Source organism: Excalfactoria chinensis, unplaced genomic scaffold, assembly GCF_039878825.1.
Source record: "Excalfactoria chinensis isolate bCotChi1 unplaced genomic scaffold, bCotChi1.hap2 Scaffold_68, whole genome shotgun sequence".
Taxonomy (NCBI): Eukaryota; Metazoa; Chordata; class Aves; order Galliformes; family Phasianidae; genus Excalfactoria; species Excalfactoria chinensis.
The window spans coordinates 769665-840462 of NW_027315710.1; the positions used below are offsets into that span (position 1 = coordinate 769665).

A 70798-nucleotide genomic window follows, 5' to 3' on the forward strand; every position below is an offset into this window, starting at 1 on the left:
ATATTTTGAAACTCCACTGTCAGCGTTATGGGGAACTCTGGGCAAGGGACCAGCTGGAAACAGATTATTTCTGTGAAGCTGCAGCAGGGTGAAAAGGGCAGAGTGAGGAAGACTTTGAGCCTTCGCCAGGAAGACGTCGAGCCTTCATCCAGCAACCACCAGGAGGAGCCCCCTGCTGTGGACAGTGCATGCACCAAGGGGAGGGGCAGTATGCAAATGAATTCTCAGGAAAATTATGAATATGTAGATGGCTTCCAGGACATCTGATGAATATGTATGAGCTTGGCTTCCAAATATGAAACAATTTTGCTTGCTGGTGTGCCAGTTAGGAGGAGCGATCCCCCTTGCACCCTGCATGGAAATTTCAGCACCGCTGAAATAAACATACCTACTCTACATCTCTCGGGCTATAGAGTTTGATTCCGCAAGTCAAGCAGAGAGCTTATTGTATGCTGAGGTACAAAACACCCCTGTTTCTTCAGACCTCTTGTCTCTTTTCCAGAGCCTCACTGTCAGTGAGATTAGTTTCTGTCACTGTCATTCGGTGAGGCCAAGCTGACCTCTCTGTCTCCCACAACAATGAGTCCCCAAAACGATGGACATTTTTCCCTCTCCAGGTCTCAGTTCTTTTACACATGCAAATCTCTTGGTGGTTCATTTGTGGTCTTTCAGATGAAGGCCATCATCTTCTTTTTCTTTGACTTGGGTCAAGCTGGTAAACACTTGTCTGGCTCTGATTGGTGGTCTTACGGGCTACAACAATTAACCAAATAAAGTGTGAGAAAAACCCACAGTAAAATGTGAGTAAAATCAATGTAAAGTTGTAAAACGTGGTGTAAAGTAGGAGGAAACCCAAAGAAAATTGTGAGTAAATCCTTAAGTAAAGCATGAGTTGGCCTAGAGAAAAGGATGAGTAAACCTGGATTGATGTGCTAGTAAACCCACAGTAAACCCAGGATCCCATCCATAGGGCATCTACAGCCTCTAACGATAACTTTATCCAGTGCCTCTGTGTAAAAAAAAAAAAAAAAAGTTCTTAACATCTAACCTATGACTTCCCTTTTTGATTTAAAGCCATTTCCATTGTCCTGTTATTATCTGACCATCCCATCCTAACTCTAGAGTTAGGCATCGCATCCTCAGTTGGAAACCCTGGGGCTGAACTGGGATCAGTTCCTCAAAGAACCACGGGAGCAGGGAGTTCACTTAGCTCAATTCAGATGTGTACAATGAGGTGTCTGTGTGTGAGTCCCTCATCTGAATCCTTGGTCTTTATTCAACAGGGACCACAACACATTGCTTGTACACAGACTCTCAGTGATGCTCAAGGTGCCTGGGGTGATCCTAGTTGTGTGCTAGTGCTTGTAAACTGTGACAGAAAATCTCTGAGATAGACACCTCTTTCCTGAGCAACAGCTGAGAGCCAGAAGGGAGGTATTCGTGGCCATCCTAAATGCTACCACAGCCCTGTGCTTAGGGCACCCAGTGTGTATTTTGCACCTATCCCAGAGGAGCATGTAGTGATGTTCTACTCACCAAATGAATGAGCTCTCAACAGAAGAGGCAGATCTTCCTCCCTGCTCCATCTGTGTCATACTCTGGAGTTCAAGGCATCGCAAAGTTATGGCACATCTACGTTCTTGCAGTGAGGACACTTTAGTATGCTCTGGGCTCTCATTTCAAATGCATCAAAGTAAGTCTTGGGTCATGCCAGTTGACAGGAAGCTGGCAAATGTTGTCCCATTATAACGAAGAGCAAGAAAGATGACACGGGCGATTATGGACCTGTCACTCTGACTCCAGTGCCTGGTAAAATTTTGGATGAAATGATGGTGGGAGTTATGGAAAAACAGCTGAAGGAAAATTCTGTCATTGGTTGCAGTCAACACAAGTACACTGGGCCCTTCTCACATCCCACATTTTGCAAGGAAACACAGGGCACACATGGGACATGAACTTCACAGCATCCTTGCACCCCATGCAGAGCCTGGGATCTTCTGTCCCCATATCTTTATTTTGAAATCATACAGACCTCCATCCCACTGCCCCAGGAAGGGCCCTGAGACAACATGAGGGACAGGATCTCCCTGCCAAGGGTCTGGGAATCATGGCTTGGCCTGTCTGCTTCGTAAGACAAAGGAGATGTTTCTTAGCATGAAAGCCACCATGTCAGTGTCTTTGCCTGCCTGTACTCATGGCTTCCAATTATCTTCTCTAACAAGTCCCTTGGGAAGCTGGCTTGGTAATGTTCCTCAGTGGGCCCATTAATACTCCAAGAAACTTCACTGTTACTTCTGCCTTTGTCTTGCTGAGCACTTTGTGCAGTCTTCTGTCTGCACTGGAGGTTGATGGACTCAGCAGCAAATGCCGCCTGGGGCCCATTATAACCTGAAGTGCCTCCTGTGCCTTGTGCCTTCCTGTTATTTTCTTCAGGTTTTCAGAACATGTTCAGCAAAATGGAGAGGTAACTGGAGAGAATTTAAAGGGGAAGTATCCAAAATACATTTATTGTTTATTTATCATTGTGTTTAAAGAAGGAATTAAAGCAGCACTGTGCAAATGATATCAATCCAGGGTGTCCCCAATGTGTTCTATTCCGTTACTATGTGGACAATGGTCCTCCTCAACTTCCCAACTCTACATGTTACATGGGTAACTCTGTATGCTCCGTGTAGATGGGTGACAGAGGCACTTTGAGATGCCCTAAATGTTTGGCTTTGTTGTCATTAGGATGGCCAACAATAGGCCTTTCCCCTCACAGATCCTTAGCTCATTAAGGAGGTGTCAATCTCAGGAAACTGAGATGGTTAATTCAGCAGAACTTAAAGCACAGTCGTGATGCTGTTGTCTTTCAGGAACTGTTGGCTATGAAGATGCAGAGACGTGTCAGGGGACATGAGTGGGTAGGATAAAAATGACATCTGCTGCTGAGCTGGGCCAGGCTCCTGGGACACAGGGAGCTCATAAAAGTGGGCAGTGCTGTAGAGAGACAGAGCTGCGCCCAGGAGCAGCTCTTGTGCACAGCACAGCATGCAGGAGACAGACAGAGAAGAGAGAAAGTGGAGAGAGCTTACAGGATGTGTACGGTGTGAGCGGGCTGTGAGCTCACTGCAGGAGCATTGTTCAAAGACCACGACACGGTAAGTCTCTTGCAGTAGGCAATGCAGCTGCTTTTAATAGAGGATTATCTAAACTGGGACGTCCCATAGCAGATCAGGCTGCAGGCACTGCATGTATCTTTACTATGGAAAAAGCCTTCTGCACCAGCTGAGGGCTTCCGTGCTGCAGCGTCAGAGCACAGCCCTGAGGGCTGCGTGTCCCAGCACGGCTGCAGTCTGTGCAGCCGGGGCTGCAGGCGGGTGCCCAGGGCTGTCCTGCAGAGCAGGGTCCCTGCTGTGCCCCAGGGGCTGTGTGCCGGCTATGGGACTCTGCCGCCTGCCAGGCTCAGCACTCAGCCTGCCCGGGGAGCTGCCCAGGGTGCTGCGGGGAGATGTGTGGGGAGAAGGAGCTCCCCGGCAGGGCTTGTGCTGCCACAGCTGCTGCCTGGGGCAGGGGATCACAAGGCAGGTTTTTTTTTTTTTTTTTTTTTTTTTTTTTTTTTCCTGTTCTGAGGGAAGGAAAAAAGGATTGGAGGCAAAAATCTAAAAGCAGCTGTCACTGCTCTGAGAATTTTTCTTCCATCCGTTGGATGTTTTGCTATGCGTCACACGTGCTTTGCTTTCTGTCTCTCCTTTCTCGCAGGTTGGAACAAGTTGTAACTATTATCATACTCTGAAGACATGAATAATTCACATAACCTGCCAACAGGCTGCTTTTTCAAATAGAGATTGAAGGGAATGAAGGCCGGGGTTGGGTGCTATAAGAGCAGATGGGGTAAAGACATCAGACATGAAACATATGAAACTATCCAGAGAGATGGCATAAGATCAGAAACTCAAAGGAAGTTTACAGCTTCACACGATTCTTCTGCTTAAGCAAGGTTGGATTTCATGAAATTAAATGCAAGTACATGTGCTAAATGAACATTATAGTAAGAGAATCAACATATTTCATAGCACAGCAGAAGGACTGTCTCTGAGAATGGTTTGGACTTGTCATTATCTTCTTCACTCTGAGCAGGACTCCAAGATCAGCCACAGCAGATGCCCAACAGCAGCTCCATCAGCGAGTTCCTCCTGCTGCCGTTGGCAGACACGCGGCAGCTGCAGCTCCTGCACTTCTGGCTCTTGCTGGGCATCTACCTGGCTGCCCTCCTGGGCAACGGCCTCATCAGCACAGCCGTAGCCTGCGACCGTCACCTGCACACCCCCATGTACTTCTTCCTGCTCAACCTGGCCCTCCTCGACCTGGGCTGCATCTCCACCACTCTCCCCAAAGCCATGGCCAACGCCCTCTGGGACACCAGGGTCATCTCCTACGCAGGATGTGCTGCACAGATCTTTTTCTTTGCATTCTTCATCTCAGCAGAGTATTCCCTTCTCACCATCATGTCCTATGACCGCTATGTTGCCATCTGCAAGCCCCTGCACTACGGGACCTTGATGGACAGCAGAGCTTGTGCCACCATGGCAGCAGCTGCCTGGGGCAGTGGGTTTCTCTATTCTTTGCTGCACACTGCCAGTACGTTTTCACTGCCTCTCTGCCAAGGCAATGTTGTCAACCAGTTCTTCTGTGAAATCCCACAGATCCTCAAGCTCTCCTGCTCAGCCTCCTACCTCAAGGAAGTTGTGCTTATCATTTTAAGTTTCAGTTTAGTCTTTGGTTGCTTTGTTTTCATAGTTGTGTCCTATGTGCAGATCTTCATGGCCGTGCTGAGGATGCCTTCTGAGCAGGGATGGCACAAAGCCTTCTCCACGTGCCTCCCTCATTTGGTCGTGCTCTCACTGCTTGTCAGCACTGCCTCTATTGCCTGCCTGAAGACCCCCTCCATTTCCTCCCCACTCCTGGATCTGACAGTGGCACTTCTGTATGCAGTGGTTCCTCCAACACTGAACCCTATTATCTACAGCATGAGGAACAGGGAGATCAAGCAAGCTCTCAGGATGGTGTTGCAGTGCGCACTATTCCAGCTTCCATAAATTGCACATCTTCCTCACATGATTCCCAGTGATGGTACTTTTTGTTTTAAGCATCTTTGATTGTTTGAATGTGTGTGATATACAACCCGCAAAAAGAATGTTATTGAACTTCTAAATAAGCATGTATTTCACTTCTTTCCTACCTGCTTTCCATTATCTTACTCTAAGAGCTCGTGTAAGCACTGAACCAGATTCCCTGAATAGGTTACAAAATAAATAAAACACTTTCATAATAGACTTTTCCTTTTCTCCCTTCCTGTCTTGTGTGGGTCTGGGGGAGGTACAGCCACAGACAGCAGCACAATGCGCTCTTTTCATTCCTGCTCTCTTTACACTGCCATAGTACTCTTAATAAGAACTGGAGGGCTCTTCCAAAGCTGGTGTAAGGAATGTACCTCAGGAGCTGCTCCCTGAGAAGACCTCAAGATCTTCTGGTGCTCTTCAGTTTGTGACCGGGTCAGTTTCAAGAGTCTAAATGAAATCTGTAAAGGACTGAGGGCAGTGCTGCGCTTTAGAATTAGTTGGTTAGTAAAGCTACTTACTGAGACAAAGAATAAAAAAAGCGTAATCATAATGACAAGTGCATATATATATGTATTTGCAAACATACACGTTATATATATGATATATTTTCACATATAGACAATGTATGCTGTTGCAAACAGATATGCATAGATACTAATATGTATGCATATAAGTTTGCAACTCCAGGACCTGTGGCAAAGGTTTTAACAGCCACAGGATTCACTGCAGGAGCTGTAGCAGCCACTGGGCTGTTGCAGGAGCGCATCTCATTGCCCTATCTGGAATCACCACAGAACCTGTGACAGAATTTGGAGCAGCCACTAGGCTAATTTGTAGGGTTGGAGTGACCACATGGCTGTACCTGCTGGCACAGCGCACCTCCTCTGGAAGGAATTTGTTTCATTTTGCTATAGCAGTACTTGGAACAGCTATAGGACCTGTAGCAGGAGTGACTGCAGAGCTCATTATGAGGGTTGGAGTAAGAGCGGGATCTGTCCCAGATCTTGCAGCAACTGCAGGACGTGCAGAAAAACTTGGAGCTGCTGCAGAGTTTGTGCCAGGAGTTGCAGAGGCTGCAGCACTATCAGCAGATCCAGCTCTCTTCCCCTTGAGGATGCTGAAGAGTGTTGAACAGAACTCGGTAGGTGTGGGCCAGGCCCTGGCACACTGCAGTCATCTGTGCCTCTATGGGATTACCAGGGCCACAGCAGACCTTCCCCCATATTCTACCAAGTTCTCAGGATCCTGCAGTTGTTCAGAGATGAAGTTCCAAAGCCCTGGAGGTGCCCACGGCTCAAGGCAGCTGCCCAGACCATCCCGCACCCCCTGCCATGCAAAGCTGTCTCACCTTGGGGCAGATCTCAGTGATGTTCTTGATTAATTGTTTAATCTGAGACATAACCTGAAACACATTAACGACATGTAGCAATGGGAGTGTGCAAGTTTGAGCTTCTCATGGATAGTCAAAATCCTCAGGAGCTATTGGAACTAGCTCTGGAGCTTCTGGGAAAGAAGTGAGAGGGAGGCTGAGGGACTGCTGGAAAGTGTCCTCCTTTCTCTCCTCCATAGCCAGACTCCCTGAAAAGACAAAGTACAGGGTGTAATTACTGATCATATCAAAAATATTCCTTCCAAAACCTAAAGATGACCGTAGAGCTGAATGTGCACAAAAGTTTACTTTGTCAGCTGCCATTTTATCGTGATATAAACCAAGGTCAAACAGCATAGCAAAATAAATCCCCGAATCCAGCCCCCAGAGTTGACAAACAGTGCAGCAGGGAAAGCAAGCATCAAGCAAGGAGCTGTGCAATGCAGCTTCATGAGAAGACACAACAAGCTCCACAAATAAGGAAACAATCAGCACCATGGCCAGCAAATTCTCCAGCTCCTCCAAAGCCCTGTGTTAACTCGCTCTGGACAGATGTGCTGTTATCTCAACCCTTGGAGCCCCACATCGGGCACCAAATTGATGCTGGTTGTTGAACCCAGCAGGTGACTCAGCAGCACACAGTGCTTTGTGCATTGCCCCTTCCCAGTGGGATGGGGAAAATAATTGGGGAAGAAAAAGTGCAACATATGAGTTGAAATGAAGCTATTTACTAAGAGAGATAAGAGAGGTGTAATAGTTACCACCATACATCCATTTATATGGAGTAGTATGTAACAACTGAAGCACAAGCACTTGCTCAGCACCACCACACTAATGCTCATCTGGCCCCTAGGCAGCAGAATAGAGCAAGATGAACTCCCACCCCTTCCAATTCACTTTCTGCTTGCTGTCAGATGGCACGGAACATTTCTTTGGCCACTTTAAGGCATCTGTCCTCACTCTGTTCCCTCCCTGCTCCTTGAGCCCTCCACTGACCATCGCCTTGGCTCTGTACAACACTCCAGAGATTACCAAGTCCAACCCCCCTGCCAAAGAAGATTCCTTACACCATGTCATAGAATCATAGAATCACAAGATTGAATAAGTCCTAAAAGAAATCCAGTCCAATCTTTCACCTATTACCAATAGCTCCCACTAAATCATGTCCCTCAATACATCATCCAGTCGTTCCTTGAACACCTTCAGGTTCAGGGACTTCACTACTTCCCTGGGCATTCCATTCCAGTGCCTGACCACCCTTTCTGAGAAGTAATATTCCCTAATGTCCAGCTTGAATCTCCCTTGCTGCAGCTTGAAACCATTCCCCCTAGTCCAATCACTAATGACACAAGAGTCCGACCCCCAGCTCTCTACAACCTCCCTTCAGGAAACTATAGAGAGCAATGAGGTCTCTCCTGAGCCTCCTCTTCTTCAGGCTTAACATTCCCAGCTCCTTCAGCCTCTCATCATAAGGCCTGTGCTCCAGACCCCTCACCAGCTTTGTTGCCCTCCTTTGAAAACATTCCAGGGCTTCAATGTCTTTCTTGCAGTGAGGTGCCCAAAACTGGACACAGTGCTCAACGTGTGGTCTCACCAGAGCTGAGTACAGGGGGACAATTACCTCCCTTTTCCTGCTAGTAACGCTGTTTCTGATGCAAGCCAGGATGCTGTTGGCCTTCCTGGCCATCCGGGCACACTATTGGCTCATGTTCAGCCAAGCATCACTCAGTACCCCCAGGTCCATTTCCTCTACACAGTCTTCCAGCCACTCCGCCCCAAGCCTGTACCGTTGATCGGGGTTGATGTAGCCAAAGTGCAGGACCCGGCATTTGCTCTTGTTGAACCTCATCCCATTGGCTTCAGCCCGGCTCTCCAGCCTGTCCAGACCCCTCTGTAGGGCCTCGCTACCCCCAGGCTGATCCACACTCCCAGCCAATTTAGTGTCATCTGCGAACTTACTGAGGGCGCACTCAATGCCCTCATCCTGGTCATCAATAAAGACACTGAAGAGGACAGGCCCCAGCACTGACCCCTGGGGAACACCACTTGTGAAAGGTCGCCAGCTGGATTTAACTCCATTCACCACCACTCTCTGGGCCCGGCCCTCCAGCCAGCTCCTTACCCAGCTGAGACTGTACCCATCCAAGCCATGGGCTGCCATCTTCTGCAGGAGAATACCATGGGAGACAGTGTCAAAGGCTTTGCTGAAATCTAGGTAGAGCACATCAACAGCCTTTCCCTCAACCAGCAGATGGGTCACTAGATCATAAAAGGAGATCAGATTGGTTGGTCAAACAGGACCTGCCCTTCATGAACCTGAAGAACAACAAAACCGCTCTTGAAAACTATGTTGAAAGCAATGGGTGGTGGAACATCTAAGCACTGGGAAAAGCATCTGGCAGAAGCCACTTGGTTGGTCAATACTAGAGGATCTGTCAATCGTGATGACCCTACCTAGCCCCCTACACACTATAGAAGGAGATAAGGTCCCTTTTGTACATGTAAAGAACATGTTGGGAAAAGCAGTTTGGGTCTTTCCAGCCTCTGGAAATGGCAAACCTGTCCGTGGAACTGTTTTTGCCCAGGGACCTGGGTGTACTTGGTGGTTGATACAGAAGGATGGGGATGTTCAAGGTGTACCACAAGGGAATTTGATGCTGGGGGAGTGCAGTCAGTAATTCTATGCATCTATGGATATATTTGCACATTTACTGTATTTTAGTTATTATAATTATACATTTAGTTCTGTTACATTTCATTGTATTATTTAGCTATCATAGTTTTATATACGTGTATATATGTATATATATTAACCATGATGTAATAATGTAGAATAAGGGGTGGAATGTCATAGTTTTGTGGTGTTGCTGTCAATATTCCACATCATAACATCATGTGCAGTGTGGATCATTCATGCTCCAGTTCCGTAGAATGGCAGCGTCCCGAGTACTCAGCTCTCGGAGAAGAACTACATATCCCAGAGGACGCCGCAGCCAGAGATAAGTCACGGGAGGAGGACACCTATAATCTCGCTCCCAGGCTGGAGCTCTCTCTCTCTCTCGGACTTTCAGGGAGTGGGAAGAGTTCACAGTAGGCCTCTCGGCTTTTGGGGACTCTCTCTCTGTTTTGTTTGATTTAGTCACCTCAATCATATTATATTATTGTGTATGCCATGGAGCTCCATGGGAAACCCCTATGGGTGTTGGCAACAGCAGGATCACTCGGAGCACTGCCTGGAAGAACAGTGCTGGGATGGGCTGTGCTGGGCCAAAGATGCATAGATGCTACTTGACCCAAAGTGGTGCAGCAGCTCATGGAATACCACTGGACAAACCATGCGCTCTCTGTGAATCCGTAATTGTGATGGTTTATTGACTGACTGCAATCAAACTTGGAGTGCTGAGTTGGGCAGCAACTGAAACGCTGCGCACTGCAGTCGTTGCCTTCTGACGCTCCTCCTCTCAGTCCCTCAGCTGCAGCTTCTGCATCATCTCCACAAGGCTGTTCATCACTGCGGAGAACTGGAAAGAGACAAAGCAAGCGTAGAAGTAGGACAGAAACAATCTAGGGAGATCTCATGAAGAAAGTCAGACCAGTAAACTTCCAGAATGGCCCCATGCGGAACAGCACGTTCCTTTCATGCAGGTCACTGACACTACTTCCCATGACATGCTGCCTATGGTAAGATTCATGCTCTGACATGGGAAGGCAGTTTCAAAGGCTGCAGTGCCCGACGTGGCAAGCTTCCTTATCACAGCCAGACCCTTTGGCTGTTACCAACCACATCCTTCCCAAGCCAGAGGAAGGCGTCCAAGCTCCCCATGGCAGCTCTCACTGACAGTGTCATTTCCTCAAACACACAGCTGGCTGTTTTGCTATGCCATCGCTTCCCTCAGCATTTTATCATCTCTTTCATGTCTGACAGATGGAGGCACTGAGACCAACAAGAGAATCACCGAATCACAGAATTGTAGGGGTTGGAAGGGACCTCTAGAGATTATCGAGTCCAACCCCCCTGCCAAAGCAGGCTCTCTACAACACGTTGCACAGGTAGGCATCCAGGCGGGTCTTGAATATCTCCAGAGAAGGAGACTCCACCACCTCCCTGGGCAGCCTGTTCCAGTGCTCCGTCACCATAAAGAAGTTCTTGCGCACATTCATGCGGAACTTCCTATGCTTAACTTTCAGCCCATTTCCCCTAGTCCTGTCCCCACACACTACTGAAAACAGACCAGCCTCACCACTATGGCTCCCACACCTCAGGTATTTATAAACCTGGATCAAGTCCCCTCTCAGCCTTCTTTTCTCAAGGCTAAACAGACCCAGTTCCCTAAGTTTCTCCTCGTAGGGGAGAAGCTCCAGGCCCTTCACCATCTTTGTGGCCCTCCGCTGGACTCTTTCCAAGAGATCCCTGTCTTTTTTGTACTGGGGATCCCAGAACTGGACACAGTATTCCAGATGAGGCCTCACCAGGGCAGAGTAGAGGGGGAGGATCACCTCCCTTGACCTGATGGCTACGCTCTTTTTAATGCACCCCAGAATGCCATTGGCCTTTTTGGCTACAAGGGCACACTGCTGGCTCATGGCCAACCTGTCGTCCACCAGGACACCCAGGTCCCTCTCAGCAGAGCTCCTCTCCAGCAGCTCATCCCCCAGCCTGTACTGGTGCATGCAATTATGCCTCCCTAGGTGCAAGACTCTACACTTGCTTTTGTTAAACCTCATCAAGTTTTTACTGTCCAGCTCTCCAACCTGTCCAGGTCTCTCTGAATGGCAGCACAGCCTTCAGGCGTGTCAGCCAATCCTCCCAACTTCATTTCATCAGCAAACTTGCTGAGGGTGGTCACTATCCCCTCGTCAAAGTCACTGATGAAGATGTTGAACAAGACCGGACCCAGCGCGGATCCCTGGGGAACACAGCTACTTACAGGTCTCAGACCGGACTCTGTACCACCAGTGACAGCCCTCTGTGCTCTGCCAGTCAGCCAGTTCTCAACCCACCTCACTGTCCACTTATCTATCCCACACTGCCATGGAATGTCATGGGAGACAGTATCAAATGCCTTTCTGAAATCAAGGTAGACTACATCCACCGCTCTCCCACCATCCACCCATTCAGTGACAATGTCGTAGAAGGCTTCCAAGTTGGTTGAGCATGACCTTCCCTTGGTGAACCCATGCTGACTACTTTTGATAACCTCCTTTTCTTCCAGTTGTCTGGAGATGGCATCCAGCACAAGCTTTTCCGTCACCTTTCCAGGGACAGAGGTGAGGCTGACTGGCCTGTAATTACCTGCATCTTCCTTCTTGCCCATTTTTGAAGACCGAAGTGACACTGGCTATCCTGCAGTCTTCAGGCACCTCCACCATTCTCCAAGACCTCTCAAAGATGATAGAGAGTGGTTAAGCAATTACCTCTGCCAGCTCCCTCAGCCCCTGCGGATGCACCCCTTTGGGTCGCATGGCTTTATGAACATTGGTGTGGCCTAGGCACTCACAGACCACCTGTTCCCTGACTAAAGGCAAGTCTTCCATTCCCCAGACCCTCTCAGTAAGTTCCAGGTTCTGGGATTCCTGAGGGTGAGCTTTCTCACTGAAGACAGATGCAGAGAAGTCCTTCAGTATCTCTACCTTCTCAGCATCCCTGGTTACCAGAGCACCCCCCTCACATAGTACGGGACCGGCATTCTCCCTAGTCTTCCTTTTCCAGTTAGCATACTTTACAAAGCCTTTATCGCTACAGCCAGATTCAATCCCAGGTGGTTTTTAGCCATCAAACAGGGGCAACTCCATTGTGCACAACTGCTCTAAGCCAAGAGGAGTCCCATCTCCCATGTGTCTGTGGGGAACTGAATCTCATTTCAAATCTCAATCTTAATCTCAAAGTCAAAAGTTAGGTATTTGGGCCCATAAACAAGTGGGATGTGTGGTTAAGACAAGGGAAGAACATCCTGCACACTAAAGGGAACATGTCTCAAGAACTAGGAACTAGGACAGAATCAGAGTACTTCTATCAAGCATGACAGGGTAAAAAGGACAAAGCAAGGAAGACTTCAAGCCTTCGCGAAGAAGATATCTGTCTTCATCCTCTAAACCACTGGAGGGAGACCCCCACTATAAAGTGCACCAGAGTGAGGGGCAGTATGTAAATGAGTTACTGGAAACAACGAATATGTAGATGAGTTCCACGAAATTTGTTGGATATGTATCGGCTTGGCTTTCAAATATGTAACACTTCTGCTTTCTGGTGTGCAAGGTAGGTGTGGTCCCACTTGCACCCGGTGCCTAATAAACGTATTCCTACTTTATAACCTAACTCTGTCTTAGAGAGTTTGATTCCGCAATCCAAAGCCATGCTACTGGTATCTGTCTGTCCACTTGTGCAAAATTCATCAGACATCCAAGTGTATTTTGCAGAGATGAGCCTGCTGTCTATCAGGAGCTTCCAGCCCTGGAGCCCCAGGGAAATCTCCAAGGCAAGCAGGGAGGAAGAGAAACTCAAATCCTCAGGTGTGCTGAGCTGAACTGGGCTCCTGGGACACAGAGAGTTGATACAAGTGGGCAGTGCTGCAGAGAGACAGCTGTGCCCAGGAGCAGCTCTTGTGCACAGCACAGCCTGCAGCTGAGGGAAGGAGAGGAGAGAAAGGGGAGAGAGCTTGAAGGATGTGTATGGCATGAGCAGACTGTGAGTTTGCTTCAGGAACATTGCTCACAGACCATGACACGGTAAGTCTCACTGCAGGCCATGCAGCTGCTATTCATAGAGGGTTAACTAAAACTGAGACGTTCCATAGCAGATCTGGCTTCTGGCACTGCATGCTTCTTTATTGTGAAAAAACACTTCTGCTTGAGCTGAGGGTTTCCGTGCTGCAGTATGAAAGCACAGCCTTGAGGGCTGCGTGTCCCAGCACGGCTGCAGGCTGTGCAGCCGGGGCTGCAGGCGGGTGCCCAGGGCTGTCCTGCAGAGCAGGGTCCCTGCTGTGCCCCAGGGGCTGTGTGCCGGCTATGGGACTCTGCCGCCTGCCAGGCTCAGCACTCAGCCTGCCCGGGGAGCTGCCCAGAGCGCTGTGTGGAGATGTGTGGGGGGAAGGAGCCCCCCGGCAGGGCTTGTGCTGCCACAGCTGCTGCCTGGGGCAGGGGATCACAGCTCAACTGCACAGCAGAATGTTTGTGAGAGTACTTTGCAAGATGAGATCCAAGGCTGGGATTTTCCATTTCCAGTTCTGAAAGAAGGAGAGAGGACTGGAGGCAGAAATCTAAAAGCGGCTGTCATCTTTGAACACAGCTATGAAACACCTCAGTATTTCTTCTGTCCATCTGTTGTTTTGTGAACAGTCACGCAGGTTGTGCTTTCAGACTCTCCTTCCTGAAAGGATACGATCAGTTTCTGTTCTCTTTGTTTTCTGCAGCCATAATAAGTTCACTTCTCCTGCAAACAGGCTGATTTCTCTAAGACAAAATGAAGTGCACAGGGGCTGGGGCTGGGGTCTCCAAGAGCGGCTGCAGTATAGAGGAAACTATCCAGGAGGCTGGGATATGATTAGGAAATTAGCAGAAGGAAATAGCTCCCTAATCTTCTACTCCTTAAGAGATGGTGAAGCTCATAAAAATAAATACATGTTCTAGAATTAAACGGTCATTTTCCAAAGGGAAAGTATAGTATAGCAGGAGCAGTGTCTCTGAGAATGGTCTGGACTTGTCATTATCTTCTGCACTCTGAGCAGGACTCCAAGCCCAGGAACAGCAGATGCCCAACAGCAGCTCCATCAGCGAGTTCCTCCTGCTGCCGTTGGCAGACACGCGGCAGCTGCAGCTCCTGCACTTCTGGCTCTTGCTGGGCATCTACCTGGCTGCCCTCCTGGGCAACGGCCTCATCAGCACAGCCGTAGCCTGCGACCGCCGCCTGCACACCCCCATGTACTTCTTCCTGCTCAACCTGGCCCTCCTCGACCTGGGCTGCATCTCCACCACTCTCCCCAAAGCCATGGCCAACGCCCTCTGGGACACCAGGGCCATCTCCTACGCAGGATGTGCTGCACAGCTCTTTTGCTTTGTCTTCTTCATCTCAGCAGAGTATTCCCTTCTCACTGTCATGTCCTATGACCGCTACGTTGCCATCTGCAAGCCCCTGCACTACGGGACCTTGATGGACAGCAGAGCTTGTGTCACCATGGCAGCAGCTGCCTGGGGCGCTGGGCTTCTCTATTCCCTGCTGCACACTGCCAGTACGTTTTCACTGCCTCTCTGCCAAGGCAATGTTGTCAACCAGTTTTTCTGTGAAATCCCCCAGATCCTCAAGCTCGCCTGCTCAGGCTCGTTCCTCAGGGAAGTTGTGTTTCTCATTTTTAGTTTCAGTCTAGTTTTTGGCTGCTTTGTTTTCATAGTGGTGTCCTATGTGCAGATCTTCATGGCTGTGCTGAGGATGCCCTCTGAGCAGGGACGGCACAAAGCCTTCTCCACGTGCCTCCCTCACCTGGCTGTGGTCTCCCTGCTTGTCATCACTGCCTTTTTTGCCTACCTGAAGCCCCCCTCCATTTCCTCCCCACTCCTGGATCTGTCAGTGGCACTTCTGTATGCAGTGGTTCCTTCAACACTGAACCCTATAATCTACAGCATGAGGAACAAGGAGATCAAGCACGCTCTCAGCAAGGTGTTGCAACATGCTCTATTCCAGCTCCCATAAAGTGCACATCTTTTTCACACATTTTCCGAGTGATGGTTCTTTATGTTTTATGCATCTTTTATTGTTTGATTGTATAACTGTTATAGGTCAATCTGCAATAAATTGTTGCAAGTTATGTAACTACTTCTTTCCTACCTACTTTCCATTTTCTCACTCCAAGAACTCGTGTAAACATCGAACCAGATTCCCTGAATAGGTTAATATATAAATAGAAAGCTTTCAATTTAAACTTTTCCTTTTGTCTTCTCTCTTTCTCCCTTGTCTGGGTCTGAGGGAGGTACAGCCACAGACAGGAGCACAACGTGCTCCTTTCAGTCCTTCTCTATTTTCACTGCCACAGTGCTCTCAAGTCCTCTCATTTGTGCTGGCCTGAAGGTTTTGTGTGTCTCACGACAGTCCTGTTTTCTCTACAACAGCACTCCGGGGCTGCAGTCAGTAGCCGGCAATATGAACGGCTGTGTCAGAGCTGGTCTCCTTGCTGGCACTGCCATAACAAGAGGGCCCCATCAGAGCAGGACCAGAGAACTGGAGGCCTCTTCCAAAGCTGGTGTAAGGAATAAACCTCAGGAGCTGCTCCCTGAGAAGACCTCGAGATCTTCTGGTGCTCTTCACTGAGTGACGGGGTCAGTTTCAAGAGTACCCAGGAGATCTGTATGGGACTCAGGGCAGTGCTGTGGTTCCGAATTTGTTGGGTTAAATCTATTTACTAAGACAGACAAAAAGAAAAGCAGTATGATTGTGACTTAGATCTATATCTATATATATAAACACATGCTTACATACGGTATATTTTCACATATATGTAACAGAAGCAGTTGCAAAAATATATGCATAGATACTAATTCATATGCATATCTTTTTGAAATTCCAGAACCTTTTGCAGGGGTTTTAACAGCCACAGGGTTCACAGTAGAATCTGCAGCTACTGTTGGGCTGTTGCAGGAACTGGGGCAACTTCAGAACTCATTGTCAGAGCTGGAATGACCACAGGACCTCTGACTAAGTTGGAGCAGCCACTGGGCTCATTGGGGAGGTTGGAGCGACCACAGGGCTGTACTTCCTGGCACAGCGCACCTCCCGTGGGAGGCAGTTGTTTCAGTTTCTTATCACAATACATGGAACAGTAACTTGGCCCCCAATATTCTACCAGTTTCTCAGGATCCTGCACGGAGATGAAGTTCCAAAGTCCTGGGGGTACCCACTGCTTCATGGAGCTCCCCAGACCGTCCCACATCCCCTGCCATGCAGAGCCTTCTCACCTTGGGTCAGATCTCTCAGTGATATTCTTGAATAATTGTTTAATCTCAAACATAACCTGGAACACATTAATGACACGTAGCAATGGGAATGTGCTGGTGTGAGCATCCCACGGATAGTCAACATCCTCAGGAGCTACTGGAACTAGCTCTCGATCTCCAGGACAAAATGAAGTGAGAGTGAGTCTGAGGGACTACTGGAAGGTGTCCTCCCTTCTCTCCTCCGTAGCCAGACTCCCTGAGGAGTCAAAAGTAAAGAGTTTAATTACTAATCTTATCAACAATGTTGCTTCCATAACTCAAAGATGACCTCAGAGATAAATGTGCACAAAACGTTCTTTTGTCAGCTGCCGATTTTATCGCTGTCTTGTTTGATTTAGTAGTTGCAATTATATTGTATCATACTGTGTTATCTTGTATTCCAATATTGCATTTAGTAAAATAAGTTTTCTCCTTAGATTGCTGCCGCTGTTATTGTCCAGTCCCCTCCTTCCAGGGGCAGCAGCCTCTATCACAGGTAAATCTAGATATCTTGATTACAATTCGCCAGCTGGAGAATCAGGGAGTGATCAGTAAAACTCACTCACCTTTTAATAGCCCCATATGGCCAGTGCGTTAAGCCAGTAGAGAATGGAGGCTGACAGTAGACTAACGTGGCCTGAATGAGGTCACACCTCCACTGAATGCTGCTGTGCCAGACATACTGGAACTCCCGTATGAGCTGGAGTCAAAAGCAGCCAAATGGTATGCCACCACTGACACTGCTAATGCCAACTAACAAGAAAGAGACACAGTCTTTCCTGGGTGTAGTGGGCTTTTGGAGGATGCATGTCCCAAACTACAGCCTCATTGTAAGCCCCCTTTATTAGGTGACGCGGAAGAAGAATGATTTTACATGAGGCCCTGAACAGCAGCAGGCTTTTGAGCAGATTAAACAAGAGATAGCCAGGAACATCCTCTACACTGCTGCTGGAGAGAAAGGTCCCAGTTGGAGTTTGTGGCAAAGAGCCTCAGGAGAGACCCGAGGCCGACCCCTGGGTTTCTGGAGTCAAGCGTATAAGGGGTCCGAAGAGTGCTACACTCCAACTGAGAAGGAGATCTTAGCCGCATATGAGGGGGTTCGGGCTGCTTCCGAAGTAGTTGGTACTGACATGCAGCTCCTTCTGGCACCTCGACTGCCAGTGCTGAACTGGATGTTCAGAGGGGAGGTTTCGTCCACCCATCATGCTACCAATGTCACCTGGAGCAAGTGGATTGCACTGATTACACATCGAGTGAGGATGGGGAACCTCAATTGTCCAGGAATTTTAGAAGTGATCATGGACTGGCCTGAAGGTAAAAAGTTTGGAACGTCACCAGCAGAAGAGGTGTCACATGCCGAAGAGGCCCCACCATACAACGAACTACCAGAAAATGAAAAAAATATGCCCTGTTCACTGATAGGTCATGTCGTATTGTAGGGAAGCATCATAAATGTAAGGCTGCTGTGTGGATTATGTAGTTCTACTTCAGACAAAAGGGTCTTTTCCCCCCTGTAGGGCAAAGGAGGGCAATGACAGAGCCTTTATTTGAGAAAAAGGTGCTATAGGAAAAGATATCAGAAGGAATTAACTCACCCCTCATGGTAACAGCTCGGAGAAAGGGATGAGCTGAGGAATGTGACCCTCCCCCCGTTCCTACAGGCACACTGCAGTAGAAAAGGGAGGTCAGAAGAGGGGAACCCACAGACTCAGACTGCATGGAAGTAGGGTGGCTCCAGACCCACCCGCCGCTCCAGGCACTCATTACTCCCCCAGTTCACCCACTGGTTCAGTCTGTGAGCCTGGAATTCCACTGCACCCCCACAGCACACCCGGACATGCCACTGCCTTCCTGACTATTCCCATTCCAGATTTGGTAAGGAAATACAGCACATAGCAAGTCTGATAGATTCTGTCAAGAGGAGTGCCATTTATCAGAGCTCTGGTTGTCAACCTACCCTTCCTGTACTATAGGTCCCCCACCCTTTTTTGGCTCCAGTTGTATCACCGTACTCACTACATAGAACTACATGCAGAGGATATGTACATAGCAGAATGTGTAGGTGACGTCAGCAGCACTGTCGGTGCTCAGTCGAGTTAGAGAGCTCTCTTAGTTTCTTGTAGCATCAGAATAGTCTGTTTATTGTGTTCAGCGTACATCTTCTATACTGTTCACTTACGAGCAAGACATTCCTGTTCCTCTAGCAGTTCCTCTAATCATTTAATTGGTCCCAGCTTCTCCTAGTCAACAGTGATAAAGGATGAAAGTTTTCTTAAGAGTAACAGGATTTACAGTGCATATCAATGGAACCTCCTGTCCACCCTTAGAAGCAAACAGACACTGCTTGCTCTTGTCTCACACTCTGGTCTTCCCAGTTTTCACAGTGATAAGGTCTACCAAAGAGTCTGATAAGCTCTTTGCTGACTTGCTCACAGTTACATCTACCCCCACAGATACCTCCCAACTACCTGGCTGATCTGTCCCAGGGAGATTACTGGAATTTGCTCCATCTCTCCAAAGTCTGATGGACTCTGTTGTCAACTTCTTCACTGTGATTCTATCTATCCCTTCCTATCTGTGTCTAACTCATTTCTTGTACAAATATTCCCTGTGAAAGATAAAACTCAATAGACGCAGCTTGGACATGGCATGCAGTTGATCTCTGTGTCTTACTGTTCATTCAATTGCATCACCTTTCCTTCTGTTTGTTGGCCCCCCAAAAAAGAGATATCTTTCCTTTTCCATGTGCAGCTGGTTCTGACCTATTGTCCAGCTGCTCACCCACCACGTTCTGTTTCTGTCTAGCTTTGGGGAGAAAGCCAAGAGGAGAAAGAGGGAACAGGGTGTTCCACTGGAGTGCTATGCAGATTGGTTTATTCAGTGGTATAAAGGCTGGAACTGCTTGCAGCAGCTCTGAACACCTCACAGTCATGGAGTTATCTAGATCAGTCTATGTCTGTGACAGGTGGAGCAGTAAGCCCGTGAGCCCCCCTGTCCCTGACAGAATGGGAAGGGAAAAAGGGAAAGGGGTAGGGAGATGGGAGCTGGGCTCAAGGAAATTAAACAGAGCAGCAGCAACAATCTAAGGAGGAAAACTTATTTTACTAAATGTGATATTGGAATACAAGATAACACAATATAATTCAATCTAATTGGAATTGAGGCTAATAAATCAAGTGAAATAAGAAAAAGAGAGAGGTTTCCGAAGACCGAGAAGCCTACTTTGAAATGGAAGGTGCACGGCTTGGATGCACAGCCACACCAGCTGCCAGGCAGCGAGAGACAGAGTGAGCTTCACTTTCATGACGTGTTTCCCTCTCCGACCGTGAGCTCCTCTGGGACATGTAGTTCTTCTTCTCTGTGCTCCACATGATGTCATGATATTGGAATACCAATAGCAAAGATTACAATACCATGACACTTGTTTCAATTCCAGTGTGTCATTAAGAAATAGACCCATGAATTGCCCAGCAGCCAATTTGTATTTTCTCCCCTGGAAAGGCACAGTGTGCAGCCATCCAAAGAGAGGCGCTCCAGCCCCCACTTGTCCTTTAGGCAGACTTCATTCCCATGGAAAACTGAAGTAGCCATATTTAGGTCTACTTTGGTTTTTGGCATTCCAGTGCTTGCAGTGTCTCCTAGCAGTGCACAGACCAAAGTGTTTGACTGTGCAATTGTCATTTAAACAATGTTTAAATGGTGTGCCCTGGTGGCGCAGTGGTAGAATTGCTGCTTGCAGCACCGGTGGCCCGCGGTTCGAATCTCCCCTGTGGCGCAAGGGGTGGAAGTGCCGCTTCGCTACACAGAGGGCTCGAATCCCGGGAGTTGGACTCGATGATCTCTAAGGTCCCTTCCAACTCGCATGATACTGTGATACTGTGTGTAATGTTTACACCTATGACAAATATCCCAGTGCTTTTAAAATTTTGACACTCTCTTTTTATTTTATTTTTTATTTTTTAAAATCACTATTGTAATTAAACAGAAATAATTGAAATCAAAATGTTTTGTTATTTATCTGTTAACAATACTGTATATTTTATGAAATTCATCAAAGACAGAATGCTTGTGTTGGAAGGATCACCAAGTTCCAACCCCCTGCCAAAGGGAGGTCCACCAACCTTCAGCGAGAAGAGCTGCTCCAAAGTAATGCCTCCTATTCTATTAAGTGGGCTGTAAAATCAGAGGCGGATGTTGGAGGTTTGGCTGTAGAGGTCGAACATTGCCACCAACATCCCATTAAAAACTGCTGTCGTGTGACAGATGACAGCAGAGGGGCAGTCTGACATGGAGGTGCACATGAAACAAAGGTGTGCCACTGAATTCCTCCAAACAGAAAACAGGTGCACTGGTTGACATTCACCAAAACTTGCTGAATGTTTCTGTAGACCAAATGGTGGATGTGAGCAGAGTGAGGCAGTGCGAGGTGTGTTTCAGCAGTGCTAAGTGTGGGTAACCGTTGCTTGGTACATTTGCTTGTGAGCATGGCATGTAGGCTCCTCTTCCCTCCCCTCAGTTTCCCATTGGTGTTCTCCAGGCTTCTCCTGACCTCCTCATGTCAGTCATCTCATTAGGGGCAGCTTTCAACCTACCAGCCTAGGCTCCAGAATGGCTCCTGTGGAACCTGGGTAACTTTAATCGGATCTTTGTGCAGGATTCCTCAACCACAGACCATCCTGGAGGCAGTGACCTCCTCTGTGTACAAAATGGAAAAAGCCATGAAGGAAGCTGTGATCAGTGGAGTGGAATTGTGGTCAATGGAGTGAAATCGAGTTGGCGGCCAGTCTCAAGCGGTGTCCCCCATTGCTCAGTGCTGGGACCGCTTCTGTTTAACATCTTCATTGATGATCTGGATGGGGGGATTGATCTGCCTGAGGAGAGAAGGGCACTACAGAGGGACCTGAATAGACTTCATCGATGGGCCAAGTTTAACGGAATGAGTTTCAATAGGGCCAAGTGTCAGGTCCTGCATTTTGGTCACAACAACCCCAGGCAACCCTACAGGCTTGGGGAGGTGTGGCTGGAAAGCTCCCAGATGGAAAGGGACCTTGGTGTGCTAATGGACAGTCGGCTGAATATGAGCCAGCAGTGTGCCCAGGTGGACAAGAGGGGCAATGGCATCCTGGCTTGGATCAAGAATGGTGTGGTGAACAGGACTGAGGAAGTCATCCTGCCCCTGTACTCGGCACTGGTGAGGCCTCACCTTGAGTACTGTGTCCAGTTTTGGGCACCTCAGTACAAAAAGTCATAGAGGTACTGGAGCAGGTACTGAAAAGAACAACAAGGCTTGTGAAGTGCTTGGAAAATCAACCCTATGAGGAGAGGCTGAGGAAGCAGGGGCTGTTTGGTCTGTAGAAAAGGAGGCTGAGGGGAGACCTTAATGCTCCCTTCCAGTATCAGTAAGGTGCTTACAGAAAGAACAGGGCAAGTCTCTTCTCACTGGTGACAAATGACAGGACGAGGGGAAGTGGACTCAAGTTGTGCCAGGGCAAGTTCAGGTTCGACGTTAGGAAACACTTCTTTACAGAAAGGGTAGTTAAACACTGGAATGGGCTCCCAGAGAGGTGGATGAGTCACCATCCCTGGATGTGTTTAAGAGCTGTTTGGATATGGTGCTCAGGGATATGATTTAGCTGACGGTTGTTGGAGTTAGGGTACTATGGTTATTCTGTGGTTGGACTCTCCTGCTGGAGAGGAGCTCTGCTGAGAGGGACCTGGGCGTCCTGGTGGACGACAGGTTGGCCATGAGCCAGCAGTGTGCCCTTATAGCCAAAAAGGCCAATGACATTCTGGGGTGCATTAAAAAGAGCGTGGCCAGCAGGTCGAGGGAGGTGATCCTCCCCCTCTACTCTGCCCTGGTGAGGCCTCATCTGGAATACTGTGTCCAGTTCTGGGCTCCCCAGTACAAAAAAGACAGGGATCTCTTGGAAAGAGTCCAGCGGAGGGCCACAAAGATGGTGAAGGGCCTGGAGCATCTCCCCTATGAGGAGAGACTTAGGGAACTGGGTCTGTTTAGCCTTGAGAAAAGAAGGCTGAGAGGGGACTTGATCCAGGTTTATAAATACCTGAAGTGTGGGAGCCATAGTGGCGAGGCTGGTCTGTTTTCAGTAGTGCGTGGGGACAGGACTAGGGGAAATGGGCTGAAACTTCAGCATAGGAAGTTCCAAATGAATGTGCACGTGAACTTCTTTACAGTGAGGGTGACAGAGCACTGGAACAGGCTGCCCAGGGAGGTGGTGGAGTCTCCTTCTCTGGAGATATTCAAGACCCGCCTGGACGCCTACCTGTGCAACGTGGTGTAGGGAGCCTGCTTTGGCAGGGGGGTTGGACTCGATGATCTCTAGAGGTCCCTTCCAACCCCTATAATTCTGTGATTCTGTGATTCTGTGATAAAGACCGCCAAACAGGACAAAGGCCTGACAACATCAGGCTCCCATCTGTCTGCAAAGGGCATCTTCCACTTGCTCTCCCTGATAAGGAAGACAGGAAGAGACACTGTTGGTCTCCTCTGTTTGCCATTTCCATTAGCTCTGACCTGGCAGCTCTGCCATCCCCAGGCAGAGCTCAGTGCACTCTCACAGAGGGCAGAAGCACTTCCTTGTCTCCTCGCCCATCCATCATAAAGGCTCTGTATCCCCCTTGCACTGCAGTGCACTTGTGGACACCATTAAACTGTGTCCCTGTGGTCCAAAGAAGAGCTCATGCCTGCACCTCTTCCATGAATTCTAGTTTATTGTGTGTTGGATTTTGCATTAGTGCAAAACCACCGAATTAAACATCCTGATTGGAAAGCATCATTGGACATAGCCCGACTGGTTAGCTCATCTATGGTATTAGTGTGCAGAAGGTGGCACACAGACATTTGTCCGGTCGTGGGTGTTGGACTTGACGTAGCAACATGGACACTCCAAGGGCATGGCTTTCCTGAAGGCCCTGTGCTGCACTTGCAGCTACATGTGAGTTCACCAGACAGCCGGTGCTATCCCCTATCTGGCCTCCAGCTGATGCTCAGGAAGGAGGTGTCTATCACATGGATTTCCCACACAGTTTACAAGCACTGGCAGACACCCAAAAACAGCCCAGGCACCTTGGGCATCACATCAGAGTCTGTGTGTGAGCAACTGCCGCCCTGCTGAAGGACTAAGGACTCAGAGCAGGAGCTCACATGCAGGCAACACCTTGTGCACATCGGAACTGGACCAGAGGAATCCCAGCTCCTATGTGTCCATGGGGAGCTGAATCCCATTTCAGTGCTAGGGTTTCCCTTCAGGGATGAGATGCCTGCAGTAACTCAGCTGAATCACTGCTTTGCACAGCAGAAGTCCACCCCTCTCTGTCTTTCTCTGGGTGCCCTTTTTGTTTCATCAAACTATCTCTGGTAGGACTCCCCATATGTCTTGAATCAGTCACTGACCACTAGACACCTGGTGTTTAATTCATCAGATTTCAAAGTACAGTCATGATGCTGTTGTCTTTCAGGAGCTGTTTGCCACGTGGAGCCAGGGACATCTCAGGGGAGATGAGTGGGAAGGATAAGGATGACATCCGCTGCTGCTCAGCTGGGCCAGGCTCCTGGGACACAGGGAGCTCATACAAGTGGGCAGCAATGCAGAGAGACAGCTATGCCCAGGAGCAGCTCTTGTGCACAGCACAGCCTGCAGGTGACAGAAGGAGAGGAGAGAAAGGGAAGAGAGCTTGCAGGATGAGTGAGGTGTGAGCAGTCTGTGAGCTCATTGCAGGAGCATTGCTGACAGATCATGACACGGTAAGTCTCACTGCAGACCATGAGCTGCTTTTCATAGAGGGTTATCTAAACTGGGACATTTTGTTGCAGATCAGGCTGCAGGCACTGAGTGTTTCTTTACTGTGGAAAAAGCCTTCTGCTTAAGCTGAGGGCTTCTGTGCTGCAGTGTCAGAGCACAGCCCTGAGGGCTGCGTGTCCCAGCACGGCTGCAGGTGGTGCATCCAGGACTGCACCCTGCTGCGACCCAGGGGCTGTGTGCTGGGTATGGGACATTGTGGCTTGTCAGGATCAGCACTCAACTTGAACAAGGAGTCGCCTTGGCAAGCCACGACCCAAGGTAGGAATTTTCTTTTTTTTTTTTTTTTTTTTTTTTTTTTCTTAGTTAAGAAATGGAAAAGGATTGGAAGCAGAAATCTGAAGGGGGCTGTTTGCTTTGTGAACTGTCACACGTGATGTGTTTTCATCCTCTCCTTTCAGGGAGAGGAACCTTATAAAGGGTGGAAGTAGTTGAAATTATCATTTTTTGTTGATAAGAATAATGCACTTATATTGCAAATAGGCAGGTTTCCTGAACAGAAAGTGAAGGGCACAGTGGTTGGGCTTGAGGGCTTTAAGAGCAGTGAGGGTAAAGATATGAGACATGAAACAGATGAAAAAATCCAGGGAGATGGGATAAGATTAGAAAATGAGAGGAAGGTAAAAGCTCCTTATGCTTTTTCTGCTTATAGGATGTTGAAATTCATGAAATTAAATTCAAGTTGTGGTGCTAAATGAACACTGACATAGAAGAACAAAAGCATTTCACAGTATAGTAGTAGGAGTGTCTCTGAGAATGGTCTGGACTTGTCATTATCTTCTGCACTCTGAGCAGGACTCCAAGCCCAGCAACAGCAGATGCCCAACAGCAGCTCCATCAGCGAGTTCCTCCTGCTGCCGTTGGCAGACACGCGGCAGCTGCAGCTCCTGCACTTCTGGCTCTTGCTGGGCATCTACCTGGCTGCTCTCCTGGGCAACGGCCTCATCATCACAACCATAGCTTGCGACCAGCGCCTGCACACCCCCATGTACTTCTTCCTGCTCAACCTGGCCCTTCTCGACCTGGGCTGCATCTCCACCACTCTCCCCAAAGCCATGGCCAACGCCCTCTGGGACACCAGGGCCATCTCCTACGCAGGATGTGCTGCACAGCTCTTTTTCTTTCTTTTCCTCATCTCAGCAGAGTTTTCCCTTCTCACCGTCATGTCCTATGACCGCTACGTTGCCATCTGCAAGCCCCTGCACTACGGGACCTTGATGGACAGCAGAGCTTGTGTCACCATGGCAGCAGCTGCCTGGGGCGCTGGGCTTCTCAATTCCCTGCTGCACACTGCCAGTACGTTTTCACTGCCTCTCTGCCAAGGCAATGTTGTCAACCAGTTTTTCTGTGAAATCCCCCAGATCCTCAAACTTGCCTGCTCAGACTCCTACCTCAGGGAAGTTGTGTTTCTCATTTTTAGTGCCGTTTTATTCTTTGGGTGCTTTGTTTTCATAGTGGTGTCCTATGTGCAGATCTTCATGGCCGTGCTGAGGATGCCCTCTGAGCAGGGACGGCACAAAGCCTTCTCCACGTGCCTCCCTCACCTGGCTGTGGTCTCCCTATTTCTCAGTTCTGGCTTTTTTGCATACCTGAAGCCCCCATCTGTTTCCTCCTCATCCATGGACCTGATGGTGGCACTTCTGTACTCCATGGTACCTCCAACACTGAACCCTATTATCTACAGCATGAGGAACCAGGAAGTCAAGGATGCAGTGAGGAAAGTGATTAACAAATGTGTTTCACAAACATTCGACTGCCCATCATTTGGAATTCATGACATGTAATGCAGCTTTTTACTGATGCAAACTCTTTGTTTTGTTTTGATCAACTTTTGTAACTGTAATTTATTATTATTGTTATTTTAATACTGTTATGTTTTTCACAGAAACATCATTACTCAAACCAATTCCTCTTTAACTTGTAACTTTGTAGTAGCCCAGACGCACTGTACATAATGAACCAGGCTCTCTGCGTACCTTAACAGAATAAAGGACATACAGTGACTCTGTCTGTTCTCCTTCTTGTGAGACATTTCTGGAGCTATCGGGGTGAGATGATCTCAGAAACCCACAGTCCAGCAGGAAGCACACGGCTGTTCATCAGACTGTGCGGTGACTTCAGCCTGCAACAGCTGATGGGCCATCCCTGGGCTCCTGGCTGGGGTCTGTGCTTTCAGGTTCACGTCTGTCAGTGCCTCTGTGTTGTGTTTTTGTGATTTCTGTTGTCAGAATTCTACAACAGAACATCGTGCAGAACAGTGGCACTTAAGGATTCAATATACTCTTTCTGTGTTACCACTGTTTGGGGCATTTTGGGTTTCTGGGGTGTGGGGGCGCAGGTTCGGCATCCCTGGAGGACTTGGCATGAAGAGGAAGCAGGGTGGGACTCTGGACCTGATTCCAGCTGCTCTCTGCCTCTGGCTCCTCATGTTCTGTGTCACAGTTGCACATACCTATAATCAATTAAGAGCACGGATGAAGACACCTGCCTGGTCCCTGTCCACACTAGTTCATGTAACTGACAATACAGTATTTGGACTGGTCTCCAGGTGCTCATCCCAGTTCCTTATGCATGCTCAGGGTGACAGCTTAGTTACCATGCTGTCAGTCCCTCTGAATGCGTTCCTTGAAACTGTAATTTAAATTCTGTGGGGGAAGCCTTCCCCAAAACCGGAGAATGCTGATTGGTGCAGAATATGGAGAGGTTTAGGAGAGAGCTTAGAAGTGTGCGGACACCCAGTGTCATGGGATTTTACTTTTGAACAGCCGTGGGACCCTGAGAAATGAAGCAAGTAACTGACTAAGGGATGGTGCAGCTCAGAAAGATCTGAGGAGGAATGGCTTATCTGGGCCTTAGCTTGTGCTTACCCAACTCTATATAATACTACTGTGGAGAGATAGAGTTTCCAAACTGAGACTCAATCCAAAAGGGGAAACCTCCAAGTCGATCTTGGTCAATCACAGGAGGCAGCAGTATCAGTGTCAGTTGCCCCTGTTGTCATGGTTTTGTAATGTTGCTGTCAATATTCCAGAATCACAGAATCACAGAATTGTAGGGGTTGGAAGGGACCTCTAGAGATCATCGAGTCCAACCCCCCTGCCAAAGCCGGCTCCCTACAACATGTTGCACAGGTTGGCGTCCAGGCGGGTCTTGAATATCTCCAGAGGAGACTCCACCACCTCCCTGGGCAGCCTGTTCCAGTGCTCTGTCACCCTCACCGTAAAGAAGTTTTTGTGCACATTCGTGCGGAACTTCCTATGCTGAAGTTTCAGCCCATTTCCCCTAGTTCTGTCCCCACGCACTACTGCAAACAGACCAGCCTCGCCAGTATGACTCCCACACCTCAGTTATTTATAAACCTGGATCAAGTCCCCTCTCAGCCTTCTTTTCTCAAGGCTAAACAGACCCAGTTCCCTAAGTCTCTCATCGTAGGGGAGATGCTCAAGGCCCTTCACCATCTTTGTGGCCCTCCGCTGGACTCTTTCCAAGAGATCCCTATCTTTTTTGTACTGGGGAGCCCAGAACTGGACACAATATTCCAGATGAGGCCTCACCAGGGCAGAGTAGAGAGGGAGGATCACCTCCCTCGACCTGCTGGCCACGCTCTTTTTAATGCACCCCAGTATGCCATTGGCCTTTTTGGCTACAAGGGCACACTGCTGGCTCATGGCCAACCTGTCGTCCACCAGGACGCCCAAGTTCCTCTCAGCAGACCTCCTCTCCAGCAGCTCATCCCCCAGCCTGTACTGGTGCATGCAATTATTCCTCCCTAGGTGCAAGACTCTACACTTGCTTTTGTTTAACCTCATCAAGTTTTTACTGCCCAGCTCTACAGCCTGTCCAGGTCTCGCTGAATGGCAGCACAGCCTTCAGGCATGTCAGCCAATCCTCCCAACTTTGTATCATCAGCAAACTTGCTGAGGGTGGCAACTATCCCCACGTCAAAGTCATTGATAAAGATGCTGAACAAGACCGGACCCAGCGCGGATCCCTGGGGAACACAGCTACTTACAGGTCTCAGACCAGACTCTGTACCACCAGTGACGACCCTCTGTGCTCTGCCAGTCAGACAGTTCTCTACCCACCTCACTGTCCACTCATCTATTCCACACTTCCTCAGCTTCATTATAAGGATCTCATGGGGAACAGTATCAAACGCCTTTCTGAAATCAAGGTAGACTACATCCACTGCTCTCCCCCCATCCACCCTGACAGTGACAATGTCATAGAAGGCTACCAGGTTGGTCGAGCAGGACCTCCCCTTGGTGGACCCATGCTGACTACTCCTAATAACCTCCTTTTCTTCCAGTTGCCTGGAGATGGCATCCAGCACAAGCTTTTCCGTCACCTTTCCAGGGACTGAGGTGAGGCTGACTGGCCTGTAATTACCTGCATCTTCCTTCTTACTCATTTTTGAAGACAGGAGTGACACTGGCTATCCTGCAGTCTTCAGGCACCTCCCCCATTCTCCAAGACCTCTCAAAGATGATAGAGAGTGGTTAAGCAATCACCACTGCCAGCTCCCTCCGCCCCTGTGGATGCACCCCTTTGGGTTGCGTGGCTTTGTGAACATAAGTGTGGCCTAGGCACTCACAGACCACCTGTTCCCTGACTAAAGGCAAGTCTTCCATTCCCCAGACCCTCTCAGTAAGCTCCAGGGTCTGGGATTCCTGAGGGTGAGCTTTCTCACTGAAGACAGATGCAAAGAAGTCCTTCAGTATCTCTACCTTCTCTGCATCCCTGATTACCAGAGCACCCCCCTCACATAGTACGGGACCGGCATTCTCCCTAGTCTTCCCTTTTCCTGCTAGCATACTTTACAAAGCCTTTATCGCTACAGCCAGATTCAATCCTAGGTGGTTTTTCACCTTCAAACAGAGGCAACTCCTTGTGCACATCTGCTCTAAGCCAAGAGGAGTCCCATCTCCCATGCGTCTGTGGGGAAATTAATCTCATTTCAATCCCAGGCTTTTACATCTGAAGATGAGAAACCTGCACTGACTGCCTCAGCTGAATGATGATCCTGCAAAGGAGAAGTCAGAGGGTCCCTGTCCTTGTCTGCGTGTCTATTTTAATTAAGGGCCAGGAGCAAAGCTCTCCAGATGAGGCATTTGCACTTCTGCTAGGCAAACACGATCTGTTAGGACAAAATGGCATAGTAAAAGAGTTAATCTCAAAGTCAAAAGTTAGGTATTTGGGCCCATAAACAAGTGGGATGTGCAGTTAAGACAAGGGAAGAACATCCTGCACACTAAAGGGAACATGTCTCAAGAACTAGGCCAGAATCGGACTACTTCTATCAAGCACGACAATAGGTCAGAGCAAGGAAGACTTCAAGCCTTCGCGAAGAAGATATCTGTCTTCATCCCCTAGACCACTGGAGGGAGACCCCCACTATAAAGTGCACCAGAGTGAGGGGCAGTATGTAAATGATTTACTGGAAACTACGAATATGTAGATGAGTTCCACAAAATCTGTTGGATATGTATCGGCTTGGCTTTCAAATATGTAACACTTCTGCTTTCTGGTGTGCAAGGGAGGTGTGATCCCACTTGCACCCGGTGCCTAATAAACGTATTCCTACTTTATAACCTAACTCTTAGTCTTAGAGAGTTTGATTCCGCAATCCAAAGCCATGCTACTGGTATCTGTCTGTCCACTTGTGACAAATTCATCAGACATCCAAGTATATTTTGCAGAGATGAGCCTGCTGTCTATCAGGAGCTTCCAGCCCTGGAGCCCCAGGGAAATCTCCAAGGCAAGCAGGGAGGAAGAGAAACTCAAATCCTCAGGTGTGCTGAGCTGAACCAGGCTCCTGGGACACAGAGAGTTGATAAAAGTGGGCAGTGCTGCAGAGAGAGAGCTGTGCCCAGGAGCAGCTCTTGTGCACAGCACAGCCTGCAGCTGAGAGAAGGAGAGTAGAGAAAGGGGAGAGAGCCTGAAGGATGTGTATGGCATGAGCAGGCTGTGAGTTTGCTTCAGGAACATTGCTCACAGACCATGACACGGTAAGTCTCACTGCAGGCTATGCAGATGCTATTCATAGAGGGTTAACTAAAACTGAGACGTTCCATAGCAGATCTGGCTTCTGGCACTGCATGCTTCTTTATTGTGAAAAAAGACTTCTGCTTGAGCTGAGGGTTTCCATGCTGCAGTATGAAAGCACAGCCCTGAGGGCTGCGTGTCCCAGCACGGCTGCAGGCGGGTGCCCAGGGCTGTCCTGCAGAGCAGGGTCCCTGCTGTGCCCCAGGGGCTGTGTGCCGGCTATGGGACTCTGCCGCCTGCCAGGCTCAGCACTCAGCCTGCCCGGGGAGCTGCCCAGGGTGCTGCGGGGAGACGTGTGGGGGGAAGGAGCCCCCCGGCAGGGCTTGTGCTGCCACAGCTGCTGCCTGGGGCAGGGGATCACAGCTCCACTGCAAAACAGACTCTTTCTGAGGGTACTTTGCAAGAGGAGAGCCAAGGCAGGGATATTTCCATTTCCGGTTCTGAGGGAAGGCAAAAAAGACTGGGGGCATAAATCTCAAAAAGGGATGTCTAATTTAAACACAGCTCTGAGGCTCACAAATATTTTGTCAATCCATTGGTTGTTCTCTGAAAAGTCATAGAACAAGGTGAAAACAGAGGTTTGCTTGTTTTTTTGTTTTTCATTATTTTTGTTTTGTTTTGTTTTTTTTTGAACAGTCACACAGAATGTGCTTTCAGCCTCACCTTCCTAAAAGGATACAACCAGTTTAACTTATCGTCCTTTTCTGCAGACATTTATAGTCCGCATGTCCTGCAAACAGTCTGATTTCTCTAAGTCAGTTTGAAGTGCACCGAGGCTGGGGCTGGGATCTCAAAGAGCAGCTGGAATAAAGAGGAAAATATCCAGGAGGCTGGAATGTGATTAGGAAATGAGAAGAAATTAAGAGCTCCCTAATCTTCTACTCCTTCAGGTATGGTGAATCTCATGAAAAATAAATTCAAATTCTGGACTTAAATGAACATTTTCCAAAGGCAAAGGAGAACTTTTATAGTATATGAGAAGGATTATCACTGAGAATGGTTTGGACTTGTCATTATCTTCTGCACTCTGAGCAGGACTCCAAGCCCAGGAACAGCAGATGCCCAACAGCAGCTCCATCAGCGAGTTCCTCCTGCTGCCGTTGGCAGACACGCGGCAGCTGCAGCTCCTGCACTTCTGGCTCTTGCTGGGCATCTACCTGGCTGCCCTCCTGGGCAACGGCCTCATCAGCACAGCCGTAGCCTGCGACCGCCGCCTGCACACCCCCATGTACTTCTTCCTGCTCAACCTGGCCCTCCTCGACCTGGGCTGCATCTCCACCACTCTCCCCAAAGCCATGGCCAACGCCCTCTGGGACACCAGGGCCATCTCCTACGCAGGATGTGCTGCACAGCTCTTTTGCTTTGTCTTCTTCATGTCAGCAGAGTTTTCCCTTCTCACCATCATGTCCTATGACCGCTACGTTGCCATCTGCAAGCCCCTGCACTACGGGACCTTAATGGACAGAAGAGCTTGTGCCACCATGGCAGCAGCTGCCTGGGGTGCTGGGGTTCTCTGTTCCATACTGCACACTGCCAGTACGTTTTCACTGCCTCTCTGCCAAGGCAATGTTGTCAACCAGTTTTTCTGTGAGATCCCCCAGATCCTCAGGCTCTCCTGCTCAGCCTTCTACCTCAGGGAAGCTGTGTTTCTCATTTTTACTATCAGTTTAGGCTTTGGCTGCTTTGTTTTCATAGTTGTGTCCTATGTGAAGATCTTCATGGCCGTGCTGAAGATGCCATCTGAGCAGGGAAGGCACAAAGCCTTCTCCACGTGCCTCCCTCATTTGGCCGTGCTCTCCCTGCTTGTCAGCACTGCACTTTTTGCCTACCTGAAGCCCCCCTCCATTGTCTCACCACTGCTGGATCAGACAGTGTCAGTTCTGTACACAGTGGTACCTCCAACACTGAACCCTATTATCTACAGCATGAGGAACAGGGAGATCAAGCACGCTCTCAGAAAGGTGTTGCAATATGAACTATTTCAGCTTCAATAAAGCGCACACCTTTCTCACATGATTCCCAGTGATGCGTCTTTATGTTTTAAGCATCTTTGATTGTTTGATTGTGTGGGATATAGCAACCCGCAAAGAAAATGTTATCGAACATATAAATAAATATTTATTTGTCGTCTTTCCTACCAGATTTCCATTTTCTCACTCTGAGAGCTCGTGTAAGCAGTGAACCGTATTTCCTAAATAAGTTAAGAGATAAATAAGAAGCTTTCAAAAAAGACTTTTCCTTATCTCTTTGCTCTTCCTGCTTATTCTCGGCCTGGGGGAGGTACAGCCACGGACAGCAGCACAACGTGCTCTTTTCAATCCTGCTCTCTTTACACTGCCAAGTGCTCTCAAGTCCTCTCATTTGCCCACGCCTGAAGGTCTTGTGTGTCTCACGACAGTCCTGTTGTCTCTACAGCAGCACTCTGGGGCTGCAGTCAGTAGCCGGCAATATGAACGGCTGTGTCAGAGCTGGTCTCCTTGCTGGCACTGCCATAACAAGAGGGCCCCTTCAGAGCAGGACCAGAGAAATGGAGGCCTCTTCCAGAGCTGGTGTAAGAAATAAACCTCAGGAGCTGCTCCCTGAGAAGACCTCGAGATCTTCTGGTGCTCTTCACTGAGTGACAGGGACAATTTCAAGTGTCCCAAGGAGATCCGTAAGAGACTCAGGACAGTGCTGTGGTTTAAAATTTTTAGGTATGCATATTTTTAGATATGCATAGGTACTAATGCGTATGCATACCTGTTTGCAAGTCCGGGACCTTTTGCAGGGGTCTTAACAGCCGCAGGGTTCACTGTAGGAGCTGAAGTGGCTGTCGGGCTGTTGCAGGGTCTGGAGAGCTCACTGCTAGAGCTGAAATCACCACAGGAACTGTGACTGCAGTTGGAGCTGCCACTGGGCTCATTGGAGGGGTTGGAGCGACCACAGGGTTGTACCTGCTGGCACAGTGCACCTCCCTTGGCAGGAATTTGCTTCATTTTCATATCGCAATACTTGGAACAGCTACAGGACCTGTAGCAGGAGTGACTGCAGAGCTCATTATGGGGGGTGGAGTGACAGCGGGATCTGTCCAGAACTTGGAGCAACCACAGGGCATGTAGCAAAACCTTGAAGCTGCTGCAGTGTCTGTGCCAGGAGTTGCAGAGGCTGCAGCACTGTCAGCAGATCCAGCTCTCTTCCCCTTGAGGATGCTGAAGAGTGTTGAACACAGCTCAGTAGGTGTGGGGCAGGCCCTGGCACACTGCAGTCATCTGTGCCTCTATGGGATTACCAGGGCCACAGCAGACCTTCCCCCATATTCTACCAAGTTCTCAGAATCCTGCAGTTGTTCAGAGATGAAGTTCCAAAGCCCTGGAGGTGCCCACGGCTCCAGGCAGCTGCCCAGACCATCCCGCACCCCCTGCCATGCAGAGCTGTCTCACCTTGGGGCAGATCTCTCAGTGACATTTTTGATTAATTGTTTAATCTGAGACATAACCTGAAACACATTAACGACATGTATCAATGGGAGCGTGTATGTTTGAGCTTCCCATGGATAGTCAAAATCCTCAGGAGCTATTGGAACTAGCTCTGGAGCTCCAGGGAAAGAAGAAGTGAGAGGGAGGCTGAGGGACTGCTGGAAAGTGTCCTCCTTTCTCTCCTCCATAGCCAGACTCCCTGAAAAGACAAAGTATAGGGTGTAATTACTGATCATATCAACAATATTCCTTCCAAAACCCAAAGATGACTGTAGAGCTGAATGTGCACAGAACTTCACTTTGTCAGCTGCCATTTTATCGTGATATAAACCAAGGTCAAACAGCATAGCAAAATAAATACCCGAATCCAGCCCCCAGAGTTGACAAACAATGCAGCAGGGAAAGCAAGCATCAAGCAAGGAGCTGTGCAATGCAGCTTCATGAGAAGACACAACAAGTTCCACAAATAAGGAAACAATCAGCATCATGGCCAGCAATTCTGCAGCTCATACAAAGCTCTGTGTTAACTCGCTCTGGACAGATGTGCTGTTATCTCAACCCTTGGAGCACCACATCGGGCACCAAAATGATGGTGGTGCATTAACTCAACATGTGGCTTAGCAGCACACAGTGCTTTGTGCACTGCCCACTTCCCAGTGGGATGGGGAAGGGAACAAGGGGGAAAAAAAGTACAACTTGTGAGTTGAAATGAAGCTATTTACTAAGAGAGATGAAAGGAGAGGTGTAATCGTCATGACCATATACCCAGATATATAGGGTATAGTACATTACAACTGATTCACACGCACATGCACAGCATCACCAGAGTGATGCCCATCTGGCTCCTGAGCAGCAGAAGAGAGTGAAATGATCTCCCACCCCTTTCAATACTCCTTCTGCTTGTTGACAGATGGTGAGGAACATCCCTTTGGCCACTTTAAGACAGCTGTCCTCAGTCTGTTCCCCCCAGTTCCTTGAGCACTCCACTGACCATGGCACTGGCTCTGGACAACACTGCTTAGCAGCAGCTGTAAACATCAGAGTGTTATCAATGTTTTTCTCCTAGAACCAAAACACTGCACCATAGCAGACAGTCTGAAGAAAACAATGCCATCCCAGCTGTAACTCAGACACCTGCCTGTCCCCCTCCTCTTGATCTTCCTGGTAAGGAAGCAAGGAACAGAATCTGCTGCTCTCCTCTTTGAGCCCTTTCCATCAGTTCTCAGCTGGCTCCTCTGCCATCCCCAGGCAGAGCTCAGTGCACTCTCACAGATGGCAGCAGCCTTTCCTCATCTTCCTTGGCCACCCGTCAGAAAGAGTCCGTACCACATTTGCTACAGTCCAGAGGTGGGAACCATCCCACAGTGTCTCCGTGAGCCAAACCAGACCCTAGGCCTGCAAATGCACAGAGATTTGGAGCTCACTGAGTGAATGTCTGTGGTCTTCTCATTGGTGTAAAGACTCTTCAGAAAGCATTCCATTCCAGAAGCATGATTTGATTTAGCCTGGCTGGGCCTCATATCTACACCGTTGTACTGGTGTTCTTAAGGTGGCATGCAAGTACGAGACCCATTCTGGGGCTCACAGTTGTCCAGTGAGCACTGACACTACCAAGGCATGGCTTTCCTGAAGGTCCTCAGCTGCATTTGTTGGCTGGCTGGGGGTGCGTTGGAGGCCCCACGGAAATGCCATTCAAACGTGAGCCCAGAACAAAGAAAGGTGTCACCAGTGAGAGAATGAAGGTGTGTCACAGCTTTCAAATGCCTTAAGCTTTGCAATAGGCTGCGACCGCCGACTGCACACCCCCATGTACTTCTTTCTTCTCAACCTGGCCCTCCTCGACCTGGGCTGCATCTCCACCACTCTCCCCAAAGCCATGGCCAACGCCCTCTGGGACACCAGGGCCATCTCCTACGCAGGATGTGCTGCACAGCTCTTTTTCTTTGCATTCTTCATCTCAGCAGAGTTTTCCCTTCTCACCATCATGTCCTATGACCGCTACGTTGCCATCTGCAAGCCCCTGCACTACAGGACCCTGATGGACAGCAGAGCTTGTGCCACCATGGCAGCAGCTGCCTGGGGCACTGGGGTTCTCTGTTCTGTGCTGCACACTGCCAGTATGTTTTCACTGCCTCTCTGCCAAGGCAATGTTGTCAACCAGTTTTTCTGTGAAATCCCACAGATCCTCAAGCTCTCCTGCTCTGGCTCCTACTTCAGGGAAGTTGTGTTTCTCATTTTTAGTATCTGTTTATGTTTGGGCTGCTTTGTTTTCATAGTGGTATCCTATGTGCAGATCTTCCTTGCCGTGCTGAGGATGCCCCCTGAGCAGGGACGGCACCAAGCCTTCTCCATGTGTCTCCCTCACCTGGCCGTGCTCTCACTGCTTGTCAGTACTGCCCTATTTGCCTACCTGAAGCTCCCCTCCATCTCCTCTCCATCCACGGACCTGATGGTGCCAGTCCTGTACTCAGTGGCGCCTCCCGTTTTGAACCCCCTCATCTACAGCATGAGGAACAAGGATTTGAAGGGTGCAGTGAGGAACGTGATGACCAAATGTGTTTTAGAAGCAGTGAACTGCACATCTTTTTGAATTCATGACTTGTATTGTGCTTTTTACTGAATCAAACTCTCCTTTTCGTATGTTTTGTGCAATTTTATAAGTGTAATTTTTTTATTTTTTTTTTAAATACCATAATGTTTTTCACTAAAATCTCATTTTTGTAACAAGTTCTTATTCAGCTTTTACCTTTGTAGCATAGCCCAGATACACTGTACATTATGAACTAGGCTCTCCTTGAACCTTAACAAAATTAAGGACATGCAGTGACTCTCTCTGTCCTGCATCTTCTGAGACATTTCTGGAGCTGTTGGGGTCGGATGTTTTCAGAAACTTATAATCCAGGGGGAAGCACACGGCTGTTCATCAGTCTGCGCAGTGACTTCAACCTGCAGCAGCTGACGGACCATCCCTGGGCTCCTGGCTGGGGACTTTGCTTTCAGGCTCACATCTGTCAGTGCCTCTTTGTTGTGGTTTTGTGATTTCTGTTGTCTGTATTCTGCATCAGAACATCATACAGAACAGTGTCAGTCAAAGAGTTCATGTTCTGGTTCCATGTTACCACCATTTTCAGCGTTTTGGGTTCCCGGAGTCGGAGAGAGGGGGGGTCATCCCCAGAGGACTTGGCCTTAAGAGGAAGTGGGGTGGAACTCCGGACTAGGGCCCAGCCGCTCTCTGCCTGTGGCCTTCTCAGCTCCCCACAGAGAAAAGCACGTGCTGCCCTCGCACTACCATGGTTTGACTCCTACTTTGGGAACTCTTCTCTCTCTTGTTTTGTTTGATTTTTCTGCTCTCCTGCAGGCTGGGATGATCACAGCTGGAAGGCAGAAGTTGAACTGGAGCCTGCAGGGACAAGAGAAATGGCAGGGAAGCTGTGAGGAAATGCAGGAGTCACTGTCCCAGCCCACCTCTCCCCAGCCCATCTGCAAGGGGTGGCACAGCAGGCCCTGCACAGGAAAACAATGAGCAGCAACACTGGTAACACTCTGGGTAATGCGGATTACAAATGAAGATGTTGCCCACGGGGTCCCCAAGGGGAAATTGGGAGCTGCGGGGTCAGGTGGTGGGGAGTGGAAATTCTCCCCTTGGAGACTTCACATGAAGACACTCAAAAGGAGGCATCAGGGAGTTTAAAGCTTCCATCAGTCCATGTATGTAGAGCTGCAGAGCGAGGTCATCTCATGTCTCCCGTGGCCCAGAGCAAGTAAAGCAGTCCCAGCTGCTCTCTGAAACAGAGAGCCAACCATGCAGCAGAGAATGCTCTACTCCGTTCCTTGCTGTCTCAGCTGCAACCCCTTCCTGCACCCCTTGGAGCCCAACCTGGGCCACAACATGCCTGGGAACCGCTGCTCCCCTGGTTGCAGCCCATCTGGCCCAGCAAACCTGCTGCACTGTGCAGGAGCTGGAGCTGGGACCAGGGTCACGCCTGGGGTACAGCAGGGCCAATTCCACTCCTCCCAGTGCCACTCCCCGCTGCCCTCCCAGTGCTGCTGGCAGGGGGCAGGAAACGTGCGCTCCTCTGCACGAGCCACGAAGGGCACCTACATTTGGTGTGAAGCAGGCTGCTCCTAACTCTAGTGTAGGCAACCGGGCTCCTTGGAGTCGCGTAGAGCAGAGGATGCCAAGTGCCTTCAGCCCGGAGGTGGCCGCAGGATGGCCTTGGTGCACTTCCTGGCACCAGATGGCTTCTAGACAGGCTCTCGCCGCTTCTGCACAGGCTCATGTGCCAAGCAGGAATTCCCACAGTGAGTACGTCCCAAGCTGGCTGCCACCGTTCGTCATTTTCATAGCTTATTCACATGGCATATCTTCACCCGGGGGAGGAAGGGATGGGGACTGTGATTTGTTACACTAATAAATATTTGTTATGCTAATGAAGCATTTCTTTCTGCTGGCTCTCTTTGCTTCCTTCGGTGGGGCCATTCGCACATCCTTCTGGTCAGGCATCCCTACATTGCTGTCCTGGCATTCCTTTCACTCCTCTCACCCACAAGTATGTCTCATCAAGGGACAATCTCTGGTACAACACCAGGCTCCATTCTGTGTTGGACAAAACTCTTCCAATGGAATGGAGCTATGGGTAGGAGCTCAGCCCAGAAGCTGCTGTAAGAATTCAAACCTTCCCAAGATCCTTGACTAAGGGTTCTAATTAGTCTTCTGTACAGTGATACCATGGTGTTCTGCGTGGGTTTGTGGTCCATATGGCTGGCCATACCTAGCCTTGAATTGCACTGGGCAGTGTACTTGGGGGTGACCCTACCTACCCACTGCAATACATTCCAAATAGTCACAGACACCAACAGACTGCCGTACTTTTCTCACCAGATGTCGATGTAAATGAACTGCTTGGTGGCTCTGTGCCCTGGCTGTCTTCTCACCACAAGCTGCACATCTCTCCGCTGAATGGTAGCACCACACATGAGAAAAGTCCAGGAGAATCACGTATCCAAACGGACCTCTGCCCAGGAGGGTTCTGTTATAGATTCTCATGACAAAACCAGACAAAGTCTAGTGTGATACATAAAAGGATAGCTTTAATTAATTAAGCAAGGCAGTAAAGTGAGCAAAACAGTACTGAGTGCCCAAGGGGAGTCTACACGCCACCAAGGTCATGATTTGAACAAAGGATTGCCTCTGTATTTATACAGTTCCTATCTCCTGCATACATTCCAGTCATTCTTGCAGCTGCACAGGTTGTTGCTGGGGTCCTTGATTGTTGTTGAGGATTCATTTTCCTGCCTCCTGATGGTCAGTAATCTTTTCCATTATTCTTTGCTTATTTTCTAGCAGCATATGTGCCCTGGCAATGTGTATTTTGCAGTGCCTACAGCTTCTTAGTTTCCACCATCTATTACAACACTATTTACATTTTACAACACTATTTACATTCCTGGACACCTGAAAAAGCACCACTGAGTTTTGATTTGACTAACAAACTTAACCCTTACCTATCACAATCCCCCCTCTTCTATTTTATCCTGATTGTGTTCATCAAATTGTTTTACTGCTTCTTTAGCCCTTTGGAGGATAGGTTCATCCTCTTCCTTGCTATTGATTTGTTCATACTGTTTTCTTACTAACATTAAATGGGCTATTTCTAACCGTCCCTTAACAATAACAATAAGTTTATTGAACAGAAATGGTCCCAAAGTTAGTCCCAGGATTAATAAAATAAGAAGTCCCACTAAAGTGGACAGCAAGGTAGTCAGCCAGGGAGGATATCAAGGGTATCACAGAATATGGGACTACTCATCTAATTGCTTAGTTCTTTTCAAAGTCAGTTTTAGTCCTTGGGGGGTCCCACCACTTTCCAATTCACTGATTCTCAAAGTGCCTTCACTCTAGACACGTGTCCATCCACACTCAGTAGTCCGGATAGCAGTCTCTGTGGTGAGCAAGACAAGAAAGTGTCCCTCCCAGCAAAGAGTAATAGATGACTCCTTCCAATTCTTTATTAATGCTTTATCTCCTGGTTTTATGGAATGCATGTCAATTTCGAAAGGGGGTCTCTGTACCACCATTGCCTTTTTACGTACTTCTTCTCTTCTGGACATTAGTTGCATAACATAAGGTTGCAAGTTGCTATCGTCTAACATGGAATGCTCCAGGGGTAGGTCAATGTTACAAAGGCATACCGTATAACATCTTGAAAGGTGAAGGCCCGGTGTCAGGGTGGGGTTGTGTTCTAATATTTAGAAGGGCTAAAGGCAGATACTTCACCCGTGATAATTTTGTTTCTAACATTAACTTTGTAAGTTGTCTCTTAATCTCTCCATTCATCCTTCTACCTTTCCTGAGCTTTGGGGGTGATACAGTGTATGGTATTCCCATTTAGTACCTACTAACACCACCACCTCTAATACTGTCTTTGAGGTGAAACGAGGTCCCCGGTTGGAATCAGTGACCATGATGACCCCGTATCAGGGAACTGTTTCTTCAAACAAAATTTTAGCACTGTGTGTGCAGTTGCTGTAGCCATAGGGAACGCCTCAACAAAGTTTGTGAGGTGGTCCACCGTAACAAGAAGATATCTAAATCTTCCAACCTTAGGGAGCTCGGTAAAGTCTACCTGTAACCATGCAAACAGGCAATGGGTCCTTTCCCTTCCCCCATGTATTTTCCCCTTAATTGATATTTGTTAATCTTTGGGCAAGGTAAGCACTCCCCTACAACTCTTCTAGCTACATCATAGGCCCCTATGCACATAAAATTTATTGCAAAATGATCATTTAGTGTTTGCACTCCCCAGTGTGTTCTATATTTCTCGTGGTATCTGCTCAGTACTCTGAGTGCCATTGCTTTTGGGAGCACTTCCCTTCCATCGGGTAATCTCCACTCCCCATGTTTTTCCCATTTACTGTAACTTTTCCTGATTCATGAACCTCAATTCAGGCTCTTGAAAGTTAGTATCTGTTCTTGCCAGTTCTGTTCTTAAGGGTATTAAGGCAGTCCTTCTCTTCATCAGCTAAATTATTTCCTCTTATTCTTGAATTGAAATCCTTTTGGGTTCCTTTATATGTACAACAGCTACTCTTTCAGGCCCCCTAAGAGCCCCCAGGGTCTGAGTTACTAATGTTTCATGGATTAATCCCTTTCTTTGGGAATTTATGAACCCTCTCTCTTCCCAAATTTTTCCAAATATATGTACTAGAGTTGGAACTAGAGTTGGAAGCCACCTGCACAGCCCCATGTACTTCTTCCTCCTCAACCTGGCTCTCCTCAACCTGGCCCTCCTCAACCTGGGCTGCGGCTCCACCACTCTCCCCAAAGCCATGGCCAACGCCCTCTGGGACACCAGGGCCATCTCCTACGCAGGATGTGCTGCACAGCTCTTTTACTTTGCCTTCTTCCTCTCAGCAGAGTATTCCTTTCTCACCATCATGTCCTATGACCGCTATGTTGCCATCTGCAAGCCCTGCACTATGGGACCTTGATGGACAGCAAGGCTTGTGCCACCATGGCAGCAGCTGCCTGGGGCGCTGGCGTTCTCAACCCCATTGCTCTCATTGCTCTCCATAACTTCCTGAAGGGAGGTTGCAGTGAGCTGGGGGTTGACCTCTTCTCTCGTGTCATTAGTGATAGGACCAGCGGGAATGATTTCAAGCTACGGCAGGGTAGATTCAAGCTGGACATTAGGGAATATTACTTCTCAGAAAGGGTGGTCAGGCACTGGAATGGACTGCCCAGGGAGGTGGTGGACCCTGGGGGTGTTCAAGGAATAACTGGATGTTGTGTTGAGGGACATGGTTTAGTGGGAGCTATTGGTAATAGGTGAATGGTTGGACTGGATGATCTTTTAGATCTTTTCCAACTTCCGTGATTCTATGATTCTACTACCCCATAAGCATATCTGGAATCTGTGTAAACGGTTCCCACCTTCCCTTTTAATGACTGAAGGGCTCTAAGGACAGCACAGAGTTCACAGGCTTGGGCGGACCAGTTAGGGCTCAGAGGCCCTGATTCTAGCACTTTCATGTCTAACCCATTAATAACCTGACTTCGGTTTCCTATTTAGGATTCTTGAGGATCCATCTACAAATAGCCTGTCCCCTTCTTCCAGCTCCTCTTCCCCTTGGTCAGGTCTGATTTTTACCTGTTCCTCTACAGTTCTTAAACAGTCATGGGTAAGTTCTTCCACCAGTTCCCCATATAGAAATTGTGCTGGGTTCTGGAGACTAGCTGTTTCCACTTCCAGTTTTGGGGAATTGATTAGGATCCCTCCATATTTTAAGAGCCTTGCATCTGTAATCAATTTTTCTGCTTTTTGTTGTGAAACTGCCCTAGTGTTATGGGGGTATATACTTTCAACTGTCCCCCAAAGGTGATTTTGTTAGCTTCTTCCACCAGCAGGGCTACAGCCACTATGACTTGCAGACATGTGGGCCATCCTCAACAAACAAGGTCTAGTAGCTTAGAGGTATATCCTACAGGCTTCTTTTTTCCCCGCCCATTCTTGAGTTAAAACTCCAAAGGCAGTACCCTCTTCTGCATTAACAAGTAAGTAAAATGGCCTTCTTACATCTGGTAAACTTAAGACTGGGGCATTTACTAGTTCAGTTTTCAAGTTTTATAACTGTTCCTCATCTTCCCAAGTCCACTTCAACAATCCCTTCTTAGTTAACTTTTGGTATAAGAATTTTACCTTTCCACTAGAATTTTCAATCCATTGCCTGCAGTAGCCTAATAATCCCAATAACTGTCTGACCTGCCTCTTGCTCTGGGGAGGTTGCAGAGATAATATTCCATTTACTCTTTCGGGGTCTAGCTTCTTACTTCCCTTACTAATCCAGTGTCCTAAGTATTTTACCTCCTCTTCAGTAAATTTGATTTAGAAACCTTCAAGCCTTGTAAACCTAAAAAGCTCAGTAATTTTACACTTCCTTCTCTCACAGACTCCTGGGTGTCCCCTGCAAGTAGTAAATTGTCTGTGTATTGGACAAGGTGATTCCTTTTCCCAGATTGTAACCTTGGAGAATTTGCTCCAAGGCCTGACCAAATAAATTAGGGGATTCTGTGAATCCCTGGGGAAGGACTGTCCATCTAATTTGCTGTTTCCTATGGGTCTCCGGATCCTCCCATTCGAATGCAAAATAGTCCCTGCATTCTTCCTTTAAGAGGCAGGCCCAGAAGGCATCTTTCAAGTCTATAACACTGTACCACTGATTTTCCGGGCTTAATTGGCTTAATTGGCATACTATGGGGGTTACCTACTGCAGGAAACCTGGTTACTGTTCTTTTGTTTATTTCCCAGAGGTCGTGGACCAGTCTATAACTTCCATCTGGTTTTCTTATGGGTAATATGGGAGTGTTGAATGGGGACATGCAGGGCTCAAGAAGGCCCCTTTTTAGCAGCCCTTTAATTTCAGGCTTTAACCCCGGCCTCCCTTCCTGAGATAATAGTATTGTTTGATCCTAACGGGGATCTCAGGGTTTTTGATGATTACTTCAAAGGGGGTAATATCCAACCTCCCTACAGTATCTGGGGTATACCAGACATCTGGATTAATTCTCTCCTCATCCTGGGTTGTGAGGGCACATATTCTTACTTTTAGCTCCTTTCCCTCTACCTCTAGATTCCTAACTCAACGATTAGGCCTCTGCCTAATAAATTGTAATCCTCTCTGGAACTAACAAGAAGGATCCAATGATGTACCTACCTTCTAATTCTATTTCTACATGTTTGATGACTGGAGCTTTAAATGGTTCCCCTTTTGCTCCTACTACATTTATGCTTTCAGATGTGATTTTACACCCAGGAGGTAAGGTCTGGACAGTCAATTGCTGGGGTGCGAAGTTGTCTTTGTAAGGATTTATGAATAAGGGTTTTCCAGTTTTGCTCCCTGAAAAATCATTTTAAGTGTCGATCCCCCCCCAGTTTCTGTTGCACGCCACGTTCAGTTGTGCCCAGAGCAGAAAACTCTGTTTTTTCCCTCCCTCCCCTCCTGCTGTCCCACTTTCCCTCTGCTCTGGGGAAAGTGCTCATGTTGCAGACATGAGAAGTCTGCACAGAGAAGAACGACATGTCCCAGAGGATGTCATGGTCAGAGAGGGAAATACGTCACAGAAGTGACGCTCTCTCTCTCTCGCTGCCTGGCAGCAGGTGTGGGTGTGCTTCCAAACTGTGTCGACTTCAGTTTCAAAGTAGGCTTCTTGGTCTTTGGAAACCTCTCTCTCATTTGTTTTACTTGATTTATTAGTCTCAGTTTCAGTTAGATTGTATTATATTGTGTCATCTTGCATTCCGATATCATAGTTAGTAAAATAAGTTTTCCTCCTTAGATCATTGCCACTGCTCTGTTTTATTTCCTGGAGCCCAGCTCCCATCTCCCTATTCCTTATCCCTTTTCCCTTCACACTTTTGGGGACCGGGGGCCTGCAGGCCTGCTACACCCCTGTCACAGACATAGGTTGATCTAGATAACTCCGTGACAAACCAAAACACGCTGGGACCACTCCCATGATTGGAATACTGTGATGTATGGTTACAAGCTATTGTAGGGACAGACCAGGAAGGAAAGATGGTGGTGTGGCCTTTTCTACCATTTGATGTTGAATGAGCTTGGGGTTGGGAATGATGAAGTCGAGTGTGTGTGGGTAAGGAGGATCTGGGGAACTACAGGCCTGTCAGCCTGACCTCAGTCAGGGAAAGTTACGGAACAAATCACCTTGGGTGAGATCATACAGCTTGTGAGTGACATCCAGAGGATCAAGCAAAGCCAGCATGCGTTTGTGAAAGGCTGGTCGTGCTTGACCAACCTCATTTCCTTCTATGACTGGGTGACCAGACTGGTCGATGAGGGAAAGATTGTTGATGAAGCCTACCTAGACTTCAGCAAAGCCTTTGGCACTGTCTCTCACAGTATTCTCCCAAGGAAACTGGCTGCCAGTGACCTGGACAGGTATACCCTTCTTTGGATAAGGAACTAGCTAGAGGGCCGTGCCCAGCAGGTAGTGGTTATTGAAGTTCAACTAGTGACCCATTACAAATGGTGTCCCCCGGGACTAGGTACTGGGGCCCATCTTCTTTAACATCTTCATTGATGACCTGGATGAGGGGATTTAGTGTACCTTCAGTAAGCTTGAAGATGACACAGAGTTGGAGGTGGTGTCGATCTGCCTGAGGATAGGGAGGCCCTTCAGAGGAATCTGGATAGGCTGGATCACTGGGCTGAGGTGAATGGGATGAGGTTCAACAAGGCCAAGTGCCGCATCCTGCACTTTGGCCACAATAACCCCATGCAGCACTATCAGCTTGGGGTTTAGTGGCTGGATGACTGTGAGGAGGAAAAGGACCTGGGGGTGTTGGTTGATGCTTGGCTGAACATGAGCCAACATTGTGCCCAGGAGGCCAAGAAGGACAACAGCATCCTGGCCTGTATTAGAAATAGTGTGGCCAGCAGGAGTAGAGAGGTGAGCATCCCTCTGTACTCAGCTCTCGTGAGGCTGCATCTCAAGTACTGTGTTCAGGTTTGGGTTCCTCTCTACAAGAAAGACATTGAGGCCCTGGAACATGTCCAGAGAAGGGCAACAAAACCAATGAGGGGTCTGGAGCACAAGTCTTATGAGGAGTGGCAGAGGAAGCTGGGTTTGTTTAGTCCGGAGAAGAGGAGGCTCAGGGGAGACCTCACTACAACCTCCTGAAGGGAGGTTGTGATATGAGGAGGGGCTTGGCTTCTTCTCTCAGGCAACACACAGGACCTGAGAAAATGGCCACAAGTTGGACCAGAAGAGGTTTAGATTAGACATAAAAAAAAAAACTTTTTCTCTCAGGGATTGGTCAGGCTCTGGAATGGCTGCCCAGGGAGGTGGTGGAATCACTGTCCATGGCAGTGTTCAAGAGGTGTATGAATGAAGAGCTACTGGATATGGTTTAGTGGCTTGTGGTGGCAGTGGTAATGGGAGGATGGTTGGACTAGATGATCCTGTAGGTCCTTTCCAACCGTGTGTTTCTATGATTCTATGAACTGTACTACCAGCTGTATATCCCTTGAATTTCTTTGGTGATAGACCAAATCAAGGCATGATCATAGAAACACAGAAAAGAATCACAGAATCATTAATGTGGGAAGAGACCCCTAAGCATTGACCCATCCCCACCATGTCCTCTGAACCACATCCCTCAGTACTGCATCTCCACATTTCTTGGAAAACTCCACGGGCAGCCCATTCCACTGCCTGACAACTCTTTCTGAGAAGAAATTCTCATAACATCCAACCTAAGCCTCCCCTGGTCATTCCCTCTCATTCTATCACTGTTCCCTAGGAGAAGAGACCAACCCCCACCTCACCACAACCTCCTCTCAGACAGTGGTAGAAGGCCATAAGGTCTCTCCTGAGTTTTCTCCAGGTTGACCCATCCCAGTTCTCTCAATTGCTCCTCATAAGACCTGTGCTCCAGACCCCTCACCAGCTCCGTCACCCTTATTTGGACACATTGCTCCTGGGCAGTTGTCTTTGGCTGATCTGTTTGAGCAGGAGCAATGGACTGGGAGATCTCAAGAAGTCCCTTCCAATCTCAAAGGCTTTGTGATTCTGTGATTCTATATTTTGTGTTGAGAGACAGCTCTGAGGAGCTGAGACAGCGCTCATACCAAAGAGATGGAAGAGCTGGGCCACAACTGCCAGTCTGGGGAGGAGGCTCTTCCTTCCCCTTCCCTCTTCTTCAGAAACCACATCCCTCTGCCATCCACTGCAGGAGCCCTCTGTGCTGGAGTCATGGTAGTGTTGGAAGCACTTAAGGCACAGTAGGATGGGGTCCTGGACAGCCTGGTCTAGTGGCTGGTAACCCTGCCCATGGCAGGGGGTTGGAACTCAGTGATCTTTAAGGCCCTCTCCAATCTAAGCCATTTTATGATTCAATTTCCTGTCATCGTTCATCTGCTGCTTGAGGCCACTTCTCTGCTCTGACACCCCAGAAGATATTGCAGAAAGGAGACCAAAGCATGCAGAAGAACATGTTGGCCATGGTGGGAGTCCCTGGGGCTGGTAAGCAAGGGGGTTTCTGAAAAGCGTGTGTCCACATGGAGTAACTTTTCTTGTCAGCAGTGGTTTCAGAATCTATTTTAGTGCAACTGTCTGAGAAACTTCAAGGTCTTAGACTTGTTGTTCCCTTACACTTTATGTCATGAGGCTGTGGATCAAACCCCATGGATTTCAAAACTCAAGCAGATCTATTTGTTTGTCTGTGGAAGCTGTGGGACCAGGACCTCCTTTGGGATATATACTGCCACACTTCAAAATGTTTACTGTGAAAGTTTTTTTTTTGCTTTTTTTTTTTTTTTTTGTTTGTTTGTTTGTTTAATTAACGTAAGTCACAGATGGTGTCAGTGATGGACATTTGAGCTCAAAACAGAATTCTTCAATTCCCACTTTTTTTTTTTCCTCAGGGTGTTTAGGTATGTCCCATGTTAAGTCGTTTCTGCTGGAAGGCAGAAGGGAGCGGCTGCAAAACAGGGCCGATGGCTGTTGGTGAATGACTAAAACTTCTGTAGGATGATAATGTGCCCATGAGAACAAGTGCTGAATTCCTCTTGTTTCTTTAATCTGTAATTGCCCAGCTTTCATTTTCTTCTGCTTTTTTTTTTTTTTTTTTTTCCTTTTTTCTAAGCCTCACATTTCCTCTTGGGGAATTATCTGCTATGTTCTCTTTGCTGCAAGGAAGCATGACACCAATCATTATCTGCTATGTACTCTTTGCTGCAAGGAAGCATGACACCAATCACTGCAGAAACCAGAAATAATTACTCTGAAGTCAAACACAAATTCCATTCAGCTTTTGGCCACCTGTATTCTGAGGCAAACTATTTAATAACATTGGTTTGCCCCCTTGGGAGGTTACTCGAGATGATTTTAATGAGGTCTCAGTAGATGCTTGACAAAAGTCTATGCCTGACAAATTGCAGTGATGCAACTCAGTGCTTGAATTTAAGTGTGTTTAAATTGGCTCTGCTGTGCATTATTAGAGTCTCGAGGTTTCTCTCCTTGAAGTTAGCAGCTCTCCAATTAGGCACCCAGGCTTGACTACGGCTCTAATGTAGGGGACAGCAAAAGACTGCCCCAAAGGAAATATGGCTTAAGGTGTCAGCACATTTAGCCACTGGTGCTGAGCAAGTCACATTAAGTCCTGTGTAAGTATTATACAACATAATGCCTTTGTAAGCTTTGATTTGTAGCTCACTTTGAATGCTAAACAACCAAAGACTTATTGGGCTACAGGCCAATACACTTGGGAATGTACTTCAGCAAATGTGGAGGCTGAGTTATCAGCACTGGGTTGTTAAGAGCAGGCCTGGGATTTGACATACCAGTAGGCAAACAGCCCCCACACAGAGTGGAGGCCCAATCTGAGGTCAGTCCCAAACCAGCACTGCTTGCCCAGTGGCACAGCAAAGTGCTTTGGAGCAAAGGGCCATGGCTGTGACATCGCCTTCCCATGCCTCTCTGTCTTAAAGAACTTCTTCCTTAGACCCAGCCTAAATCTCCCTTCTTATACTTCTCCTTATGATCAGTTCTAAGATGTTTTTCATCAAGTGAAAGGACAATCATAGACAAACAAAACTATTACATCACCCCCAAGCACTTGTAACTCCTTGGATTTGCTGGAGTTACTCTGCCCAGCAGAGAATACCGTGATCATCATTAAGGAAATGGAAGGCAAGCTCCCCAGCACAGCAAAGTCTGAACCACAAGTCCAATTGGTGACAGGAGGACAGCTGGCCTGGGTGATCTTGGAGGTCTTTTCCAACCTTGGTGATTTGTTATGATTCCATGAGTAAATCGATCATTCATTTCAGTTACAAAGAATATTTTTAGTAGAATCACTCCAAAATCATTACGTGAATACATAAAAAACCCAACATCCCTCACTCTGAACACAAAATACTACAAAGACACTTGTTGTCATGGTTTTGTGGTGTTGCTGTCAGTATTCCACATCATAACATCATGTGCAGTATGGATCATTCATACTCCAGTTCCGTAGAATGGCAGCATCCCGAGTACTCAGCTCTCAGAGAAGAACTACATATCCCAGAGGATGCCGTGTCCAGAGATAAGTCACGGGAGGAGGACATCTATAATCTCGCTCCCAGGCTGGAGCTCTCTCTCTCTCAGACTCTCAGGGAGCGAGAAGCGTTCCAGCCGTGTCGCCTAGAGTTCACAGTAGGCCTCTCGGTTTTCGGGGACTCTCTCTCTCTGTTTTGTTCGATTTATTAGCCTCAATCATACTATATTATATTGTGTTATCTTGTATTCCGATAGCATATTTAGTAAAATAAGTTTTCCTCCTTAGATTGCTGCCACTGTTTTTTTTTCCCTTCCTTTCCGGAGCCCTGGGGTGGGGGAGGCCCTACGGGGCAGCTGCCCTGTCATGGATACAGGTAAATCTAAGTAACCCGTAAACATTCATTTGGTGGAGAATGAGAGCAGGAGCTTCTTCTTTTTAGCTTTTCGAACGAATCATCCCTCTTTGTTCTCAGAGAACTTTGTTAGCTGTGTTGTCTTTTCATAGCTGCTCACTGAGAACGTGACCTTGAAATTCCAGGCGAACTGTCAACATTCAGGGGTAGCTGTACACTCTGAGCATTGCTATCTTGCTTTTGTAAAGAAAACAAAGAGATTCTCTTGCTCTCTCAGAGCGCAGCTAGCTGGCTCTGACTTTCACAGTGTCTGCTAGTTACCACCAGCTATGAATCTACTCTCCATTCCAGCTGCTCTGTTTAAGGGATTGAAAGCAATTATGATCTTCTCAACGTATTGGCCATTTGTCCATTCCATGATTTATTGTTGTGGAATTGCCTCTGTTCCCCTGGGAGTTTTCCTGTGCTCAGCCATGATGATGGCCCATAATAGAGACCCATAATATTATTTCTTTTTGAACCCTAAGCCATCCTCCTTCTCCCACCTGCCCTCCTAAGACCTCTACCAATTGTTGGTATCTTGGTTTTTAATCTCCTTTTAAATTTTTACTGTTTGGAACCAATGTCTGTGCCTCCATGTCCTCCATTTCTGTATACTCTCCGTGGCCAGTCCCCCCCCCCCCCTCTCCCTCCCCCACCCCCCCCCCCCCCACACACACACATTAATTTCAGCAGACATGGATGAACTGACAGACTCTAACTATCCATGCCAGACAGACCCTCTCAACATAATCATGAGACACCTAGCGTGGGTTTTAGCAGACGCTATAAAGACCAATGGCAAGTCCCACCAAACCTGAGGTGGCTTGAAGTGAGTGTTAAGGAGCCATGGGTTCATGGCTGACAAAAGAGCAGATGGCAAATACAGAGGAGCAGACGGCTGAGTGCCAAACAGTGGAAGACCCCATCACTTGTGCATGGAACCCACTCTGTGTTGTCCTGGTCAGGACAGCAGGGAGAGGCGTCAGGGGAAGATGAGCTGTGCAAAAGGAGGTGAGTGTGAACATGGAGCTGCATCTCACACAGGAATGGTTCCATGGCAGGATGGGAGCAGGGTGCATTGGGCAGCACATTGCTGAGTGGCTGCTGACAGAGTACTGCACTGAGATGGGGGTCCCCGATGGCTCCTTTCCTGTCAGGGAGAGCCAAACATTCGTTGGTGACTGCATTCTGTCCATCTCGTATAATAGGAAGGTGCAGCACTGTCACATCCACCGGTGGCAGGACACCAGCATCCACAGGTTCTTTCTGACTGACAGCCAAGAATTTGACAGCCTCTACCACCTCATCACCCACCACCGGGAGACGCCGCTGTGGTACAACAGAATTGAGATGAGGCTGACAGAGCTGGTGCCTCAGTCCAGCCCCTGCAGCAACACAGACTGGGTGCCACGGGATGGCACAATTGGACCATGCCAATTCCCCAGATAATTTTCTAAGAGGTGTATGTGGGTATGCTACCAATGGATATAAATCCTCCACTATTCTGTTTCTAGCCCTTGAATCTTGTAGTATCCGGTAGTTCCTGTACAGTTTTCGAATCAGGAGGATTGGTGTGTTGTATTTTTGACTCACACTCCACCAACAACCTGAGTTTCTGAAAATGATCAATTATTGGCTGGATTGCTTTCCTGTATTTGAGTATGAGGGAGTACTGTTTAATCCAAACCAGCTGAGCTCCCTGCTTTATTCTGAATGCCATTGGTGCTGCATCCTAAGCCCTTCCTTGGGTTTGCACTACACACACTTAAGGGTGAACTTGATCACTTATTTCATCTGAAATCCCAGTCCCTGCAGGGGTAGTGATCAGTGCTAAACTATGCACCTCTATTAACTGTTCTTCTTTTACCTCAGACTCCAGTTTTCCTTTAGACTTTATTTCAACTCACAGTTGTTCTAGGAAATCTTGCCCTAGCAAAGGCTTTGGGGAATGTGGTATATACAAATCTTTGTGTATTCCTATCTGTTTACCTGGAATAAATTGTAAAGGCCTAAGAAAGTAAGCCTTTTCACTTTGGGGCAGTAGTTTGTACTGCTGTTGTAAAATCATATATGCACAGTAAGAAGCACCCATATCCACCAGAAAGTAAACCTCTTTATTCTGCTCCCCTAGCTACTGTTTCACCATTGGATCTGCTAGGGTAAACTTTGCAATTGAAGATGGTACCCTCTCACTCAGCTTGGTAGGATTACTCCACCAGTGTCCCACTGCAGTTTGCACACTGCTTTCATTCCAGTAGGGCAGAGCCCTCCCTGGGCTCATTCAGCACCCCTCCCACACCCCCACTGACCTCTTCCTGAGGGAACCTCTGGCTCCTATGTCCCTACCCCAGCTCTGCAACAGTAACAGCTGCTGTTAGTTTTAATTTCTTTACTATCTCTGTTTTTTAATCAGTTGTTTCTTTTTTCCCATCTTGCTACCCTCTTCAGCTGTGACATCCCTGTTACACCTTGCTCATCTTTGCCTTCCTCAGCCTGAGTCCTACCCAACTTCCTCACTTTCCAAACCCTCATTATTACATCAACTACTAACATCATACTTCAGTCCCACCTCCTCCTCTCCAGAGGCTTCTGGTGCTAACACTGGGATTTTGGGTTTCCTAGATCTCTGCCAGCTCTTCTCAATTCCCTTGCCCTGTCCTCTCCACCTCCCCCTTTGCAAGTAGTGCTCTTTGCAGCAGCAGTCTCTGACCCCAACTCACTCTCTCACTCCGAGAGTTCTGCTCTGCTCGCAGGGGAACGGTGCAGGGGGTGTTACTCTCATGTCAGTGCAGATAAAATCACTTACTGTTTAACCCTATTTCCTCTCTACACTATTCCACTATTTGTACCCTCATTTACAGTTCCACATACCCTCAAGTACACTTCCACATGCCATTAACAATTACACTTTCTTATACCATCAAAACAGTTTGTCAAACAATAGCGTTCAGTTCCAGTAAACACTTTTAATACCATATAGCTTTCCTTAACATTCTGCATTGTACAGTTATAAACACCTCGCCGCTGAACCAGCATTGATTGACCCAGCTCCCTCACACACTTCCTCGCAAGCATGCCATAGTATCACATAAATGGGTTGACACTCATTTGTCGGGTGGAATGTACACCTCTCCCCAGGACCCTCTTCCTAATCTATAGAGTACAAACTCCCATCTTCTTACATACAAGCAGGAAGTACATATGAGTGGACAGACAACACAGAGTCTTTCACTTTGTCTATCTCCAGCCATTTCCCTCACAGGAGGAAGGAACCACAGATTGGGACTCCACGCTCGCCCCGCAGCTGTGCTGTGTCTCACTCACACCACAGTCACTCTGACATTTAGATCAAAAACCATGGTTTATTCATAATGCACAATGCTGATGATGTCTTCTAGCTGGAATCTTAATTACGCTCATACCTTGGTCAACCAGTGGAAAACTTTAAGATTTTTTCGCAGTCATCTTGACCTGTAATGATTAGATACACGGTACTGAACACTTACAAAAGATTATAATAGTGATCATACAACCTATAACCCCCACAATTACAGCTAGGTGAACCCAGGATACCATTTCACAGGATATCCACTACATTCCATACCTGTAGGAGAGACCAACCTAGGACTGTCCAATTGACAACCACCTAGCAGAGAGCACTTGCTCTTTCTTCCATGCATACCACTTACAGGTCGCCTTTTTGGGAACTCCCCCATCAGGATGTCTCTTCGCGACTTATAGGCTCCCATTACCATACACATACATGGTCCACCTGTGGAGGGTTCATGTCTGTCCCCGCAGTGAACAGGTGAGGAAAGGAGTCCTTCTGAGAAATCTCAGGGTGAGCCAATCGTGTCTCCCCTCTCAACTGGTCCAGCAGCTGAACAGTGCTGGCCCCATCCGTGTCACCAAATTGACTTGGGGAATCAAACTCTATAATCCAGTTTCAGGTTATAAAGCAGAAATGCATTCATTTGGTGCTGGGTACAAAGGGAATCACTGCTCTGTCTTGCACACCAGCAAGCAGAAGCATTACATATTTAAAAGCCAAGCTCATGCATATTCAACACATTTCCTGGAACTCATCTGCATATTCACTGTTTCCTGTAACTCATTTACATAGTGCCCCTCCCTCTGAGAGTTGCACTGTGACAGGAGGTCCAGCCCTGTGGTCACTTCAGCCCCTCCAATGAGCCCAGTGGCTGCTCCAAATTCAGTGACAGATCCTGTGGTGATTCCAGCTCTGGCAATGAGCTCTGCAATTGCTCCAGCTCCATCAACAGCCCAACAGCTGTCTCAGCAACTACAGTGAACCCTGTGGCTGTTAAAACCCCTGCAACAACTCCTGGACTTGCAACAGATATGCATACGTGTCAGTATCTACGCATATCTGTTTGCAACTGCATATGTTGTAGACATTTGAAAATATAATAAATATATTATATATGTATAATTACATTTGTCATAATTATTATCCATTTTGTCTTCATCACAAAAAATAAACTTTAAACCACAACATTGCCCTGAGTCCCTTACAGATCTCCTTGAGACTCTTCAGTCTGACCCAGTAACGCAGTGAAGAGCACCAGAAGATCTCGAGGACTTCTCAGGGAGCAGCTCCTGAGGTACATTCCTTACACCAGCTCTGGAAGAGGCCTCCAGTTCTCTGGTCCTGCTCTGAAGGGGCCTCTTGTTACCGCAGTGCCAGCAAGGAGACCAGCTCTGACACAGCCGTTCATATTGCCGGCTACTGACTGCAGCCCTGGAGTGCTGCTGGAGAGAAAACAGGACTGTTGTGAGACACACAAGACCTTCAGGCCAGCACAAATGAGAGGATGTGAGAGCACTGTGGCAGTGAAAATGGAGGAGGAATGAAAATAGTACGTTGTGCTGCTGTCAGTGGCTGTACCTCCCCCAGACCCAGACAAGGTAGGAAGAGAGAAGACAAAAGGAAAAGTATTTTTTTAAAACCTTTTAGGTATCTTTTAATGTATTCAGGGAATCTCTTTCGATGTTTACATGAGCTCTTGGAGTGAGAAAATGGAAATTAGGGAGGAAAGATGAAGAAATTTTAGATGAAATAAGTAGCAACATTTCATTAAAAATTGCTGTATAACACTTACAGAATCAAACATTCAAAGATGCATAAAACATAAAGAACCATCACTTGGAATCCTGTGAGGAAGATGTGTGCTTTATTGAAGCACGAATAGTGAGTATTGCAGCACCTTTCTGAGAGCGTGCTTGATCTCTCTGTTCCTCATGCTGTAGATGAGGGGGTTCAGTGTTGGAGGAACCACTGTGTACACAAGTGCCACTGTCAGATCCAGGAGTGGGGAGGAAAAGAAGGGGGGCTTCAGGTAGGCAAAAAAGGCACTGATGACAAGCAGGGAGACCACGGCCAGGTGAGGGAGGCACGTGGAGAAGGCTTTGTGCCTTCCCTGCTCAGAGGGCATCCTCAGCACGGCCATGAATATCTGCACATAGGACACAACTATGAAAACAAAGCAGCCAAAGGCTAAACTGACACTAAAAATGATAAACACAACTTCCCTGAGATTTGATTCTGAGCAGGAGAGCCTGAGGATCTGGGGGATTTCACAGAAAAACTGGTTGACAACATTGCCTTGGCAGAGAGGCAGTGAAAACGTACTGGCAGTGTGCAGCAGGGAATTGAGAAGCCCAGCGCCCCAGGCAGCTGCTGCCATGGTGGCACAAGCTCTGCTGTCCATCAAGGTCCCGTAGTGCAGGGGCTTGCAGATGGCAACGTAGCGGTCATAGGACATGATGGTGAGAAGGGAAAACTCTGCTGACATGAAGAAGGTAAAGAAAAAGAGCTGTGCAGCACATCCTGCATAGGAGATGGCCCTGGTGTCCCAGAGGGCGTTGGCCATGGCTTTGGGGAGAGTGGTGGAGATGCAGCCCAGGTCGAGGAGGGCCAGGTTGAGCAGGAAGAAGTACATGGGGGTGTGCAGGCGGCGGTCGCAGGCTACGGCTGTGCTGATGAGGCCGTTGCCCAGGAGGGCAGCCAGGTAGATGCCCAGCAAGAGCCAGAAGTGCAGGAGCTGCAGCTGCCGCGTGTCTGCCAACGGCAGCAGGAGGAACTCGCTGATGGAGCTGCTGTTGGGCATCTGCTGTTCCTGGGCTTGGAGTCCTGTTCAGAGTGCAGAAGATAATGACATGTTCAGACCATTCTCAGACACACTCCTTCTGCTGTGCTATGAAATATGTTGATTCTCTTACTATAATGTTCATTTAGCACATGTACTTGCATTTCATTTCATGCAGTTTAGCCTTATTTAAGAAGAAGAAGCCTGTGAAGCTTCAAACTTCCTTTGATTTTCTGATCTCATCCCATTTCCCTGGATTTTTTCATATGTTTCATGCCAGATGTCTTTACCCCAAATGCTCTTATAGCACCCAACCCCGGCCTCCGTTCCCTTCAATCTCTCTTTGAAAAAGCTGCCTGTTGGCAGGATATGTGAATTATTCATGTCTTCAGAGTATGATAATAATTACAACTGGTTCCACCGTACTAGACAGGAGAGACTGAAAGCAAATCACGTGTGACGGATAGCAAAACATCCAATGTATGGAAGAAAAATTCTCAGAGCAGTGAGATCCGCTTTTAGATTTTTGTCTCCAATCTTTTTTTCCTTCCCTCAGTACAGGAAAGAAAAAAATCCCTGCCTTGACTGTCCACTTGGAAAGTACCCCCAGAAACATTCAGCTGTGCAGTGGAGCTGTGATCCCCTGCCCCAGGCAGCAGCTGTGGCAACTCAAGCCCTGCCGAGGGGCTCCTTCCCCCCACCACGTCTCCCCGCAGCACCCTGGGCAGCTCCCCGGGCAGGCTGAGTGCTGAGCCTGGCAGGCGGCAGAGTCCCATAGCCGGCACACAGCCCCTGGGGCACAGCAGGGACCCTGCTCTGCAGGACAGCCCTGGGCACCCGCCTGCAGCCCTCAGGGCTGTGCTCTGATGCTGCAGCACAGAAGCCCTCAGCTGGAGCAGAAGGCTTTTTCCACAGTAATGAAACATGCAGTGTCTGAAGCCAGATCTGCTATTGAATATCCCATTTATAGTTAACCCTCTATGAAAACCAGCTGCATGGCCTGAAGTGAGACTTACCTTGTCATGGTCTGTCAGCAATGTTCCTGCAGCGAGCTCAGAAGGCTGCTCACAACTCACGCATCCTGTAAGCTCTCTCCCTTTCTCTCCTCTCCTTCTGTCACCTACAGGCTGTGCTGTGCACAAGAGCTGCTCCTGGGAACAGCTGTCTCTGCAGCACCACACACTTTTATGAGCTTCCTATGTCTCAAGAGCCCAGCCCAGCTCAGTAACAGAGGATATCATTTTTATCCTTCCCACTAGTCTCTCCTGAGATGTCCCGGGTTTTCATGGTCAACAGCTCCTGAAAGACAACAGCATCGTGACGGTACATTAAAATCTGTTGAATTTAACACCAGATTTCTAGTGGTCAGTGACTAATTCCAGACATGTGGTGAGTCCTTCCAGAGAGTTTTTGCTGAAAATAAAAGGGCACACAGACAAGGACACAATAGCATAGAATGATAGAATCACCAAGGTTGGCAAAGACCTACAAGATCATCCAGTTCAGCTCTTCACCTATCACCAATAGCTCCCACTAATCCATGCCCTTCAGCACAATATCCATTCATTCCTTGAACACCTCCAGGGTCCGTGAATCCACCACACCCCTGGGAAGTCCAATCCACGTCCCAAATTGCAGGACACGGTTTTTGGTGTTGGTGAACTTCATCCCATTGGCTTCAGCCCAGCTCTCCAGCCTGTCCAGATCCCTCTGTAGGGCCTTTCTAACCCCAGGCATGTCCACACTCCCAGCCAATTTGGTGTCATCTGCCATCTTACTTAGGGTTCACTCAATGCCCTGTTCCAGGTCAATAATAAAGAAACTGAAGAGGAAAGGGCCCAGCTGTGACCTCTGGGGAACACCAAGTAGGCGCACAGGTAGGCGTCCGGGCAGGTCTTGAATATCTCCAGACAAGCTGGAGACTCCACAACCCTCTTTGGGCAGCCTGTTCCAGTGCTCCGTCACCCTCACCTTAAAGAAGTTCTTGCACACATTCGTGTGGAACTTCCTATGCTCCAGTTTCCGGCCATTTCCCCTTGTCCTGTCTCCACACACTGCTGAAAAGAGTTTGGTCTCACCGCTTTGCCACCCACACCTCAGATATTTATAGTCCTGGATCAGGTCCCCTCTCAGACTTCTTTTTCAAGGCTAAACAGATCCAGCTCACTTAGCTTTTATTCATATGACAGATGATCCAGAACCTTCGCAATCTTTGTAGCCATTTACTTCAGTGTTTCCAAGAGATCCATGGTTTTTTTTTTTGGCCACAAGGGCACACTGCTGGCTCATGGCTAACCTGTCATCCATCAGGAAACCCAGGTCCCTCTCTGCAGCGCTCCTCTCCAGAAGCTCATCCCCCAGCCTGTCCTGGTGCATGCAATTATTCCTCCCTAAGTGCAAGACTCTACACCTGCTTTTTTTAAGCCCCATCTGGATTCTTACTGCCCAGCTCTCCAGCCTGTCCAGGTCTCGCAAAATGGAAGAACAGCCCACAGGCATGTCAGCCAATCCTCCCAACTTTGTTTCATCAGCAAACTTGATGTGTATGGCCAATATTCCTTTGTCAAGTTTGCTGATAAAGATGCTGATCAAGACTGGACACAGCCCTGACCCCTGGGAAACACCGCTACTTACAGGTCACAAACCAGACACTGCACCGCCAACGACAACAATCTGTGCTCTGCCAGTCAGACAGTTCTCAACCCACCTCACTGTCCACTCATCTATCCCACACTTCCTCAGCTTTGTTCTATGGATGTCATGGGGAACAGTATCAAATGCCATGCTGAAATCAAGGTAGATGACATCCACCGCTCTCGCCCCATTTACAAAGCCAGTGAAACTGTCATAGAAGGCTACCAGGTTGGTTGAGCACGACCTCCCCTTGGTGGATACATGCTGACTACTCCTGATTAACTCCCTTTCTTCCAGTTGTCTGTAGTTGGCATCCAACACAAGCTGCTCCATCACCTTTCCAGGGAATGAGGTGAGGCCGCATAGCCTGTAATAACCCAGATCTTCCTTCTTGCCCTTTTTGAAGACCGGAGTGACATTGTCTGTCCTCCAGTCTTCAGGCACCTCTCCCATTCTCCAAGATCTCTCAAAGATGATAGAGTGTGGTCAATCACTGCTGCAATCTCCCACACCACTCATGGATGCACTCCATCAGGTCCCATGGCTTTAAGAACATCAGTATGGCCTAGGTGCTCACAGTCCACCTCTTCCCAGACTAAATGCAAGTAAAATCTTCCATTCCCCAGACCCTCACTAAGCTCCAGGCTCTGGGATTCCTGAGGGAGAGCTTTTTCACTCAAGACAGAAGCAAAGAATGCCTTCAGTATCTCCAGCGTCTCAACATCCCCTGTCACCAGAATACCCCCCTCACTTAGTAGGGTACCCACAGTCTCCCAAGTCTTCCTTTTATTCATAACATACTTAAATATATATATATATATATATATATTTAATGAGTGTCAACCAATTTATGTAATACTAAGTTCTGCTTGCAAGGAACTGTGTGAGAGAGGTGGGACAATCAGGGCTGGTTCTGCGTTGAGGTGTTTATAACTGGACAATACAGACTGTTAATGGAAAGATAAATGGTAGTAAGGGTGTATATGGGATCTTAAAAACAGTATTGTTTGACAAACTGTCTTGACGGTATAATAAAGTGTAATTGTTGATGGCATATGGAAGTGTACCAGAGGGTGTGTGGAAGTGTAAAGGAGGGTACAAATAGTGGAATAGTTTACAGAGGAAAAAGGGTTTAAGAGGAAGTGAGTTTATCTGCACAGACATGAGAACAACCCCCTGCACCGCTCCTCTGTGAGCAGAGCAAAGCAGAGACACAGTCCCCATGTATCATGTAGTGTTATTCAACTTAGAAAATGGGTGAGGTCACAACAGAAGAGGCAGATATTCCTCTCTGCTCCATCTGTGGCATACTCTGGAGTTCAAGGCATTGCAAAGCTATGGCACATCTACGTTTGTTCGCTGATGACACCTTAGTTTGCTCTGGGCTCTCATTTCAATGGCATCTACATAAGTCTGGGGTCATGCCAGATGACAGGAAGCTGGCAAATGTTGTCTCATTGTAAGGAAGAGCGAGAAAGATGACAGGGGCAATTATGGACCTGTCAGTCTCACTCCAGAGCCTGGTAAAATTATAGAGACAATGATGGTGGGAGTGACTGAAAAACAGCTGAAGGACAATTCTCTCACTGGTCACAGCCAACACAACTTTCTGAGTGAAAGGTCCTGTTTAATTATGGTCCATTTCTGACAAGGTTACCCACTTAGATGACCAAGGGAAGCCGGTTGATGTTATCCTTGAGGATTTCAGTAGAGCTTCTGATACTGTTTCTCACAGCACCCTCCTGGACAGAATGTCCAGCATACGGTTAGACAGAAACAGGATGTGGTCGGTGAGCAGTTGGCCAATAATTCAGGCCCAAATGATTATAGCCAATGGGTTCCATTGGGCTGGTAGATGGTCACTATCAGGGTACCCCAGGGTTCCATTTTAGGGCCACTTCTCTTTCATGTATTTGTGGATGACCTGCACGTAGGACTAGAAGATGTTCTGAGCAAGTTTCCTGGTTGGGGGCGTTGTTGCCTCCAATGAGGGTGGAGAGGTCTTGCAGAGACATGTGAACAAGTCAGAGAAGTGGGTACCAGTTGGCACTATGCACCAAGTGCATAAAGTATAACAGGAGCCTGATTGTGCACCTGGGTAGGGGCAACTCTGAACATACTCATTGACTGGATATGAGACACTGGAGAGAAGTCTGACTGAAAAGGATTGGGGGTCCTGGTCAGCAACAAATTGAATGTGAGTCAGCAGAGTGCCCAGGCAGCCAGGAAGGCCAGCGGTCCCACGGAGCACCGGAAACAAGTTATTGCTAGGTGGGTAACAGAAAGTATCGTGCCTCTCTGCTCTGCATTGCTGCAGCCTCACCTGGAGCACTGGGTGTACTTCTGGGCACCAGAGAACATAAAGGACATCAATCTATGGGAGGGTGCACAAAGGAGGGCACTGGAACTGAGAGATCAGAATTCAGAGTTTCATTGGGATTGACTACATGATCAGATTGGGCCTTTCTTACATCCCACATCCTGCGATGAGACACAGGGCACACATGGGACATGAACCTCACAGTGTCCTTGCACCCCATGCAGAGCCTGGGATCATCTGTCCTTCTGTCTTTCATTTGACATCATTCAATTCTCCATTTCCTGACCCAGGAAGGGCCCAGAGCCAACATGAGGGACAGGATCTCCCTGCCAAGTCTGGAGATCAAGGTTTGGACTTTTTGCTTCATAAGACAAAGGGGGAGTTTCTCAGCATCAGAGCCACCATGCCAGTGCCTTTGCCTGTCTGCAGTCATGGCTTCCAATTATCTGCTCTAACAAGTCCCTTGGGAAGCTGGCTTGTTAATGTTCCTCAGTGGGCCCATTAATACTCCAAGTAACTTCACTGTTACTTCTGACTTTGTCTTGTTGAGCACTTTGAGCAGTTTTCTCTCTGCACTGGAGGTTGATGGACTCAGCAACAAATGCCGCCTGGGGCTCCTTACCACCTAAAGAGCCTCCTGAGCCTTGTGCCTTCCTGTCATCATCTTCAGGATTTCAGAACTTGTTCAGCAAAATGGAGAGTTACCTGGAGAGAGCTTAAAGTGGCCGAAGCTGGCAGGCGTTTATTGTTTATTTATTTATATTTGAGTTTAAACAAAACATTAAAGCAGCACTGTGCAACTGGTATTAATCCAGAATGTTCCCAGTGAGTTCTGTTCTGTTACTGTGTGGACAAAGGTCCTCCTCAACCTCCCCACCCCATTTCTACTCACATTGGCCCCATGGGACTTGCATCACCCTTCTGCACATCACTGTTATCCTCTGCAGCCACCCGCTCAGTGTTAAAACTCCTTTGCACCAGCTCCAACTAGCTTTCCACAAAGAACCAATGGCACATGTAAAAGGAAAGATTTTTTTTTCACCAACAAACAGCAGGAAAGGTGTTGCAAATGGATGAACAGTAAAACACAGTGATCAACTGCATGCCATGTCCAAGCTGCTTCCACTGAGGTTTGTCTTTCACAGGGAATACTTGTACAAGAAATGAGTTAGACACAGTCATGATGCTGTTTTCTTTCAGGAGCTGTTGGCCATGAGGACCCAGGGATATCTCAGGGGAGAGGAGTAGGAAGGATGAAGATGTCATCCTGTGCTGGGCCGGGCTCCTGGGACACAGGGAGCTCATACAAATCGGCAGTGCTGCAGAGAGACAGCTGTGCCCAGGAGCAGCTCTTGTGCGCAGTACAGCCTGCAGGTGACAGAAGGAGAAGAGAGAAAGGGGAGAGAGCTTGCAGGATGTGAACAGCGTGAGCGGGCTGTGATCTCACTGCAGGAGCATTGCTCACAAATGATGACACGGTAAGTCTCACTGCAGGCTATGCAGATGCTATTCATAGAGGGTTAATTTAATCAGAGTCATGCCATAGCAGATCTGGCTGCAGGCACTGCTTGTTTCTTTACAGTGAAAAAAGCCTTCTGCTTTAGCTGAGGGCTTCTGTGCTGCAGCATCACAGCACAGCCCTGAGAACTGCGTGTCTCAGCACGGTTGCAGGCTGTGCATATGGGGCAGCAGGTGGGTGCCCAGGGCTGTCCTGCAGAGCAGGGTCCCTGCTGTGCCCCAGGGGCTGTGTGCCGGCTATGGGACTCTGCCGCCTGCCAGGCTCAGCACTCAGCCTGCCCGGGGAGCTGCCCAGGGCGCTGTGGGGAGACGTGTGGGGGGAAGGAGCCCCCCAGCATGGCTTGTGCTGCCACAGCTGCTGCCTGGGGCAAGGGATGAAAGCTACAGTGCCCAGCAGAATGTTTGTGAGGGTACTTTGCAAGTGGAGAGCCAAGGCAGGCAGTTCTTCTTCCTGTTCTTAGGGAGGTCAAAAAGGATTGGAGGCAGAAATCTAAAAGCGGCAGTCAGAGCTCTGAGAATTTTTCTTCCATCCATTGGTTGTTATGTTATCTGTCATCTGTGATTTGCTTTCAGTCTCTCCTTTCTCAGAGGGTGGAACAAGTTGAAATTATTATCATTTTCTGAAGAAATCAATAATTCACTAAACCTACCAACAGGCTGCTTTTTCAAAGAGGGATGGATGGGAACGGAGGCCAGGGTTGGGTGCTATAAGAGCATTTGGGGTAAAGGCTTCAGACATGAAACATATGAAAATATCCAGGAAGATGGGATACACGCATCTTTGGCTTAAGCAAGGCTGGACTACATGAAAGTAAATGCAAGAATGTGTGCTAAATGAACATTATCGTAAGAGAATCAACATATTTCATAGCACAGCAGAAGGAGTGTGTCTGAGAACGGTCTGGACTGGTCTTTATCTTCTGCACTCTGAGCAGGACTCCAAGCCCAGGAACAGCAGATGCCCAACAGCAGCTCCATCAGCGAGTTCCTCCTGCTGCCGTTGGCAGACACGCGGCAGCTGCAGCTCCTGCACTTCTGGCTCTTGCTGGGCATCTACCTGGCTGCCCTCCTGGGCAACGGCCTCATCAGCACAGCCGTAGCCTGCGACCGCCGCCTGCACACCCCCATGTACTTCTTCCTGCTCAACCTGGCCCTCCTCGACCTGGGCTGCATCTCCACCACTCTCCCCAAAGCCCTGGCCAACGTTCTCTGGGACACCAGGGCCATCTCCTACGCAGGATGTGCTGCACAGGTTTTTTTCTTTCTCTTCTTCGCTTCAGCAGAGTTTTCCCTTCTCACCATCATGTCCTATGACCGCTACGTTGCCATCTGCAAGCCCCTGCACTACGGGACCTTGATGGACAGCAGAGCTTGTGCCACCATGGCAGAAGCTGCCTGGGGTGCTGGGGTTCTCAATTCCCTGCTGCACACTGCCAGTACGTTTTCACTGCCTCTCTGCCAAGGCAATGTTGTCAACCAGTTTTTCTGTGAAATTCCCCACATTCTCAAGCTCTCCTGCTCTGGCTTCTACCTCAGGGAAGTTGTGTTTATCATTTTTAGTGCCAGTTTAGGCTTTGGCTGCTTTGTTTTCATAGTGGTGTCCTATGTGCAGATCTTCCTTGCTGTGCTGATGATGCCCTCTGAGCATGGACCGCACAAAGCCTTCTCCACATGCCTCCCTCACCTGGCCGTGGTCTCCCTGTTTCTCAGCACTGTCCTTTATGCCAACCTGAAGCCCCCCTCTGTCTCCTTGCCATCCATGGACCTGATGCTGGCAGTTTTGTACTCGGTGGTGCCTCCAGCAGTGAATCCTCTCATCTACAGCGTGAGGAACCAGGAGGTCAAGGATGCAGTGAAGAAAGTAATTGCCAAATTTGTTTCAAATGCAGTGATCTGCCCGTCTTTTGGAATTCATGAGATGTAATGCACCTTTTTACTGAATCAAGCTCTCTTTGATTGTTTGCTTTATGCCATTTTGTACGTGTAATTTATTCTTATTCTTATTATTCTTTTAAATACCATAACGTTTTTCACTAAAACCTCCTTATTGAAACCAGTTCTTATTCTGCTTGTACCTTTCTAGTGTAACCCAGACACACTGTATATAATGAACCAGGCTCTCTGTGAACCTTAGCAGAATAAAGGACATGCATTCACTGTGTCAGTCCTTTTTCTTGTGAGGCCTTTCTGGAGCTGTATGGTTCAGATGTTCTCAGAAACTCACAGTCCATCAGGAAGCACACAGCTGTTCATCAAACTGTGTAGTGCCTTCAGCCTGCAGCAGCTGACGGGCCATCCCTGGGCTTCTGGCTGGGGTCTGTGCTTTCAGGCTCACATCTGCCAGTGCCTCTGAGAGGCCAGCAGCAGCAGCTTCTGGTTTGCACGTTGATTGTCAGGTCCCCTCTTCCTCATTCCATGTGAGACCCTGCACAGGACAAGTTCTTGGATATGGGTTATCATATCAGAAGTTTCCAAGCATCCGTCAAGGCTTCTTCCACTTTGTACTCAAAGGTGGTCACTGCCTCCAGGATGGTCTGTGGAATAGAAATTGTGCACAAAGCTCTGATAGGTCCTACAGGAGCCATTCTGGATCCTAGTCTGGTAGATAGAAAGCTGCCCCTAATGAGCTGACTGACACGAGGAGTTCAGGAGAATCCTGGAGAGCGGAGATGGGAGACTGAGGGTAAGGAATAGGAGCCTACATGCCCTGCTCATAAGCCTCTGCACCAGAGAAGGTGACCCACAGTTACCACTGCTGAAACACACCTCCCACTGCCTCCCTCTGCTCACATCCACTGTTTGGTCTCCAGAAACATTCAGAAAGTTTTGGGCAATGTCAACGAGTGCAACTTTTTTCCACTTGTAGTTATTGAATGGCACACCTTTTTTTTTATGTGCACTTCCATGTCAGATGCCAATCTGTCAAGGTACCTCTCTGCTGCCAACTGTCACCCGTGTCACGGGTTACCTAGATTTACCTGTATCTGTGACAGGGCAGCCGCCGATTAGGGGCCTCCTCTCCCTCGCCTCCCGGGGCCCTGGAAAGGAAGGGAAAATAAACAGTGGCAGCAATCTAAGGAGGAAAACTCATTTTACTAAATATGATATCGGAATACAATGATTGAGGCTATTAAATCGAACAAAACAGAGAGAGTCCCCAAAAACCGAGAGGCCTACTGTGAACTCTAGGCGACACGGCAGGAACGCTTCTCACTCCCTGAGAGTCCGAGAGAGAGAGAGTCTTCCAGCCTGGGAGCGAGATTATAGATGTCCTCCTCCCGTGACTTATCTCTGGCCGCGGCGTCCTCTGGGATATGTAGTTCTTCTCTGAGAGCTGAGCACCTGGGATGCTGCCATTCTACAGAACTGGAGTATGGATGATCCATACTGCACATGATGTTATGATGTGGAATATTGACAGCAGCACCACAAAACTATGACAGCCCTATAAGTGAGTCCTCCAGCCCCACAAGTGAATTTTCCAGCCCCATAAGTGAGTCCTCCAGCCCCACATGTAAGTCCTCCTGCCCCAGAAGTGAATTTTCCAGCCCCACAAATGAGTCCTCCAGCCCCATATGTGAGTCTTCCAGCCCCATAAGCGAGTCCTCCAGCCCCAAAAGTGAGTCCTCCAGCCACACAAGTGTCTCCCCCAGCCCCATTGGGGGTCTCTTGTAGGTCTAATGGGGTTCTCTAGGGCTCTATGGGGTCTCTATGGGGCGATATGGGGGTTCTATGGGGCTGTATAGGGTCTAAGATGGAGACCCAAGACATCCAGGCCTTACGCTTCTATAAGAATATGGGGCGGATGAGCGACCCACTGCAGAAGTAAGGCTCCATATGGGGTGATATGGGTCTCTAGGGGGTCCTATTGGGGCTCTATGGGGCTATATGGGGGATCTAAGGGGCTCTATGGGGCTCTATGGGGGTCATATGGGGCTCTATGTGGGGGTCTATGGGAGGATATGGGGGTCTATGGGGCTCTATGGGGTGGGATTGAGGGGGTTATGGGGCTCTATGGGGGACTATGTGGCTCTATTGAGGTCATATGGGGCAATATGGGGGCTCTATGGGGCTCTATGGGGTCTATGGGGGGCTATGGTGTGAACTATGGGGCTCTATGAGGCTCTATGGGGCCTCTATGGGGCCTCTATGGGGCCTTTATGGGGCTCTATGGGGCTCTATGGGGTCCTGTTGGGGTCCTATGGGTGGGCTATGGGGGGTGTTATGGGGTCCTATTGGGTGCTGTGGTGGCCTATTGGGGTCCTATGGGGCTCTATGGGGGTCTATGGGGTTTCTATAGGGGTCTATTGGGGTCCTATGGGGCTCTGTGGGAGTTTATGGGATGCTATGGGGGTCAATGGGGCTCTATGGGGTCCTATTGGGGACCTATTGGGCGTCTATGGGGGTTCATGGGGGCTCTATGGGGCTCTATAGGGGGTCTATGGGGCTCTATGGGGCCCTATTGAGTCATATTTGGGTTCTGTGGGGCTCTATGGGGGTCTGTGTGGCTCTGTGGTTTGTCTATAGGGCACTATGGGGGTCTATGGGGCTCTGTTGGGGTCATATGGGGGGCTATGGGGCTCTATGGGGCTCAGTGGGGCTCTATGGGGTTCTATGGGGCTCTATAGGGCTCTATGGGGTTTCTATGCGGCTCTATAGGGCTCTATGGGGGTCTGTGGGGCTCTATGGGGCCCTATGGGGTTCTATAGGGCTCTATTTGGCCCTATTGGGTTCTATAGGGCTCTATAGGGCTCTATGGGGTCCTATTGTGATAAAATGTTTGCTCATTAAGACCGGGGTGTGGTAACAGTGTGATAAAATGCTTGTTCATTAAAACTGGGATGTGGTAATAGGACATAGAAACCACGAGGGTTGGGGGTTGCAGGACATAAAAACCACGAGGATTGCAGAACACGCTAATTTTATGGGTAGATTGTGTAATCTGCATAGTTACAGGAGAAGCGCGCCTCGATGGATACAAGTTCCATGGAAGGACCAACCAAGTAACGACACACCAGTCGTACGATCACGACCAACCAATTGGAAGACAACACGCTCAGAATGGACATTACAAAGGAAGTTGCAAGAAGTAGGAAGGCGCGGCAGTTTGAGGAACAACGATTCCCCTGTCGCCCAGCGCTGAATTGCCTTTTTGTTTTACCCGTTATAATTAATAAAAAGTTATAATTGGAATATCATAGACTCATTGATTTATTACTAAAAATTGATAACAGTAATGACACTCTTTACTTTGTCTCCTCAGGGAGCCTGGCTATGAAGGAGATAAGGGAGAAAACTTCCATAGAATCCTAGAATCACAAGGTTAGAAAGGACCTACAAGATCATCCAGTCTACTTTCCCACAGTCCCAAAGCCTCTCTGTCACTTGTTCTTTCCCTGGAGCTCCAGAGCTACATACAATAGCTCCTGAGGATATTGACTATCTGTGGTATGCTCAAACCAGCACGCCTCCATTGCAATGTGTCAATGATATGTTTCAGGTTATGTCTCAGATTAAACAGTTGCAAGAATGTCACTGAGAGATCTGCCCCAAGGTGAGAGGGCTCTGCATGGCAAGGTGTGTGGGACAGTCTGGGCAGCTCCCTGGAGTGGTGGGCACCTGCAGGGCTTTGGAACTTCATCTGCGAGCAGCTGCAGGATCCTGAGAAACCGGCAGAATATTGGGGGAATGTCTGCTGTGGGCCTGGTAATCCCCAAAAGGCACAAATGACTGCAGTGTGCCAGGGCCTGGCCCACAACTACTGAGCTGTGTTCAACACTCTTCAGCATCCTCAAGGGGAAGAGAGCTGGATCTGCTGACAGTGCTGCAGCCTCTGCAACTCCTGGCACAGACACTGCAGCAGCTCCAAGGTTTTGCCACATGTCCTGCATTTGCTCCAAGCTCTGGACAGATCCCACTGCCACTCCACCCCCCATAATGAGCTCTGCAGTCACTCCTGCTACGGGTCCTGTAGCTGTTCCAAGTATTGCAATAAGAGAATGAAAGAAATTCCTGCCAATGGTTCGCTGTGCCAGCAGGTACAACCCTGTGGTCGCTCCAACCCCTCCAATGAGCCCAGTGGCAGCTCCAACTGCAGTCACAGTTCCTGTGGTGATTTCAGCTCTAGCAGTGAGCTCTCCAGACCCTGCAACAGCCCGACAGCCACTTCAGCTCCTACAGTGAACCCTGCGGCTGTTAAGACCCCTGCAAAAGGTCCCGGACTTGCAAACAGGTATGCATACGCATTAGTACCTATGCATATCTGTTTGCAACTGCACATGTTGTATATATGTGAAAATATACTAAATACATTATATATGTATAAATCCATTTCTCATAATTATAATGATTGTTTTTTTATTCTGCTTTTTATTTTATTATCCTTTTCTTTTTCTCATTGTCTCAACACAAAAATTTTAAACCACAACACTGTCCTGAGTCTCTTACGGATCTCCTTGGGACACTTGAAATTGTCCCTGTCACTCAGTGAAGAGCACCAGAAGATCTCGAGGTCTTCTCAGGGAGCAGCTCCTGAGGTTTATTCCTTACACCAGCTCTGGAAGAGGCCTCCAGTTCTCTGGCCCTGCTCTGAATAGGCCCTCTTGTTATGGCAGTGCCAGCAAGGAGACCAGCTCTGACACAGCCGTTCATATTGCTGGCTACTGACTGCAGCCCCGGAGTGCTGCTGTAGAGACAACAGGACTGTCATGAGACACAAAAGACTTTCAGGCCAGCACAAATGAGAGGACTTGAGAGCACTGTGGCAGTGAAATAGAGAAGGACTGAAAAGAGCACGTTGTGTTGCTGTCCGTGGCTGTAACTCCCCCAGACCCAGACAAGGTAGGAAGAGAGAAGACAAAAGGAAAAGTCTTTTTTGAAAGCCTTTTAGGTATCTTTTAATGTATTTTGGGAATCTGTTTCGATGATAACATGGGCTCTTGGAGTGAGAAATGGAAAGTAGGCAGGAGAGAAGAAAAAAAATAAATTGCAGTATTTCATTGCAGATTGCTGTATAGCACTTACAGAATCAAACAAACATATATGCATAAAACATAAAGAACCATCACTCGGAAAATGTGTGAAAAAGATGTGCACTTTATGGGAGCTGGAATAGTGCATACTGCAACACCTTGCTGAGAGCGTGCTTGATCTCTCTGTTCCTCATGCTGTAGATGAGGGGGTTCAGTGTTGGAGGAACCACTGTGTACACAAGTGCCACTGTCAGATCCAGGAGTGGGGAGGAAAAGGAGGGGGGCTTCAGGTAGGCAAAAAAGGCAGTGCTGACAAAAAGAGAGACCACGGCCAGGTGAGGGAGGCACGTGGAGAAAGCTTTGTGCCGTCCCTGCTCAGAGGGCATCCTCAGCACGGCCATGAAGATCTGCACATAGGACACAACTATGAAAACAAAGCAGCCAAAGGCTAAACTGACACTAAAAATGATAAACACAACTTCCCTGAGATTTGATTCTGAGCAGGAGAGCCTGAGGATCTGGGGGATTTCACAGAAAAACTGGTTGACAACATTGCCTTGGCAGAGAGGCAGTGAAAACGTACTGGCAGTGTGCAGCAGGGAATTGAGAAGCCCAGCGCCCCACGCAGCTGCTGCCATGGTGGCACAAGCTCTGCTGTCCAACAAGGTCCCGTAGTGCAGGGGCTTGCAGATGGCAACGTAGCGGTCATAGGCCATGATGGTGAGAAGGGAATACTCTGCTGAGAGGAAGAAGACAAAGAAAAAGATCTGTGCAGCACATCCTGCATAGGAGATGGCCCTGGTGTCCCAGAGGGCGTTGGCCATGGCTTTGGGGAGAGTGGTGGAGATGCAGCCCAGGTCGAGGAGGGCCAGGTTGAGCAGGAAGAAGTACATGGGGGTGTGCAGGCGGCGGTCGCAGGCTACGGCTGTGCTGATGAGGCCGTTGCCCAGGAGGGCAGCCAGGTAGATGCCCAGCAAGAGCCAGAAGTGCAGGAGCTGCAGCTGCCGCGTGTCTGCCAACGGCAGCAGGAGGAACTCGCTGATGGAGCTGCTGTTGGGCATCTGCTGTTCCTGGGCTTGGAGTCCTGTTCAGAGTGCAGAAGATAATGACAAGTCCAGACCATTCTCAGACACACTCCTTCTGCTGTGCTATGAAATATGTTGATTCTCTTACTGTAATGTTCATTTAGCACATGTACTTGCATGTCATTTCATGAAGTTTAGCCTTATTTAAGAAGAAGAAGCCTGTGAATCTTTAAACTTCCTTTGATTTTCTGATCTTATCCCATTTCCCTGGATTTTTTCATATGTTTCATGCCAGATGTCTTTACCCCAAATGCTCTTATAGCACCCAACCCCTGCCTCCGTTACCTTCAATCTATGTTTGAAAAAGCTGCCTGTTGGCAGGATATGTGAATTATTCATGTCTTCAGAGTGTGATAATAATTACAACTGGTTCCACCCTACTAGACAGGAGAGACTGAAAGCAAATCACGTGTGTGTTGGATAGAAAAACATCTAATGTATGGAAGAAAAATTCTCAGAGGAGTGAGATCCGCTTTTAGATTTTTGCCTCCAATCCTTTTTTCCTTCCCTCAGTACAGGAAAGAAAAAAATCCCTGCCTTGACTGTCCACTTGGAAAGTACCCCCAGAAACATTCAGTTACGCAGTGGAGCTGTGATCCCCTGCCCCAGGCAGCAGCTGTGGCAGCACAAGCCCTGCCGGGGGGCTCCTTCCTCCCCACATCTCCCTGCAGCACCCTGGGCAGCTCCCCGGGCAGGCTGAGTGCTGAGCCTGGCAGGCGGCAGAGTCCCATAGCCGGCACACAGCCCCTGGGGCACAGCAGGGACCCTGCTCTGCAGGACAGCCCTGGGCACCCGCCTGCAGCCCTCAGGGCTGTGCTCTGATGCTGCAGCACAGAAGCCCTCAGCTGGAGCAGAAGTCTTTTTCCACAGTAAAGAAACATGCAGTGTCTGAAGCCAGATCTGCTATTGAACATTCCATTTATAGTTAATGCTCTATGAACAGCAGCTGCATG

General features: G+C 48.3%; 5 protein-coding genes across 5 annotated transcripts; 4 read left to right on the plus strand and 1 right to left on the minus strand.

Moving 5' to 3' along the window:
- The first annotated feature begins 14563 nt into the window (after positions 1–14563).
- LOC140265115 (olfactory receptor 14J1-like) lies at positions 14564–15154 on the plus strand. The gene has a single exon (XM_072360996.1). It carries the CDS (start codon positions 14564–14566, stop codon positions 15152–15154), a length of 591 nt encoding a protein of 196 aa, XP_072217097.1.
- Positions 15155–25069: 9915 nt separating this feature from the next.
- Positions 25070–26035, plus strand: LOC140265116 (olfactory receptor 14J1-like). Its single transcript, XM_072360998.1, has one exon. The coding sequence runs from the start codon at positions 25070–25072 to the stop codon at positions 26033–26035; it is 966 nt and encodes a 321-aa protein (XP_072217099.1).
- A 5319-nt stretch (positions 26036–31354) lies between these two features.
- LOC140265117 (olfactory receptor 14J1-like) lies at positions 31355–36341 on the plus strand. Its single transcript, XM_072360999.1, has 2 exons — positions 31355–31859; positions 35896–36341. The coding sequence occupies exons 1-2, from the start codon at positions 31355–31357 to the stop codon at positions 36339–36341; spliced, it is 951 nt and encodes a 316-aa protein (XP_072217100.1).
- A 26406-nt stretch (positions 36342–62747) lies between these two features.
- On the plus strand, positions 62748–63713 carry LOC140265118 (olfactory receptor 14C36-like). Its single transcript, XM_072361000.1, has one exon. The coding sequence runs from the start codon at positions 62748–62750 to the stop codon at positions 63711–63713; it is 966 nt and encodes a 321-aa protein (XP_072217101.1).
- A 5172-nt stretch (positions 63714–68885) lies between these two features.
- Positions 68886–69476, minus strand: LOC140265119 (olfactory receptor 14J1-like). The gene has a single exon (XM_072361001.1). The coding sequence runs from the start codon at positions 69474–69476 to the stop codon at positions 68886–68888; it is 591 nt and encodes a 196-aa protein (XP_072217102.1).
- Positions 69477–70798: the final 1322 nt, after the last annotated feature.

Bases quoted from the DNA above. Each gene is read 5' to 3' on its own strand.
- LOC140265115 (XM_072360996.1), top strand. From the start codon at position 14,564: ATGTCCTATGACCGCTACGTTGCCATCTGCAAGCCCCTGCACTACGGG.
- LOC140265116 (XM_072360998.1), top strand. From the start codon at position 25,070: ATGCCCAACAGCAGCTCCATCAGCGAGTTCCTCCTGCTGCCGTTGGCA.
- LOC140265117 (XM_072360999.1), top strand. From the start codon at position 31,355: ATGCCCAACAGCAGCTCCATCAGCGAGTTCCTCCTGCTGCCGTTGGCA. The intron at 31,860-35,895 runs GCAATGTTGTCA...CTCTCTGCCAAG, and splicing joins TTCACTGCCTCTCTGCCAAG to GCAATGTTGTCAACCAGTTT.
- LOC140265118 (XM_072361000.1), top strand. From the start codon at position 62,748: ATGCCCAACAGCAGCTCCATCAGCGAGTTCCTCCTGCTGCCGTTGGCA.
- LOC140265119 (XM_072361001.1), bottom strand. From the start codon at position 69,476: ATGGCCTATGACCGCTACGTTGCCATCTGCAAGCCCCTGCACTACGGG.